Consider the following 72,089-nt stretch of genomic DNA (forward strand, 5'->3'; position numbering starts at 1 on the left):
GATATGCAACACAGGGTTACACATCCTACGTTTATGACATATAAGATCAATTATACCTAAGTATACTAGCAGTATGCAACAAAATCACAGTGGAATAATAAAAAGTTGGGTAAACTAAGCAACGCTATAAGCAAGTGCGTTAGAACAAGGTACCATTACCAAATAAAATACCCAACATTGTCAATTTCTCAAAATATGCATGATATCAAAATGTCTCCCAAAAAGCAAAGAGTATCATAATATCTCCCAAAACATGGGACCTTTTATCATATGTATCAAGGCCACACAAATTTTCCTAAGTTCTCCCTTTTCAACCTCCCAACTACTAGAGATCTGTCTGGTGACAAAACCAAAAAGACTCCATGCAACTTCTAGAACTCGGATGCCAGAAGTCCTGAGTCCCTTGCAAGCTCCTTTGCCTCAACAGTAGCCTCACTAGCCTCCTTAAGGAAGCTGTCACTTGGTCCATGTTCCAAGAAAATTTTGACTTCTTTACTGGGTTAGTGAGCATAGTATTGAACTCAGGACTGCTAAGATTAACTAGCATCTCTCAAAGAAGCGGGGCCATGTACTTCAAAGCGGCTACAGTATAGTCATGACGAGCCCTTATGGTAAACTCAGCCTCTATCCTTGTGCCATCTAAATTCATGATTCTGTAGTACCTGGTGTACCTGTATCAGCTTCTACTATTCCGAAAGAGGAAGAGTAGTGGAAGATACCACAATGAGATTTCGAGAAATCTAAACAAGTAAACACACAATATACAATAATAACACGAGCACAAAAGGTACATCATGAAATTCGTGCATGGACATGTACTTGCACACATGACTTCACCATAACTTGTCTTATGCACTTGACCATTTTCAAAAGACTTGTAACAGAAATTTTTAACATTTTTAGAAAACATATTTGACTTTCTTTTTCACGTTAATCTTAATCATAAGATGCCTTATCATATCACATCACGAGGTTTTCATCAAGTGATCCATATCATATGAGCTCTTTGCCTTGTTCAAAGGGTGGATACAATGCGGTTTCCCGTTGCACCACATGTTCCTGCTAGTTATCGCACCACCAATGATCCATAGACTGTGATGAATATGTCTTATTCAGAGTCATATCATATTAACTCAACAGTACTTCGTTGGATTACATGCCTTATGCTCCCACTAGCGTTAGATGCTACCGCGCTCTAGAATTCTTTTAAAAAGATCCATTTGAGGCACGTCGATGGTTCTTTATCAACCCAGGGGTTACCACTCTATTTTTAAGCACTCTAGAGTAGAAAGAGGAGTTCCACTAGAATATTCTCACACCCTAGCACTTGGGGTCGCGATAAAGCATTTATAGACACTTTTTTTTGAAAAACCTTTTCTCCCAAATGCACGTGACATGACACTTAAGACATATACCTTCCTACACTTGATATATGACACATGAGATGCCATGCATGAAATAATCAAGCGTAACATGTTAATCATGGCATGGTAACATAGAATACATGAAACATCAAAACAAATACATGAACCTAAGGGAACGTGCCTTGGCTGAAACATATAAGCATTTGATTATGAAAAACTTTCACTTTAACATGTTCTAAACTTTAAGCATATTGATTAAAAATCATGGTACAGTGAATCAATTATATAATCATGGTAATATTGCAAAGATTTGAAACCTTTAATCATGCTATAGCCGAAACATCATGTTACACAAGATATCAATACAATCTTGGCAAAGCCGAAACATGCTTATGTGATTCATGGAATTTTGATCTCTAATATGAAACGTACAACCCACTCCATATTCGTATACAAGATCATATTAGCATATTCAACCAAGTAAAGCAAAGAATACCAATTAAAGCAAGGATAACAAAGAAACGATCTACACAAGTATATACAAGTATTAACCAAACTAAGTTGAGCGTGTACTTACAAAATTCCTTATGAAAAATAATAGTAAGCTGTAAATTGAAGTGTAACTTGTTAGAATAAGGGTTTCAAACCCTAATCCATGTGCATGAGTGTGTGAGGGTTTCTAGGGTTGTCACTAGATCTTGGAAACTTCAAAACCAATCGGTTCTAGGGTATATAAGCATGAAAACCCTTCAAATCCCTTGTGACTTTTGACTAAATCTCAAGCAAGTGTGTAGTGCATGTGAGTGGCTGAGTGTGTAGAGGATCTATGCCCTCAAAGTTTCGGCTCCCTCCCTTTCTAGAAAACCCTAGGTTACTTCAAGATGAAATAACCTTAAAATCGTGTGTTTTTTACAAAAATCTAAAACTTTTTAGAGATTTCATCATCTCTTTGAGTTAGATGTGACTTGTGTAAAGAAAATAAGAAGAAATACGAGATCCTCACTGTGGTGCCTCCTTGCTAGTGCCATGATCCTCTCTTGAGCATAGAGAATAGTGGTTTCTCTTGTTGGAAGGAAAGTGAGAGAAAGTGAAAAATCTTCAAGTGTTTATGTGAAATGGTGTGGAGAAGATGAGAGCATGTGCAAAATTTGAAAAATGGCAAAGAAAGATAAGCCCTTGTGCATGTGGCTCTCTTCTCCTTTTATAGAACTCTGCTTAGTTCCTCATTGGTTGCTTGTAATCCATTGCATGAAGGGCAAGTGGACTCTCTTTCTTCCCTCTACCCGAAATGCCTCTTACTATTCTTCATAATTGGATTGCCTTGGGAAGGTGAAAAGGCTTGCAAGTGGCGCATAGAATCTCTTTGGCCGAATCTTGTTTTCCCTCCATGCCCCTTCCATTTTCAACTAGGTGCAATGTATCTTAGGGCAAAAAGGTAAAAATAATCACCAAGTCCCTTCACCTTCCTATAAAGTGAAGCTTTGCATGTGTCACACATGGCATAGGCGTGTGCCTTGCCCTAGCTGTCCACTTCCATCTCCGATTCCCATGTTGATGCTTCAACTTCTAGTGCTACTTCCCTAAGTGACTTTTCACTCACTATTGGTCCCTTTTGTAACCCTAATATGACAAATGCCATGTGTGAGTGTGCCTTTGAGTGTAGTGGCTGAAAAAGTAAGGGTAGGTTAGTCTTTTGTGCAAATGTACCTTCCCATTCCTTCTAGAAACTCTTTGCATGGTTGACAAGTGGTAATATCTGAAGAAAATACTTGAGTGGGCATGTGGTATGGGTAAAACTGAGACTCCTCTTTGTCCCTTGGGTTCCTTTATGCAAATCCCTTAAAAAAAATCCTTTTTGTCTTCCCTAGGCGGCACTTCCCATGGATATCAATCTTGGAACTTAGACATTTGCTAAATGGCATGGTGTAGTCGTGTGGGGTGAGGTTGCCTAGTGTCTCTTTGCGTTCTCTAGGTCATATTATCATCTCACCTTCTAGCAGACTTCCCTGCATGCAAGACAAGTGGCAAGCAAACTAGGGTTGGCGTGCATGCCTTCCCAAACACTCCTCTCTCCCCCTTAGCCTCTCTCCCCTTTAGCCCACTATGACGTCTAAATACATAGTGACAATAATGGCTTTGGTCATGGGCTATGAGTTTTTGGGCTAGGATTCTTAGGGTGGCCGAAAATTACATGGGCTTGGTTGGCCTTCTCATGGGCTTGAGTTGCTTAATCAAAATTCTAAGGCCTCATCATTCTAACTAAGAAATCTATGGTCCTTAAAATCATACTAATGCAACAAAATAAATCAGGAACGACGTCTAACCAAGTTCGAGTCATCACATCTCGACTAGCAGCATTCTTCGTGGATGGCCAGGAAACCGTTAAGGGGCACAACCTGCCCAAAAGAATAGTCGTAGGCAAGTTAAGTGTCTTCATCATAGGTGGAAGGCATTGAGGGCCTTAACACTATGAAGGAGCAATCTGTGTCAGCTCACAACGATGCCTTGGCTGAGTCGACGGTGAAGAGTTCTGCCGAGGGGGCAGTTAGTGATCTGATTGTGAAAGTAGCCGCCCTTGGAGAGTTGTTGAGCCAGTTGCTCAAGCAGTCAGAGGAATATTGTTGGTCCCACTCCAACGCCTTCAAAGGACGGGAGGTTTCTCCAGCAGCCGCCTTGGCTACTGTGGAGCAAGAAAGGAGGATGGCTGACCACGCATCAGAGGAGCTAGTGGGGGCTACGAAACAGCTAGCCTCCCAAGAGGTGATCATCGACGACCTACAGAGCGACTTTTCACAAGTTTAGGACATCATCCCCTGTCTTGATAGGCAACTGAGGTCAACCAGGTTCATTCGTGACTAGGTTTGGTCGTATTGGTACATTGATGGCCTCAAAAGGATGCGGGATTATGTTTTGGAGAATCCTTAATCAAGCTCGAGGGCCCTCAATGCACATTTAAGAGCTTTGACGTTGCCCAGCTTCCTCCCGACCTCGACGATCTTGAGCACGACTCCAATTTGGGCAGAGACATGATCCTCGACGCCTTCCCCTTCGATTTTGAAGCCCCCGACGTGAGCCTGAGGTGCCTGCGCCAGATTTCAATACTCCTAGGCTTGATCCCAACACCCCTGCGCCTTAGTGTTTTGTTGTTGTAATTTTTGTTGCTTTTCTTTTTTCTTTTTTTGTAAGGGGTTGATTACTCCATTTCCCTTCTTTGTACCAAGTGACAATATTAATGCAGTTGGCGTTTCCTCTTTATTGCTCAGTCTTGGATGTTTGTTCCTTTTCTCGTTATCTCTTTTCTTCTCCTTCCTTTTGTAAGTCTAGTGGTTCTAATGTGAGGGACAAGTCAGTCCTATGGAGATATGGCTTATTGAATTCTCTCGCCGGCCTTGAGGACCAAGGCGAAGGGTTAAGGGGTGTGCTTAGGTGGGGGAAGGGTTGATGTGCTTTTAGCCAACTCCGCTAACCAACTACACTTCTTTGGTGTTGTTACATTTGGTTCTGATGTTACTTTGGTGTGTTTTTAGGGTCGTCTTGCCCGAGGGTCATCGTTGCCCTATTATGGGGAATAGTCCGCGAGGAGAGAGGCTTGGATGCCTTGGATTAGTTCCTTCTCTTGAGTTTCTCGGGAAGAAATAAGTAGTTATTCATTCAAGCAGTCTGTTGCGATACTAAAAAAGAAAGAACAAGAGCATTATAACGATTAGCCATAGTGTCAATCCACTATTGTCAGCTTGGAGAGCGAGCTTCCTTAAGAGTTAAGCTGCATTGTGGAGAGTTTGTTCCCAATCACGTGGGAAGAGATGTCGGGACGCTTTAGGCTATCCCTTCTCTACAGCCTTCCCCAGGGGAGAGGGAGCGGGTTGCAACACAATCAAGTGGCTTAATACTCCACTAGAGAAAATAGACAAGTCATTATAACTTCACTTTCAATTCTATAGGTGCGAAACTTGCAAACTTGGGTTGTTTGGCCTGCGAGGTGAAGGGTTAGTTGTTTGGTCCCTTGTTACTGGAGATGGCATCCCAGGAGTAATGTCGGGTAGTTGAAAGACTAAGCTTGCACATTGTCGAGGATAGGTTGGGATGTCTCAAGCCAAGCCTGTCCCATTAGTCTTCCAAGGAGGTAATTCTTTCGGACGGCCAGGAAATCAGTCCGCTCTTCGTCACGATGGGAGTTAGGGTAAGTTGTTGGGCACCCAAGAGGCTGGACCCACTCTCCCCAACGAAGAAGTTGATCCACAACCATTGGACTAGATATGCTCCAAGTATTCAACATATGGAGTAGAACATGTCTTTTATGCAAGTGGGGCCATGACTATTAAGGAGAAAGGCACACTTGAGGAGCTGACAGATGTTGTTTTGTTGGCATGGGGCTTTTGATTTAGAAGAAATAAAATGATGCATGAGAAAGTGTGTATGGAACCACATCAGGTTATAGAATCTACTTTGTCTATGAAGAGAGGGCCAAACAAAATGAGGTAGGATCCAGGGTTCAAACAGCAGTCGGGGTATAGATGGCTTCCCCCACTAGCAAGTTTCCTAAAAATAAATGTTGATAGTGCAATGTTCTATGATCAGAAGAAGGCTGGGGTGGGTATCATTCTTAGGTAAGGGTGCAAATGGTCCGGTTCGGCGATGGACCGAATATTTTCAGTCCATCATTTTTTCAGACCGGACTGGACCGAACACCCAAAGGGACCGGAGCGAACCGCTCGGTTCGGTCGGTCCAGCCTAATTTTTTTAAATAATTAATAAAAAACTTTAGTTAAAATACTAAATTAAATTGACTTATTAATGTGGATTATGTAACAAATTTAATAAAAAATATTTTATATGGTCAATGATAATAAATTAGATGAAAATTATATTATTAATTTATATAATTACTATATAATTAACTAATTGATATTATATATTAGTTAATTCATAGAATATTAACAAGTGTTAATAACATATTTAAAATTTTATATTGTTAATAATGATAGGTTAGATGAAGACATATATAAAATATTTTTAATTTATAGAATATTGACAAGTGTTAATAACATATTTAAAATTTTATATTGTTAATTGTACAATTATTATATAAAATATTTTTTTTATTTTTATTTTTCATTCGGTCCAGTTCGGTCCGGAAAAACTCCAGACCATGGACCAAACCGAAACTTTTCGATCCTCTAAAATGTGGATCGAGACCGACCGGTCTCAGTCTCGGTCAAGTCCGGTCAGGACCAAAACGGTCGATCTATTCGGTCCAACCGGACCATTTATCACCCCTATTCTTAGGGATTCGAAAGGAGAGGTGTTGATGGCAACCAGTAAGATGAAAGAAGAGGTTTCAGACCTAGCTTTTATTGAAATTCTAGCCATGTTTCGTGGGTTACAATTGTGTGCAAATATGGGAATAGATATGCTAGTCCTAGAGAGTGATTGTTTGATGATGGTTGTTGAGATTCAGAATGAAAGTGATTCTTATGCTTCTCAAAGAATCTTAGTGCAGGAGACAAAGAGACTAATGTAATGTTTCAAGGAATACAATGTCCAACATATTAATAGACTTGGTAATGAAGCACCTCATAAGCTTGCTAAAAAGGCTTGGAATGTTGAAGATGTTGTTCTATGGTGGAATAGTGTTCTTCTTCATGTAAGCCATGTTGTATGGCTGGATAAACATTATTTGTAATGTCTTTCGATTATGAAATATGAAGTTTCCTACAATAAAAAGAAAAAAAACTAGCTTACGTGTGTTAACCCTGATTTTATGAGCTATTCTACTTACCTCATAACATTAATTCAATTTTTTTTAGCAAAGCTAAAAACTTATAGAATAGGCATGTAACTTACATCAATTTATGATTAAACATGTATTTTGTAATTAAAACATAAAGTACTAAAATAACCTGTGTTTCCTAAAACCTAAAATTTCCATAACCCTAAAAATATTTCCAGACATGGGTATTTCTGATTGGGCCCATCAACATAATTTAGGCCCAAATAAAATTTTCCTTATATTGACCTCAAAAAGATTGAACTGGGTTGTTGCACCGAATTAATGGAAGACACATGCCACCATATAAGGCTAGCACACATTAAATATTTTTTTCTTATTTTTCAAATTATGATTAAAAAAAAATTATTATAATTATATTTTGTACAAAAATAAATTTATAAACTAACGTGATTTTAAGTGTTATGTAAGATTTACTTTATAACAAAAAAATATTTTACTATCTAACGTATCATAACATGTTTATTAATTTGTAAATTTTCTTTTATAAAAGGGTAATCTACATACAGTCGTAAAGTACGCAAGCACTGTGTAACCATTTTGAGCTTACAAATAAGAAGCTTCAACAAAGTTTCACAGTGAAGAATTTGCAGGACTATGGCAAAAGGCAAATATTATTGCGCTTGTGTGCATTTGGTCAAGTTCCATCCTTTCATTTCATCACTTTAATGTCATTGTTTGGATTGTGAGATGGTTTCATCATTTTATTCAATATCTAAATGCCATGAATGCAATATTTTTCAATATCAAATCTTCAATTTTTGCATCAAATCATTATCTAATCATTCAATTTTTTCGAACTTTGAAAAATAAAAAAAATGAAAATTTTCAAATCCCATAACAAAAATTATATTAAAAATTTATATTTTAACAATATTTTAATTTTATAATATTTTTATTTAACTTTTTTTTTCAAAGCCCCGTAAAACATCTAAACTCAAACTATTTCGTTACTATTCACAATCTGTTTAACTATTATTCACAAATTTTTCATCAAATCTAATTCCATCACAATATACAAAGGAGACCTACGTAATAAATTACGTTATAGCTAGGGGTGTCAAGTCGTATTAACGGGTCGTATTCGTGTCAAGATATATAAATTATACTTAATAGATTGACATGATATGACATGACATGACCTGACCCGACCTGTTTCAATCCATTTATGTTAATAGGTTGAACAGACCCGTTTCAATCTGTTTGACCTGATTGATTTTATATAAATACTAAAATATAAACAATATCTATAAAAAAAAGAAAAAAAAGTAAAAAACTAACTATAAATCTAAAATTACAATCCAAACAATAAAAATACCTACATTAAAATCCCAACAGTACCAAATATGATAAACACACATTGTAAAATTTTAATGTTACAATTCAAAATATGATAAACACATAAATCTAAACAAATTTAGAATTTAAAGAAGGAAGTAGGTTTAATTACTTGGTTAGGGTTTTTTGAATTTTTTCAATTTTAGGTCTAAAGGTATAAATGTAAATTTAACTTTCTTAACAGGTCATAACGGGTTGACCTGTTAAGCAATCGTATCTTAACAGGTCAATCCGTTTTGACCCAAATCCATTAAGACTAAAGCTAAATCCGCTTTTATTGTGTTGTGTATGTATTGAATTAACGGATTGTATCACATATTTACACACCCCTAATTATAGCTTGGGAACTGGACCGTTGGAGTGGGGCCAGCAAAACAGGTAGGTAAATGGAATTTGGACGAAAACTTTTTTTCCGTACTATAAATATACAATGCCGTATAGTTGCGACCCATGCAAGTGGTAGGGCTATCTTTGAGTAGGGGTGTAAGTTGAAACTGGAAAACCAGAAAACCGGTCTGGACTGGACCGGACCGGACCAGTTTTATCAGTTTTGAACCGGTCCGGTCCGGGACCGCTTCTTAGAATGTGAAAACCGGCCGGTTCCGGTCCGGCTCCGGTTTTAGGATTTTTCGGACCGGACCGGTTGATAAAAAAAAAATATAAAAAAATATTTATATTATTGTATATATAAGTTTTATACAAAATATTATATATATATTAATATATATAAGTTTTATATATTATGTATAATTATAATTTTTTATGTGAAAGTTTTATATATAATTATATATTTATATATGAAATAATTTCTTATTATAATTTATAAATTATTACATAAAATGTTAATACTAAATCACTAAAAGTTTATAACTAATACTAATATTAAATATATAGTTTATAACTAATACTAATATATAACTTATAATAAAAGTATAAAACAATATTTTTTAAATTAGTTTTTTTTTTTTTTATAAACAAATTTATAATGACAAATTGTGAAACTTACATTTTAAAAAAACCGGAAAACCGGACCGGACCGGACTGGAAACCGGTAAAACCAGAAGTACCGGTTTAGGAGGGTAAATGGTGCGTAATCGGTTTTGAAAAATACAAAACCGGTACATACCGGTTCGGTCCTAGATTTTGTCCAAAACAGGACAGGACCGGACCGAACCGGTTACACCCCTAGCTTTGAGAAACGTACACCAAAAAAGTGGAAATGGAAAATGCTGTCGGGGCATTATTCAATCGAATAATTAGGACATATTTGCTCCAAATTTTCTCTAAATTTAGCCTGCAACTTCCATGGCCAATCTCACAACCTTCTGGGGATCAAGCTGTTGGCCTAGAAGAAGCAGGAGTAGCAGCAGCAGCTGCGGTCTTGAGGGTTGACGTACGCCACAACATGGACGTCTGGGCTAAGATTATGCTACCTTTCTGCTTGACTGCAGCAATCAATATAGCACTCGTCTACGTTCAACTCCACTCACAGTTCCCGAGAGACTTTCATTGGCTGAGTCTGGCAATCTTACTCCCATTTGCTTGTTTCTTTGTTGCTGGATTCATTAATCTTAGCATTACAGTTAAACTGCTTGTGAATTGTGGCGTTTTCTTCACATATACGTCGTTTTTCATAAGCATTACAGTTCCAGTTCCATTGCCTCTCAAGATTACTAGCTGGCTCGTCTATGCCATATATGTCCTTTCAGTTGTTTTAAGCTTTAAAACGGAAGTGAGAGAGTATTGTACATGATCTGGCCATATGGCTAAAATAATTATGAAACCTGGTGATCACGAATAGATTAATTATTAAAGAGATGTATATAATGTCAGCATTAACACGGACGTTGGAAAATGCTAAATTTGACGTGTATTCAAAGATGTCGATATTCCTATGTATTCAATCAAAATTGAATATTTCTAAGAGAAGTATTACAACTACAATTAAAGAGATCTCGTAAAAGTAAATTCATAAATTGACATAATTTTATATATATAATATATTAAATTTACTTTACAATAAAAATAACTTTAAAATTTAACATACCGTATTAAGTTAGGTCAATTTGTGAAATCTCGACTGAAGCATTTCTCTATTTGCAAAACAAAAGAAACAGTAAGTACGTGTGTACCGTGTTTCGGTATTTGGATTGGTTGCTCATGCAGGCTGTTAGTTGCTGACTAAAAAGGATATGATGATCATGATCACCTAACACAACATGAAGGATTGACCCGAAATAGGTCCAAAAAAATTGACTGCAAGAGTACGAGTACCAATTTATATTATTTTATTTTAGGCTAATTGGGTCTCTCATTTTTTAAAGAGTATTGTTACATGCAGCCACTGTAACTGTGCACACATTCCACACACTACGTGGTTATTTTTGATCATTTTATTTTTTTGGTGTAAAACGCACAAATGGCTTCTACCTCTCTCTCTCATCATCTCTCTCTCCAACGTCTCTCTCATCAGCTCTCTCTCTCATCTCTCTCTTTCACACTGATCGGCTCTTTCTCTCTCCAGCTCTTTCTCTCTCCTCGACTCTCTCTTATCAGATCTATCTCTCATTCCTTATTGACTCTCTCTCATCTCGATCTTTCTCTCTCATCTCCGCCCTCTCTCATCTCTGCTCTCTCTCTCTCATCACGATAGTAATTTTGAATTTGAGAAATATGTAATTTGAATGATGCCACATAGAGTGTGCAAAAGTGGCTACTCCCAATATTTTTCCTTTTTTAAAATAACCACTTAAATAGAGAGTGATCCGCATCGTTGTAAATGAGAATTATCTCAAGATTAGAAAATACTGTGATTATAGGATGCTTGGAAAATAAGATAAGATGAAAATTTTGTAGATAATAGTCAGATAGTTTGTGAATAGTAATAAAATAATTTGAGTCGAATATTTTTTCAATTTTGGAAAAGGTGAAAAAAAGTAGAATAAAAAATATTATAAAGTAAAAATATTGTTATAATATAATTTTTATTTAGATATTTGAAAAAATTTGAATTGTTTTCTATTTTTTATTTGAATGTTAGATAAAGTTTGTTACGATCTCACATCGACTAAGTATAAGATTGGTTGGTGGTTTATAAACCCCTAGACACCCTTCCCATGTAAACCGGTTTTCAAGGATGAGTTCTACTCAGTGTTTTAAATTTCGTACCGTACCGGCCGGTACGGTCAAAATTTTTCGTTTCGACCGTCCGGTCGGTACAGGTATTATATCTGTTTCGTACCGGTTAAAATACCGGCCGTACCGGCCATTTCGGACTAAATTTCGACCTGTACCGGCCTATATTTCGACCGATACCGGCCGGTACCGACTGATATTTCGGCCTGTATGGTTTTTTTTTTTTTTTTTCGTTTTTTCAAACTACAAACTTATTGTTTAACCCCTAATTTAGACTAGACTATTTGTAATTTATATATATATGTATTTATATATAATTTATTTATATATAAACTATTATTTTGAAATATAATTTATATATATCTTTATATATATAATTTATTTATATATCGACTATCCCGAAACGTTATCCCGAAACGGTACCGATATCGAAATATTTCGTTCCAGTGCCTTGACCGGTACGACGTCCGGTACGATATTCAAAACATTAGTTCTACCTAATGAATTTATAAAAAAGTTATAATAATTAGTTTGAAAATATTTATATTTAAATTATTTTTGCTTGGGCACGTCTGAGATCAACCCCTAGTCGGTAGAGTACCAGTACCCAAAGACAAACCGGCTAGGTTAACATGAATGTACTACTCATGAGAGCAACTTCTCTTTATTTTTGTTCCATGCGAGTGTTAACTCGTGCAAGATATGAAAAAGAACATTCAAACCGAATAATTATTATCACATAATTCAAGGAAACTCTAACGGAGAAATCAAATCCAGAATATTTGAATCTAGGGCTCACCTGAAGTCATAAAAAATTATTTTAACTTTGAAACTTGTGGTTGCTTAATGTGATGAATCATTTACAGCAATATTCCGGTTGAGTGAAAGCCTATCAATGCATACAACTTTGTATTGCCTGAATGTTTATAATGCAATATATGCCTGAATATGTACATAAAATAGCATTGCCAAGACAATGGGAAACGAAAGGAAAAATAAATAAATCTTACCATGTTTACTTTCCAGACCATGTAAACGATCCTCTGCACGCCAAAATTATCATAACTTTAAATAGATTTTGAGGCAGAAGAAGATGACATGAGTTTAGAGGGAACTCAGGTAATCCTTAAGCAAAGTGAAGATGGGATTGGCATAAGCATATCCCTCCAGTCTTTGAAAAATAATTCCATCCATCCGGGCTTGAACTCCATCAGAAAATGTCAATTCTTCCAGCAGTACTTTCAGTGTTCTGTCAACTCCAACAAGAGTATTCCCTATGCCACTTAAGATCTCAGGAAGACTAGGGGAGGGTCTTGACAGCTCCACTACAGTAACCTGGCCCCCTCCAATCAAATGCATTAGAATACAATTTTCTTCCAAGACAATGGAAGGAGCAACCAAACTATGTTTCCCATTTTTAATATGGACATAATAAACACGGTAGATCCAAAATGTGCATCTACTGTGTTTATTATAATCCCCATATTTGGATCTGACTATATAATCCCCATATTTTTAATATGGGGATTATATAGTCAGATCCAAAATGTGCTAAAAAACATTGGTTGGAGAATAGTCGTGTGATTTTTACGGTAGTAGTAACCCGCAGTAGATTTTGTCCAAACTGAATTCATTTTAAAAAGAGCAAAATAGTGAACAAACCCGTCTGTCTTGAGGTATATTAGCCTTCAGTTTTGCTATAGCAATAGCTCGAGAAAGTCCACCAATAGCATCAATCAAGCCTCTGGAAGCTGCATCCTTACCCGTCCAAACCCTTCCTTGTGCAAACTCTTCCATCTTTTCCACCTAAGATGATGGAGACATTGGACAGATTTCAGATTTTGCATATGAGAAAAAAATGGAGCGTCCGGAATTCTTGGTTGAACATAAAAATGATCAACATACAGGCATTGATCTGGAGAAAGCTGCCTTGTCCCGAAATTGCTTATATGCATTCTGTGCAGACTTGGCAAAGAGTTCTGCTTCATCCGGTCTGTATAAAAAGTTGGTAACTAGTTAATTGTAGGAGCATAGAGTTAAACTCCATGCTAAGGCAAAAGGCCTGAAGCAAGGTCCTGCAAAACGTAACATAACGAGCGGCATCAAAGTCATCAAAGTTCAGCAGGTTATAGGAACAGGACAGCTGCAACACAGTGCAATGCAGAGTCAGGATTGATTGCGCCACTTCATTTTTGTGGGATAGTGGTAAATTAAAACACCAATAAATCGATTATTTGGTACATCAGAAGCCAAAACAAATTTCTATGTAATATCAAACATTTTTTTAGACTTAAACATGAACTTTAGTGTTGTTATTTTTTACTGGAAGTGAAAGAAAAAGAAAGGGGTATGTGAATAACAAAATTAATACTTGCTTGTATTCTAGAAGACTATATGGACATTTAGTGCTTCTGAATCTAAACACGTAAAAGATCAGACTCAATTTATAACTACAAGCCTGGTTTCCTACAAATTACCAGAGAGACAGAATAAATGAGATAGAGATAGAGATAGAGAAAGAACTGTCCACAAAAGTACAATTTCTCAAAATTTTGGGTTTTCACTAGGGCGTGTATGATATGCAAAATACACCTCCGGAATGGAATGGCTATTCCATGGGAATAACCATTACATCATTTGGTTAGGATTTTACCACTAGGAATACATTTTGAGGATGGTTATTCCTCTCAACTTCGACGGAATTTAAAAGGTTTCTGTGAAAACCCACATGATCTTGAAATTTTTAAAGGTGGCTGGCCACCTCTTACAAAACCTGGGGTGGCACTAACGCCACCAAAGACCCACCCTGAAAACAATAAAAACAACACTGGCTCCAGTTTCTGTAAAAAGGGGTACCTAGCTACCCGTTGGCTTTTCTTAAAATAGTATTCTTTGACAATTTTTTTTGCTCAGAATGTTATTTTTTTAAGAATAAATTTTTATAGGCTCAAATATGTATATGTTGTTTTAAAAAAAATGCTACCACCATAGCCCCCGCCCTAAGCGCTTTTAAAAAATTGTCGGAAGAACGGCCTCGTTAGAAAGTGGCTGATTTGCTGGGCCATCCATTCTGTTCTATTATATTCTTCTTTTTTAAAATAAAAACAGCGTTCAGGTAATTTAGGAATTTTGATTCAATTTTGGTAGAACATAAATATTTAATATAAAACAAAAGAATAGGAATGGTCATTCCATTTAGGCGACCTACTACATTCCCAGTAATATCTATTCCTATTCCTAAGGAATGACCATTCTGCATGCCAAACTTGCCCAACGTTATTGATCTATCAACCAGCTACTCCCCCCAACTCCACCCAACTCCGCCAAACATAGAAAAGAATTGACAACCTTAGTAAAAATTAAGAAAACCCAACAATTGGTGGAGAACTAAGGGCAGGTTTGGTAACCAAAACAAAACACAAAATTCTCATCTCATCTCATCTCATCATTACACATTTTTCAAATTTCAATACAAAATATAATAAACAATTCAACTTTTTCAAATCCCAAAACAATAATAATATTAAAACATAATATTTTAAACTTCAAAACCAAACACAAAATTCTCATCTCACCCCCCAAACCTGCCCTAAGTGATTGTTTCATTGAAGCAACGGGTCATCATGGATATACCATCGGAGGGTGTTGATCTGGAGGTAAACTTTACTCCCAGGAGATTTTGTGATGATGCAATAAGAGATGAGACTCATGCTTTGTATTCCTACCCACTGACTTCCTACTACCAATCTATTAGTGGGATTGGGATGTCTACAATGGCTGAATTTTCTCTCCGTGTGATTTCCCCCCTCACTACCATTTTTGTTTCTCATTGATTCATGCTGGTGTTAGTAATCTTCTTAGCTATTATTAAGGAGTGTAAGTTATTAAAGATGGGACAACCAAAACTGACCCTCCTAGAATAAAAATTTTTTGAACTCTTGGTGGAAGGCGGTTGATTGGTGTGCATTGTAGATAGAGGTAGAAGGGTGGTAATGGAGCTAGTGTTGGGAACACTTAATGTGAAATGGGTAGTGAAGACACCAGAGGAGTGCTCCCGGTTGGACGAAAAGGAGCTGCTCAGAACTTCTCGCAATCGAGGCTTCTTTCACACTTGCTATACCATAAACTTGTGGATATATTTCCTTGAGTGCCCTATCGCCACACTATATATCATGCCAAAATATAATTTTGGACCCATCACCCTAAAGCAGGTATATCTTGAATATGTCTCCCAACCTCTTCTTATATGCTTCCATAACCCCACACTATGAGGCCCACTCACCTCATTGGAAAACCATCCTCCCCATGGTTCACCATGCTTCAATTTGATGATGATTCTCCACAAGGCACCCCTCTCATTGTGGTATCTCCATAGCCACTTGCCAAGCAAAGCTTTGCTGAAAAATTGCAAGTTCCAAATACCCAAACCTCCTTGAATAGGAGAGCATATTGTCAACCATTTCACCAAGTGAAATTTGAATTCGTCATTTATCCCCCCCGGCCGGGGGCTAAGAAGTCATGTTGGAGTCTCTCCATGCAATGAGCCACCTTGGTGGGGAGCGGGAATAATGATAGGACGTAAGTTGGCAAGTTGGAAAGAATGCTTTTGATTAGGTGACCCTACCACCCTGGGATAAATACATCTTTTTCCAACTTGCCAATTTCCTCTCCAATTTTTCTTGAACATTGTCCCTGATTGTCCCTGTCCCAAATAAATATTGATTTGAACGGAGCACCCAACTGGAGGCCATGATATTTCATTGGCAACTAAGATATCTCGCATTTCAAAATGGAAGACAAACTCTCCGCATTAGGAACATCCCCCACCGAAACTAGTACAGATTTGGCCCTCAAGGCTCAGGTTTGATCATGTCAAGCCCCACAAAAGATTAGGTTGTCATTGGCAAATAGGAGATGGGATAAGTTGAGAGACCTCACCTACTAAAAACCCAAATATGAAGCCACCCTCCACAATGCCTAAGATCATCTTGCTAAATGCTTCCTTCACAAAAACAAAAAGTATCAGAGATAGAGGATCACCTTGTCTAAAGCCTTGTGAGCTTTTAAAAAAAGCCTTTTGGCGTGTTCTTGCTCTTTATAAGGGTTCCAATGGAGCTCCAATTCTATCATTGACTAGTCCATTTGGAGAATAAGTCATCTGGTTTGCCCCTTCCATTGTGGCGTTACAAAGCCATAGAAATACAATGATGAATCCAAGTACACCATTTCATACCAAAACCCACATCTCTTGAGCATGTAAAACAAGAATCTCCAATTGACATGATCATAAATTTTTTCCATATCCAACTTGCACAAAAGCCCTGGCTCTCCCAACTTGAATCGACTATCTAAGCATTCGTTAGCAATAAGCACCAAGTCAAGAATTTGCCTACTTTCGACAAAGGCATTTTGAGGCTGTGATATTAACTTCTCCATCACCTTGCTCAATCTATTCGCCAAAGCTTTGGAGAGAATCTTGTACACCCCGCTCACCAAGCGAATGAGACGATAATCTCTTACCTCTACAACTCCAGGTCTTTTTGGAATGAGCACAATAAAAGTAGTATTAAGGCCTTTTTCAAGCCTCCCACTTTCAAGAAATTCATGAAAGGCCCTCATTGTGCCTTCTTTGAGCACTCCCCAACATGTTTGGAAAAAAGCCATAGAGAAGCCATCCGGGCCTGGAGCTTTTTCACCCGCCGTGCTTTTTAATACTCCCTAACCTTCGTCTCTTCAAATGGCCTTTCAAGCTGTTCTACCTCTTGTGAACCAAGAACATCAAAAGTAAGCCCATCTAATCTTGATCTCCAAAAGAATTGTTCCAAGAGCACATTCTAATAATATTTGACAACGTGATCAAAGATCTTATGTTGGTTTGAGGAAGTCACCCCATCAATCATCGTCTCTTGGCATTGTTTCTCCTACATGAATTAGCCATCCGATGGAAAAACTTGGTTAATTTATCCTGTTCCTTCAAACATATTACTCTCAAATTTTGTCTCCAATAGAGACCCTTTCAATATCTATGTCACTTGGGTTTTGCGAGCATCTCTGCTTGCAATAGTTCCCTCTCCTTTTCCACTCCCTCCAAACCCTTGAGTAGGGTTGTGCATACGACCCGCATATCCGATCAACCCTAATGACCCGAATCGTAAAATGATGGGTTGGCATCGGGTCAGATGTTTAACCTGACTAGAAAAGAGTTTGCAACGTCAGGTGTAAGACCCGACTATATATATTTTTCTATCTGAACTCTAAAGCAGATCGAGGAACCCTAGCTTCCAAATCGCACACTATCCCCACTCACCATGCCGTTCAACATCGCAGTTCTACATCTCCGTTCACAGTCACCATTCACCGGAGTACTGATGAAAGAGTTTGGGGAAAAGAAAATAACAAGGAAGGAGTTTGGGTGAAAGCCAAGGGCATCGAAAAATCTCCTCATTTCCCCCAACTCTCAACCCTTGTTCATCATCAAACCCTAGCCCCCGTGATCTCTTTGCGCAGAACCTGTTTAATCCTCTTACTTTTGGGTCTACAGGAACTTCCATGACAAAGGTTTGAATATGAACTTGGGTTTCGGTTGACAAGAGAGAGAGAAAGAGGAACCTTTTCTTTTTCTCTACAAGGCTTCACTCTGTTTTCTTAGGAGCCATGAAGCAGGTCATCAGCACAGAAGCCTTCACTAAATTTCTTCAACCAGGTGATCTATTCATCTGATCTCGTTTGTCTTTTGATCTCTCAAAGGTACAGAAGCCTTCACTCGTTTTCTTTCGATCTCTCAAAGGTACAGCCCAAACCATAATTTTAGAACTACTTTTGTAAAGTTTTCAAATGAAAGAACGGTTTTTAGTTTCTGATTTGCTTTCTGTTTGGTGGTAGACGTAAAAATCTGGGCCTGACACCAACAAGTTTAGACATCAAAATCTTTGGGTTTTCTATGTTTGCTGGAGTAATAAACTGTCTTTTGTTTTTTCTGTTGTTTTAGAACAATTTTTTCCCCTTTCACTTTAAACATCTTTTTTTAAACACCAAATTTGCCCAAACCCAGAATAATCTTCCCAAAAATATAAAAGAATATTATCTGGTACTTATAAGAACACTAATCATTTTGTCATTTTGTCATTCCTAATATTGGCTTACCTGCCACAAAACTTCCATCAAGGCAAGATGGTAGCTTTTTCATATCAATGAATCATGATGCAAAGTATTTAGTATGATTAGCTTTTAAGGTTTCGGTAATTGGTAACATGAACCAGGGATGACTCAGTGGAGGTGGGTAGCTACACCCTTCTTATAAGCCCTTTTGTAATCAAGGTATAGTCCAAGTTGAGTTGGCGCTTATAACTGGTTCCTGCTTGTATTGGAATTTTGTGCATGCTCTCTAGATGGACCAGTTAGACTCTGTTTTCTTCACTGGTTATAAACTTTTAATGTCGGCTTTTGTGCAATTTAGTTTTTTTGTAGATACCTAAAAAGGGCTTTAAGGTATACCTCTAGCATCTTCTGCTCTCTCCTGCTAAAGCCCCTATTCTAGTCATTGGAATGTGTTAAGAGGATTATACTCATTTCAAGCCTCATTTGGTTAATCCATAGATATATTTCGTGTTGATACTCTTCTATTTTTCAAAGCCTAATTATCAAAGTTTTAAAAACCGTTTCGTACCGGCCGGTATGGCTGAAATTTACCATGCCGGAACAGTACTCGGCACAGTGGAAGTGGATGTTTCGTAACGGGTCAAATACCAGTCATTTCGGTCAATACCAGACAATACTGGCTGGTTTTCGGATTTCGCCCAGTATAGAAAAAATGGTCCTGAATGTTAATTAAAAGTGAATGGCAATTTTGTAATTAAGAGTGAGCTCAAAGGGCTTTTCGTAAATATGCTTTTCTAAAACTCAAAGCCTAAGGGGCGTTTTTCGGTTTTTCAATTTCTTTTAAATCCTTTTCGCCAGGCGTCAACTCTCTCTCCTATTTCTTCTTTAGATCTTCCTCAGATCTTATAAAAATGTACAAGCAGCCCCATACAATGGACAGTTTGTCAACTTTGGTTTAAATAACTGATGTGGTACTGTCATTACAGTGATATCACAGTGAGATGAATTTATCAATTATTAAAGTTAGAAGTATTATTAAGTTTTACAGATGAAAAATGCTACTCATCATCATCTTCACACCATACATCACACATAATTTTTTATTTTTTTATTTTTCTTACCAAATGTTTTATGTATAGACGATGAGTAGAAAAAATCAATTATGCCCAATTTCTGATGATTTAATCGTGGTGTTCCAAGGGTTTTAGCAAGAATATTTCTTATTTACATATTTTATGTTGATGAGGAATGACTCGAGGCTTTGAATAGAACTTGAGAAATTATCTATCAACCTTGATGATCATATGCACTAATTGTGTGCTTGTGACTTCTATCTTCCATATTTTCCTTTGTTTTATCAGTTGCTGAAATTATATAAGTTTTCTTTGCAGGTTTCTTCAATCCATTACTGGCAATAATTTTGACTGGCAATGATTTTGCTTCAACTGAAACTATATATGATCTTGCATGGATTGAGGCACTGCTGGCTGCTAAAGATCTATTCCCTAGAGTGTTGATTGGCAATGATTTTACCTCTACTGAAGATGTAGTTGTTTCAATGGAATAACTCCATTTACGAATGCTGCAGGAAGGCATTGGCAAGGCAGTCATCAAAGATTGTGAATCAATCATGCTATTAGAACTCTATGAGTTGAAAAGCCAGTTGAAGGCTCTTCAACATAAACATGTAATGTTGTTGGACTCATTGAGACAACTGGAAGTACTTTTCTTGCTTCCATTTCTCCATCCTAGCACATTATACGCTGGTAAACAGTTTAAAATAAGGATGACAATCATGCCATGGTTCTGGGGGGATGAGCTTAATATCTTGTACATCTTAGTGTTTCTTGGCAACTTGTGTGGCATGAAGCAAGGTTTCTGTGTTTGATGTACATGTACGATAGTTAATGCAGCAACTTCAAAACCACAAGAACCTTATTCATAACCTTTTAGTGTTCTCTATTTTATTCCCTTGAAGTTCATCTAGTCTCAAAATCTTGATTTAACTTCCAAACAATAAAAACCCCAAGATCTCAACCCAACCCGGATTCGTCGAGTCGGGATAGTCCAAGCAGACTGGTCAGGCCCAAACCTGACTCGGGCTGGTCGGGTTGCAGGCCTACCCTTGAGTTCCTCGAAGAGTATTTTTTTTGACGTCCCACATCACCAAACACGTGCTCATTCCAGACCTTCAAATATTTTTTTGAGGACTTCAATTTGCATGCCAATATGTAACTTGGTTTTCTGTAGAATTGATAAGAAGGCCACCACTGTCTGACTCTATCAAGAAATCCTTCTGACTTCAACCACATATTCTCAAGCTTGAAGTACCTTGGACCTCCATGGAGACCTCCACAATCAAGGAGGATAGGAAAGTGATCTAAACACAACCTAGAGAGTCTCTTTTGAATAAGACCCGGATAATGTGCTTCCCATTCTGGTGATACTAGAAATCTATCGATCCTTGACCAAGAGGGGTGTTCTCGGTTGCTTGACCAAGTGAAAGAGCCCTACAAGAGCTACCTAATCTAGTACATCTTGTTCAGAGATGAAAGTAGAGAAATCTATAACAGCTGGGTTAAAACTAGAGCTACCTAATCCTTCACAAGTGAGTAACATTAAAATCAACACCAATACACCAAGGTAAGTCTCATATGCTGCTTAGTCCTGCCAACTCATCCCATAATTGACTCTAGTATAGTCTAGGTTTGGACCATAGACTCTAGTGAAAGCCCACCGAAATCCATCTACAACATTCTTGTACGAGTAGAGAGCTCGTCTTTGCTACTTAGAACGGAAATTTTCTCTGCATCGCACCCCTTGAACTGAGAGTAACCATCCCTTCTTGTGTAAACTCCTCTGGCTTTCAGCACAGCAGACTTCTTCTCTCTACTCTTCTCCTAACAGTAACTTCTATCTCCTTCGAATACCCATACTGCCCTTCGTTCCTTGGTTTGGCAACCCTACACTTCTCGGTATCTCCACTTTTCTCCCAGCGTCACCTTTAATGGCTGCGGCTGAACATGAGACTACCTCTGCGTATGATATAGGGGTAACTCCACCACGTGTAACTTTTGTGAATAGTTGTTTGAGAGTTTCAACTCCCTCTGTTCCTTCCCTCCAGTTTTTCCCACATTGCCATACATCGCATGAAGCTCCATTGCCATCTTCCTCCAACCTTTATCTTCTACTTCTTCAAGGATGATGATGAGGCTTCTCCTTCCACCGCCTCTATACTCTATTATGGTCAGGTATCGACCATATACATTAGAGGACCTTTGTGCAATGTCAGCATTGTTGCCTAGGCAGGATGTTCTGAGAAATTCCTTGTTACCGTCTGAACAAGAGCATTCATCCAAAGTCTGCACAACCCAGTTCGTTGTTGGAGTACCTAGTACTAAGTCCTTAGTCACCTTCCTCTCTCTATGATGCACACTGCACGACTTCCTGCAAATGAAATCTCAAATATATGTCTCAATAAGGACTACTTTCAAGCATTCCATCCTTAAAAGATTACCTTCGAGCAATCTCAACATTGCTCTAGAAGCCATTATCCGACTCCTCTACCTTCATCAATATAAACTCATTCACATTTCCCAATAAACGACCAAGGTAAGCAAATTTTGAGAGAAATCAAAATCGGAGGTCGGAGAATTTACCTCTCTTTAAAAGGCATTTTGAGGCTTTGATTTTAGCTTCTCCACCGCCAAACTCAATCTATTCACCAGGAAATGAGTTCCTAAAGGTCTTGGCGAATACACTGAACTTGGTGGTGAAGAAGTTCAAATCAAAGCCTCAAAACTCAAAATGTCTTTGTTAGAGGTAGGTCAATTCTTGACTCGGTACTTTCTTGACTCGGTACTTATTGCCAACGAATATTTGGATAGTAGAATCAAGTTGGAAGAGCCGAGACATTTGTGCAAACTTGACATGGAAAAGGCTTATGAACATATTGGAGATTTTTTCTTCATATGCTTGAGCGATGTGGCTTTGGTACAAAATGGTAATCATGGATCAACCATGATTACTCACCATATCTCACCTATTATTTGCTAACGACCCTCTAAACTTTTGTGGGGCCAGACATCAAATTCAAGCCTTGATGGACCTTCTTTGTTTCGAAGTTGTTTCGGTATTGAAGATGAACTTGGCCAAATCAAAAGTAGTTCCGAAGGGAGATGTTACTAATGTGGAGAACATGGCTACCATCTTGGGATGCAGGATATCTCGTTTGCCAATGAAATATCTCGACCATCCCCCTTGGGTGCTCTGTTTAGATTCAAATATATTTGGGATGATGTATTAGAGAAAATGGAGTAGATATCGGCTAGTTGAAAGAGGATGTACTTACCCATAGGTGGTAGGGTCACTTTACTTAAAAGTACTATTTCCAACTTACCAACCTACTTCTTATCATTCCTGCCTCCCACCAAGGCGGCTTAACGCATGGAGAAACTTTAGAGGGATTTCTTATTGGGGGGGATGATTGATGAGTTTAAGTTTCACTTGGTAAAATGGGCTACAATATGTTTCCCTATCTCAGAAGGAGCACTAGGTATCAGGAATTTCTAGGCTTCTAACAAGGCTTTGTTTGGCAAATGGCTTTGGAGATACCATCAAGAACGGGCATTGTGGAGAAATTTCAAAGAATAGAAGTATGGTGAAGCATTGGGAGGATGGTGTTCAAATGAGGTAAGTGGGCCACATGGGGTAAGGCTTTGGAAGCATAGAAGAAGAGGACGGGTTTGACGGGATACATATTTTAGAAATACCCGCTTTGAGGTGGGTGACAGATCCAAAATCAAATTCTGGCACGACATATGGTGTGGCAACAGGATACTCAAGGAAGCTTATCCAAAAGTCTATGGGATAGCAAGAATAAAAGATGCCTCGATTGCGGACCTTTTGGTTCTATCCAATGGTGCTCCTCAATGGAATGTCATTTTCGAGATGCACAAGACTCGAAAGTCGACGCATTTTCGGAGTTTTATGACCTAGTATACTCTACTCACATGAGAGGGGAAGTTGACGACAAGATTTTCTGGCATCACTCCACTCCTTCTACCAAGCCATGATCTTCGCATGATACAAATCAATTCCCATGGAAGAGTATTTGAAAGACAAAGGCATCCTTAAAGGCACTCTTCGTTGTATGGACGGTTTCCTTGGGAAAGATCCTCACACTTAACAATTTAAGAAAACGTCAACTCATTATCATGGATTGGTGTTGTATGTACAAAAAGAGTGAGTCGTCTGTTGATCATTTATTACTTAATTGCAAGATTGTCACGACCTTATGTAATGATTTCTTCACTCGGGTGGGACTAAGTTGGGTGATGCCGAGAAGGGTGATCAATCTCCTAGCTTCTTGGAGAGGCTTTTAGGGTAACTCTCATATTGCAACATATGGAAGATGGTCCCAATATGCCTATAGTGATACATTTAGAGGGAGGGACAAAAGAAGCTTCAAAGATTGAGAGCGATCAATGGATGAGCTTAAAAAATTGTTTTTCAATACTTTACTCCATTGGTCGGTTGTAATTGATTTTAATGGAACAAGCTTCCATGAATTTCTTGTATCACAAAACTAGCATGCTCAAGCGATGCTCTTGTATATGTCCCGTAGAACTGGGCTTTTGCCTATTCTTATGATCAATAAAATTCTGTTTACGGATCAAAAGAAAATTAGTGGTATTGGGATTAGGATATATGGGTCAACTCGTCTTGAGGGTGCCCTAGTGTATTGTGTTATTATGGTTATGTCTATGGTCAATATATTGTCAACAATATTGCCATGACTGTAAATATAGAGTAAATATAACAGTAGCTGTAGACTAGAATAATTAGTTAATTCCAACGGCTGTTTTCCGGCCTTGTATTGAGGAACATGGTCGGCTGATTTCCAGCCTTGTATTGAGGAACATTGTTCCATATAATGGGAAGAACCCTCACAAAGAGGGCATCAAATTCATTCTGACATGGTATCAGAGCCCCTCCTCTGATATTCATTTCTGAGGCTCTTAATCCTTCGTGTGCGATGGGAAAATTTTTTTTTCCCTCTATTTTTAGCAAGTTTCATCGTTCTCTTGGCGTGTCGGTCAGTTCTATGGTGATCCAAGCGTGAATTTACCTGTCCCGTGGCAGTCAATCACATTTGTGGTGGTATTCGTGGAAGTTTGGAAAAGTTGTAATGATTAGGTAATGACTCGATGAAAAAGTTGAAGATTTGAAATTAAACAGTATTTGTGTTTGAGTGATGTTTGAGAAGAAAATTATGAGAAATTTTGAGATGAGATGAAATATGTTTCCCAAACAACCACTTAGGTTACATAGTAGGCAAAAGACTCATACAGGTTTCAATGTGAACCTGAGACTCATATGTACAAGCAGAATCATCCTGTCATGTCTCACAAATGATACATAAAGCTAGCCAGTCACAAGGCTTAATTACCTGAAAGGCCTGTTTTCAGCTGCAAGGAGCTCAGCATATCTTCCCCTTGATATGATTTCCTTGTTGAAGCCAATCTTTTCATACAGATTTCCCAGGTTAAACTTCCCTACAAACAAATTAATGACGCATTACCATCAACCTTTAGGGACCAAGGAATGACTTCGGAGATTTCTCTTTCTAGCTTTATCCCAGAGTTATTTGTTCAATTTCATAAGAAGATGCAATTAGGATTTTACATAGAAGCACGTCAGCTAATAAAATTACACCTCCCAACATATACACGAAGAGGTGTGTGTGTGTGTGTTGTACTTTGCTTCAAGGCACCTGGAACCAGAGACACGCAGAGAAACTAATTAACTTCCAAATGGAAAGCACATTCTGATCCAGGAGCAATGCACAGAGATGAGAAATTATTGACAAGTTACTCATATGAACTTCTTCAGTTACAGACCTTCTGGACCCTTTTCCGGATTAAAATCTTGAAAAGAATAAAAATGTTCAAGCTTAATCACCACAAACTCAGTCGTGATTGGGTATAGAGTACTAATTATAGATGTATATGGAATTTGGAAATGCTTGCTTAGTGGGTCCCAATCTTTTTCAAAATAGGTTGTATGCTGAGTGTAACCTGCAGATAAGATGCATCTGTGGAGATGTCTCAAGATCCCTAACAGCATTCCCAAAGGGCATTCAATAACTAAGATTTTTCTTTTAGCTATTTCTGGAGAATCTACAGGAGAAACTAATTACAAGGTTTTCTACAGTAAGGAGGATTCAGTGCTAAAGTTAACACCCACAGCTCTGAGGTTCACTTTTTTATATATATATATATATATTTTTCTTTTTCATTGAAAGCATTCTTGGCTTCACCTGTCACAACTCCGATAGAACCAGTCAAGGTTAGATTTTCTGCAACAATAGTTCCTGCTGCCATTGCCATATAGTATCCTCCACTAGCTGCCACATCAGACATTGATGCAACGACAGGTTTTGATTCAGCCAAAAGTCTGATTTCCCTCCACATTCTGTACAACATAAACACCACAGGGTAAGTTAACCATAGAACAGTTTCTTTAAACAATTCAATACAAGAAACCAAAGGAGGGCCTCCCCTTGGTGGGGGTAAAAACCCAGGTAGGCTTGTGGCTGCTTTCTTTGGCTCAAAATGCCAATTACACATATAACAGGATTGAAACTTTAGATACAGATTCAGGAAATGTAATTAGACACACGCATAATATGGCATGCCTAAATGACTACCTCCGCATTGCCTCATTAAATCAATTGCTAGGTCAAAACTAAAGGAGGAGAAAGGTCCAAAGTCCATAAATTTGGTCCGCATCGACTCAATAGACAGAGAATGTTGCCTCCACCATGCCCCAATCGCCACAGTCCACACCAGTTTTCAGGGTCACAGAAAGCTTCTGTGGGAGAAAGATTAACTCTAGACTTTATTTTTTTGGCCACTGAGTGGTTAAATACGAGTTTCAGGAGCAACAGCTTGGGCTCAGTGCCACAGTTTGCTCACTAAATGTAAAAGAGTTGGTCATATTAATTGAGGCATAGAAGATTTTGGTAGATACATCCAAGATGGACACTTTTCTCATATCCATTATGGAGTATAATTGTTATGAATGGAACTCTTATCACAACTCAATAGCTGAGAGGCCTAAGTCAAGGCGATTGTTGCAGATTTCCCTATTCTTGTTGGAGCAAAGTAGCGCAATTTGATATCATGTTTTCCGGTTAGTAGAACTAGAAATCAAGTGTTGGTGAATTCAAAATTTCTAGCAGATGTAACTACTATTCTTTGGGGATGATATTAAACAGCTATGTTGCCTAAGGTGTGTACTCCTGCTTTGTAGTAGTATAAATACTAGAGTTAAAGCAAATCAGTTTCAGTGTGTGCTGCTGAGAATGTTTTAGGTTGCCTCTACTATCTTACTTCACATATCAAAGGATTATTTTCATTAATTTTTCTTTTGGATAAATAAATGGTTTCAAATGACATACATGGAGGTAAAATATAGAGGCACTTACAAATCAGAAGCAAGAGCATCCCCTCCAGGGCTGTCAATTCTGATGATTGCGGCCTTATATCTTTTTGACTCTAAGGGCAAGGAGAAGGGAGAAAAAGAAAATCAATATGACTGGAAAAATAACTTGACTGTGCAAATAGCTAGTAGCTAAAAAGGTAAAGAAGGAATACGGTAATTGGTTTCACACAAAGCAACTCCCAAGCAGATAAAGGCATGATCTTTCTTATACTTCTTCTAATTAAGGATGGAGGTTGAAATAGAACACATTCCAGGCCACCCCCAAGCAAAGCTTACAGCCGCATGTTGTGGATGCATATGGATGTTGCCATTCATTTTTATTTTTATTTTTTTTTATAAGTATATGGATGTTGCCATTCTTCAGGTAATTTAACTAAGTCCTGGTCTTCTTTGAGTTCCTCTATGCTAGCAGTCTTTAGATGCCTACAATAGGACTTCTTAAGACTCAAGCCACAGATGCCTACCATAGTATGGAATAAGAATACACCTTCGCATTGACGTAACATGAACATATTTAGCATATCACAATCTCATAAGGCATGGTGGCATGACTCGCATCTTAAGAGCAAATTGTCACATCTCCACAGTAAGAAAAAGGAGCACTAGATCAAGCAAATTTGAATTATAAGATCTATCCATACCTCTGACACTACGAATCTTCTCAATGAACTGCTCTGCAGTAATACCCGAACTAGGGGCACTTAGTGGACTTCGTACACGACTAATGCTCCCTGAAGCTCTGATCAAAGCTATTTGGTCTTTACCTCCTGATAAACCAAGAGTCCATTTTCTAACTCGAGAGTATTTTCTGTAATATCATGAAAAATATCATGAAAAACAAATTATTCTGAAATTTAATATTTTACGTCTTTTAACATCCAAGCGATTTAATTAGTGGGACTACTAGACCAGTCATAAATTACAGAGAGAGATATGAACTTTTTCATATTCATAGCACCAATTCAATAAAAGATCAGATGACAATGATTTTCTAATGTGTATGCAGAAAAAGTTACGTAGTGCTGTAAATAAAAATGATGATGCACATTGTCACATAAATATGAATAATCTAATATTTGATACATACATCAAAACATTGAAGAGTTGCATGGTTTACACGGAGACTATAGAACAAGAAAGTTTGTCTACGGATGCTTACAGAAATTTAGATCGCGAAATTGTTCATTTATCATATGAAAGGCAAGTGTAGCCTCACAGCAAGGATTCAATCAAAACATAAAACCTAAAATCAGCAGGATATTGACAAGTTTTTACATGATGTTGGATTATGATACAGCAGTCAAATACAGTTGCATTGGCAACCTAAAGATTAGATGCCTGCAATAGAAAGTAACACCAATAATTTGTCTAGATAGTAGAAAATGACAGCTCTAATTAGGACAAAGCCATTGTCGGGTTGCCAACAACAATGACTCCGGTGAAACAATATACTCTAGTAAAAACCAAAGCAACCACCATTGCAAGCCTCCAACAAGAAGTTGGCTACCTGTAATCAACCATAGGAAGATTTTTATCTTTCTGCATTCCTAGTCTCTCACTCAACATTGAAATAACCTGCAACAAGTACATGTTACTAAAACATCCTGAAAAATCATCATATCAATAAAAAAAGGCTTTACCATTTGAGGGACAAACCACTTCCACTAAAAATGCCCATCACACTCAAAAAATTTTAAAAAAATTATGATAAATGTCCAACATATAATTATCAGAAACAGCAAAAAGTGTGGTAGAAGCACTACTAATAACTTATCTGAAAGAGCATGTAGAGGCAACCTGATTTTAGAAAACCCTCTAATATTATACCAAACATCAAATTAGAATGTCATCTCACTCTATGAATATTCCCTAGCATTTTTAATGGCATGCTGTAGCAGATATTGGTCCTTCAATTACTCTATATTTCTTTTCCAAGTTTCACATACTCAAGCCTAACTTCAAAGTAAAGAGGAACATAAATCTGTACCTCGTCATCATAGAATATTTTTGTTATCCAACCCTCTTCTTTCAGCCTTTCAACTTGGAAAACGCCTTCATTGATGAAGTTCTCAAGATCTTCCCTTGTCTTCCCTATGGAAAATTTGAAAAAACCTATTAGTTTAGTAAATACTTGAAGATTGAGAAAAGCCTCAGATGCCAAGTACCTTGTGCAGAAGAAACTTTATCCAGCCAATCCCCATAGATGTTGTTTAGCAATGCAGTCAGCATCTCACAATTTTCTTCAGACATTGTAGTGCGTGTAAGTTGATCCCCAGCACTCTTGTATTTGCCAATCCTTACCACTTGTGGCTCAATTCCAATTTTGTCCAAGACACCTGCACAAAAAGAAATTCCCAAGCTCTATTAAATATACAATTAGAGTCATGCGTTAGTACCTTTTCTAAATTGACAAATTAGGAGAGGATTTTAATGAATTTGTCCTTAAAAATTCATTTCTTTTTTTATAGGTAAACGATTATATTGAATTAATAAGAATAGGCTTAGTCCAGGTACACAGGGAGTATACAAGAGATAACACCTATTTAAGAAGAAGAAATAGAAATAAGAAAATCATGAAAATATTGAAATCTACAGCTTTGGCCCAAAGAAAGAGTTCTAACAAACAGTAGTCTAATCTCCAATGAATGCTCTCTGTCTTAATTGTCCTTAAAAATTCATGTAAGCACAAAAACAGTTACAAGATTTTATCCAAGCATCTAAAAGTTGCACGTGCGAGTACATATGACATTCAGGATTACCACAACTGCTACAAAATGCAGTTTTCTTTCTCAATTCAAAGTTGCATGATGACAGAAGAACCAAGGCCATGTTGTCCATATATCGAGGATTAATTTATAAAACCACCAGCAGCAGATATCAACCATGCCTTGAAAAGGGGTGCCATGCAACTTTGCGAGGATGGATTCTCAAACCCCTGTTTGAGACTTCACTTACACAATCTAATAATTGAATGTCTTATTTTGGCCTATAAACCTTAAGAAATAAACCATTTTAAAAATTACAAAACTTTTAGCACATTCAAATTCTGATTTCTGAGGCAGAGACTAATAACATAAGCAAGCAAAGGGTTCATTTAGACAGCAAAATGCTTGTGCTCATATATAGATTCCTTTGTATTAACTAATATATGTCTGAAAATACAACTAAAGTATTAATTCAAGATAACTAGAGCTTATGTGTTGAGTCCAAGCTCATCTGAGCCAACAGAAACTGTCTATGAGGATTTGATCTCAGAACACTTGGGATGGTAAATGACTTAGAGAAACAGAAAATTAACAGTAAGAGGGTGGTTTGGAGCTTCAAGATACCTAGGCATCAAGGTATAATAATGTTTACTAAAGGGTTTTGAGACGTTTTGATGAGTTTTATACATATTTGGGAAAACAAAAGTACTCAAAACTCTTCATAAACATTCAAAAGATATATCCTGATAGCCTTATCAAAGCTTGCAAGAAAAATATGTGATAACTAACAAGGTCAACTTAACTCTAAGGCATGATGCTTGAACAGTAAAACATAACAAAGAAAAATAAGCACTTGCAGGAGCATGTATCTCTTCACATACATTGGCACGGTAATATTCTTTCTCACAGCATTCATTGGCATATGCTACAATGTCTTATTTGATATACTCAAGTTTACTTCCAGCAATTGATTCTTTAAATTCCCCTAACCCCTCACCCCCCTCCCCCAAAAAAAAATAAATAAATAAAAAACAGAGAGAAACCTTCAGATACGCTAGCTTTATCCAAGCTTGCAAGAAAGCTACGTGAGAACTAGCAAAGTCAACTTACCTCTTAGGAATGATGCTTGAACAGTCAAACCTAACAAAGAAAAATAAGCACTTGGAGGGGCATATATTTCTTCACATGCACTGGCAAGGTAATATTCTTTCTCACGGCATGCAGGGGCATAAGCCACAATGAATTTACCTACAAGTAAGGACCAAATTTAGTCGTCCTCAAAATAGATAATAGCTTGCAGATCAGTATACAAAACTCTATGTTTAAAAACAATACATAACTCAGCTATCTGCACAGAAGGTATTCAGTACCTTGGAAATAAGAAACAAAATCGATGACCTTGCAATGAAAAAGAGAGAGCTACCAAAAATGAGAATGGTAACGACTCATTTGGACACTTAGAATATCTCAAAATATCAATGAATGGTAATGAAATGGTTTGAGTTAAATGTTTTATTGGGTTTTGGAAAAAGATACAGAAAAAGTTGAATAAAATTATTATAAGTTAAAAAAATTGTTTGAATATTATTTTTGTTTTAAAATTTGAAAATTTTTTTCTTTCTTTTTGTGTTTTGTTTAGAAGTTTGGAAACATTGTACTAGGTTTTGTGTTTGGATAATGATTAGGTAATGATTAAATGAAAAAATTGAAAATTTGAAATTGAAAATTGTTTTATATTTGAGTGATGTTTGGGAAGTAAATATTTGAGAATATCTGATAATGCCTTGTTACATAAACAAGGCCTAAGTCTTCTAAAAGATCTTACAAAAGTAAATTTTCAAACTGATATGGATTAATGTAGTACGTCAGGTTATAAAGCTCATTCTAGCATAAAGTAGATCTGATGCCGTACATCAAGCTATGTCAATTTGTAAGTTTAATTTTGTAAGCTCTCTTAATAGACCTAACACTTCTCACCAAAATTTGTTAAGCATCTTAATTTCAAGATAGGTTAATGCATCTATAAAAAAAAAGATTGGTTAATGCAAATACAGCTAACATTTAAGAAATGGTGCATCTAAATGTTCTTTTGATAGGTAAAAACGGTGCATCTAATGTTCCAAAGATTTATTGTCTGTCCCATAGGCGAATAAAGAAAACAGGACCCCTCCGCTTTGAACAGATGTAAAACACAAATCCAGTTGCGATGGTTAATACATCACTGGTTTAAGCATGTTTAATCGAATTGATCACTGCCATGGGCTACATGTTTCATACGCATCAGGAGTTGGCACCTCTTCATTTTTGCAATTACAATAACCAGGCATACTCCATCCCAATTCTAGAAGCCTGAGAAAGGTCAATGATCCAATTCAACTTATTCAGAACATGCATATATACTCGCAAAATAAAAATCCTTGTGACACTACCTGATTTCTTGAAATCCAAGATATGCCTTCGGATTTCTTCAACTTTACCCCAGCCACAACTCAAGGTTTCTACATGGAGATAGATACCAGAAATACGAGGATCATATGTTGCCTTTACAATGTTCTCACAAATTTGAGGTAGAGAAAGTCCCGAAGAGAAACGGCTCTTCAGCTGATCGGATATCTAAACATGAGAAAAAGAAGAAAAGTTTCAATTTCTATCCATTGCCGAAAGAAAAACAGGGCAATAACAAACCCAACAATGCTTACAATAATGTAAATGGACAACTGTATGCTAATGCGTGATAATCACATTTAAGATGCTCAAAATACACTAATATAATTCTGCTGCAAAAGAAGCTTTTAGAACTCAATCTCATCCTACGCTCTACTCTCTAAGCTTAATTTCTAGGGCATAGATTGGAAACAGCAGAGGGAGAATACCAAACCTGGCCGCGCAACTTCATGGTCAAGACGGTGCCCTTGCGAACGCGCTCCCAAGGGAACGCAATGAGCAACTTAAGCTTCACGGTGAACTTCCTCCACCAACTAAACTCCTCGAACTGAAACTCACCGGTCGGGTAGTCCTCGCGCGGACCTGCGAAAGTCTCGCCGCCATCATCAACCTTATTCACCTCGGGCCCTACTTCTTTTCCTTTGGTTTCTTCTTCAGATGAATCGAAGGCGCGGACGGAGAAGGTCCGGCGGTGAAAGGAGGGAAGAGGAGAGGGAGGCGATGAGAGGAAGAGACAGGAGAGTCGATGAAAAGGTAGAGGGGAGAGGGTGAGATGGGGGCTGGAGAGGGTGAGAAAGGATGACAGAGTTCGGCGGTGGATTGAGGTGAAATGCGGGGAGTTGAGGAGCAGGACCTTCGACATTTTCGTAATCGAGGAGTGTAGTAAGGTGGAGCAGGAGAAGTAGCCATTAGAGAAGGGAAAAAAGGTGTAGTTTTGTCCACGTAATCATGTTATGGACCGCCACCTTGTCATATCTTTTTCGTTTTTTTTTTTTTTTTTTCAATCAACCTCATTATTCTTATTTATTTTAAAAAAATTCTATTTATTATCCTCATATACTATATACTATATTTATTTTTATTTTTTTCTCTATCCAAATGTATGATGAATAAAGAATGAAAAATAGAAGAATTCAATTAATTTAAAAATAATAAAACCAAAACAAATTTAAAAATAATAAAAATATGTGTGGTGTATGGTGTGCGAGGATGATGAATAGTAAAATTCTTTAGTTTAACATTAGCCATTCAAGAATATAGCATCTATTAATTTTAAGGGTATACCTGCCTTCCTCAATAAGACTTTATTCACAATTATACCTCAAACAATTGAATAAAAAATTCTTTTAATTCATAAATTCTTAATACTCCATTTCATTTTAATATGGAAAATAATAGCCTTACAAATGTCTTACAACTATTTTATAACTCTATATGAAATGGATCGGAAGGTAGTTTTGTAATATTAAAATTTAATTTTAATGGAGTGGCAAGATTTAATTGGTTGTTTGAAAATGAGTTGTAAAATAATTGTAAAAAGTTGTAAGTGTATCATTATTCTTTTGGGCTACATTTGGGTAGTAAGGTAATTTCAAATGATTTGTAAATAATAATGAAAAAGTGGTGAGAAAGTAATATAAAATATTGAATAGTAGTGGATAGTAATAAAAAGTATGTGAAAAGTAATGATAAAATATTGAATAGTAGTAAAGGATCTCAGTTAAGAATTTTGAAAAATGTCTATCTCATGGAATGTAGATAGAGAGAGTATTGTATTGCTTATATACTAGTTACAAGTATACAAGAAACTCATCAATAGCTCTATATAAATAAGGCAAGAAACGTAAATGTACAGCTAGACTTTCTAAACCTATACAATTGACTTAAACATATACAATAGACTTTCCAAGTATGGTGGAGCTAGTCTATCAAGGAGGATAATATGCAGCTGATTTACTCGTATCATGTGGCTGATTTAGTGTTGATACGTTATCAGTCCCCCTCAAATATGGTCGAGGTTCTGGGCAAAGGCCAAGTTTGATACAAAATGTCTGAAAAAGAGGTTTGGACAATGGTTTGGTGAAGATGTCAGCCAGTTGGTTGGGTGAAGTAACAAACCGAGTCTCCAAAGAACCAAGAGCAACACACTCACGAATATAGTGGTAATCGAGCTCGAAGTGCATTGTTCGACCATGCAAGACAGGATTAATGGTCATAGGCAATGCACTGAGATTGTCACAATGGAGAGCAGGAGTTTTATGCAGTGGGACATCAAGGTCTCGTAACAGAAAAGGAAGCCGTGTGAGCTCAGAGGCGGTGGTGGCCATTGATCTATACTTGGATTCAGTGCTTGAATGTGCCACCGTAGCTTGTTTCTTAGCACTCCAAGAAATACAATTACTCCCTAGGAAGGTGCAAAAACCATATGTTGATCGACGAGTTAGGGGGCATCTTGCCCAGTCAGCGTCTGAATAGGCATAGAGATCAAGAGTGCTTGTAGCAAGGATGCGTATTCCATAGTGTGCAATGCCCTGAATATAACAATGGATGCATTTTACCAGCTGAAAGTGGGCAACAGTTGGGGATTGCATGAATTGACATGCATAGTTAACGATGTAGGAGAGATCAGGTATAGTAAATGTCAAGTACTGCAAACCACCCACTAAGCTTTGGTACATTATTGGATCAGGAAACAAAGCTTCAGTAGCTGATTTGAGACGTCCTTTAGAAGGCATTGGAGTAGCAACAGGCTTAGAGTCAGCCATGTCTGCACAGTGGAGAAGATCCAAAGCATACTGATGCTAAGATAAAAACATATCACTTCCAAACTTGTGAACTTCAATACCAAGGAAGTGATGAAGTTGGCCAAGATCTTTAATGGAGAATTGTTGAGCCAACTGAGATATGAAAGCATTAATTTGCTGAGTATTATCTCCTACAATCACCATGTTGTCAACATATATAATTAGAATCAAAATGCTGGATAAGGACTTGCATATAAATAAGCTTAGGTCTGTAATGCTAGAAAAAAAACCCATATGAAGAAGAAAATCACTGAGACGATCAAACCAAGCCCTTGCAGCCTGTTTAAGGCCATAAAGTGCTCGATGTAGTTGGCAGACATGAGAAGGATAGTGTGGATCAGCATATCCTGGAGGTTGTTCCATGTACACAGGGGTACTGAGATAGCCATGCAGGAAGGCATTCTTGACATCAAGTTGCTGAAGATCTCAATGTTTAACAACAGCCAATGTGAGCACAACACGTATCGTTGCAAGCTTTATAACTGGTGAAAAAGTTTATGAAAAATCAATGCCATCCACTTGATTGAAACCCTTGGCGACGAGACGTGCCTTAAGACGTTCAAGAGAACCATTTGGCTGTAGCTTAGCCTTGTAAACCTATTTACATCCTACTATATTCATCTCAGGACGAGGAGGAACCAACTTCCAAGTTTTATTTTCTGCTAGATTTGCATAGCAGCAGACCACTCTGAGTGATTTTTGGCTGATTTAATAGACTTTTGTATTGAAGGGATCGAGTGAGTGACATGCAGATTTGCATACTTTGGATTTGGCTTTCGAACTCTAACTTTGGCTCTCGTAATCATGGTGTGCTAATTTTGTTCTGTAGACAAGGAAGCAAGTTGAGATAATTCATGAGATGAAGCTGGAGTGGGCTCATGACACAAGGTTGGTTCAGAAGCAGGTTGAGAAGTCTCATGACATATTTCTGATGCAGTAGCAGGTTGAGAGGGTAAACTGAGATGAACTGAGGTTGAGTCATAGATGTTTGATGCTGAGGCAAAAGCTGAAGGAGGCAGTATATCATTATGCTCAGCAAAAGTGCAAAACTCCCCTTCAACAGGAGTTTAACCATACAAAGCAGTTGATTTGGAGTATGGTAACAGAGATTCATCAAACACAACATGTCGTGAAACATAGATACGACCAGTAGGTGGATATAAGCATTTGTACCATTTATATTTGGTTCTATAACCAATAAAAACACAAGGCAGAGATTTTGGTTCTAGTTTATTGCTACGATATGCACCGAGATAAGAAAAGCACCGAGAGCCAAGAACTCGAAAAGTGCCATAGTCAAGTGTCTTGCCATATACCCGAGAGTAAGGAGAGTCTGTACCAAGAGTGATTGATGGCAACCTGTTTAAGAGGAAAATAGCAGTGGAGAAGCAATCAAACCAAAAACGAGATGGAAGTTGTGCATGAAACATCATTGCTAAACCAAGTTCTGTGATGCTACAATGCATGCGCTTAGCTTTGCCATTTTGTTCTGGAGTCTTTGGATAGGCAGACTGATGGTGAATGCTATGTTGTTGAAGATATGTTGCAAATGATCTACTTGCAAATTCACCCCCTTCATCGCTTTGGAACATGTGAATCTTTGCATCAAACTGACATTGTACATAAGAATGTAATTGTTTGAAAGCATCAAAGAAATCTGACTTGTGTCTAAGAGAAATAAGCCATATAAAATTTGTAGAGTCATCAACGAAGATAGCATAATATCTGTATTTATACCGAGAAGAAATATGGGCTGGTCCCCATAGGTCACAATGAAGTTTAGTGAAAGAAGTGGTAATTTTATTATTACTAGAGCAAATGGGAGTTTACAAGACTTGCTCATTTGACAACTAGTACAAACACTCATAGATTGGAAAGAAATACAATTGATAAACTTCTTGGAATTGAGATAATTTAAGATACGATGTTAAGGATGATCGAGTATGTGATGCCAACATTGAAGGGATGCTTGTCTGAACTTGGTGGAGAACAGTGCAGTTGGAGAAGATGAATGATCGTGGGATCCCTCAAAAGTGTATAGGCCCTTCTTTTTCCACCCCTTTGCTATTATTTGTTTGGAGATCCTATCCTTTAGCACAAAGCCAAGGCCATTAAACTCAAAGATAAGAGGATAGTCAGAAGTGAGTTTACTAACAGATAGTAAATCATTCTGTATATCAGGCACAACTAAGACATCTTTTAACTCTATAGAAGACGAACTAGATGAGAGTGTCATAGTGCCAATATGTGTGATAGGTAAGATATGGCCATTACCAACCATAACTCCATCAGATTTTGTATAAGGAGTTGCAGAGAGTAGATTACCTGTGGATGCTATCATGTGGTTAGTAGCACCTGTATCAAGATGCCAAGAAGGATCTTGTGTGTCAACAACTTATACAGCAGCAAATGCTTGAGGAAGATTATCTGTAGTGAATGAGTGATTGAATCGGTTAAAGCATTTGAGAACTGTATGATATTGCTTATTACAGATTTGGTAGATTGGAGCATCATCCTTCTTGGTGGAGTATGATGCGTTCCCTTGAGATTGGCTGCTACCAGAAGACTGTCGAGAAGAAGAAGAAGTCTTATTACCAGATTGGTTTCCTTGAACAAATCCTCTCCCTTTGGAATTAAAGGAGGCAGATTTTCATGGCCCTTCTTGTTTTTATAAATTTTTTGGCCATAGAACACCATAGCAGGTTCGAGAGTGCTTTCAACTTTGTACCTGTCAGCATAGCTTTCAAGGTGAGTGACCACTTCAACATAGGACGGAATAGGAGGACGTAACATGGTAGCAGAAAAGATTTCAAAATCTTTGCCGAGACCATTGAGCAACCACCAAGATTTCTTGTGATCATGAACAGGTTTGCCAATGGCAGCCAATTCATCACATATAGTTTTGAAACGACAAAGATATGTACTCAGGCTATTAGTGCCACAAGTAATAGAAGTGAGCCTTTGCTTCAGTGCAAGGTTTCGATCAGAGGACACTTGAGCAAAAGCATGGATGAGTGCATTCCAAACTTCGGCAGCAGTGGCTAAACCAACCACAATACCGAACACTTCTTTTGAAAGAGTAGCAGTAAGCCAACCCTTTACCAAACGATCTGTCCTACGCCATTTATGGTACGCAAGATTTGGGTGCACCTCAGAATCAGAGATGACAATGGTCTCTAGTGGAGTAGAGATCTCACCAGTAATGAAGCCTTGAAGGTCATAGCTTTCAAGGATGTTGATCATTTGGGTTTTCCATAAAAGAAAGTTGGTGGACGAGAGTTTGATAAACACAAAGTTGGAAATGTTTTGTGTCATAGGGTAAGGATATTCGTCGGAGGAAGGAGATGAAAGGGAGGAGTTGGTGGACATGGTTTTGAAAAAAAGATTCTCTCTATCTGTTCCCGTAGGCTCTTGATACCATGAAGAATTTTGAGAAATGTCTATCTTACAGGGTGTAGATAGAGAGAGTATTGTATTGCTTATATACTAGTTACAAGGATACCAAAAGCTCATCAATAGCTCTGTACAAATAAGGCAAGAAATGTAAATGTACAGCTAGACTTTCTAAACCTATACAAGTTCGACTACGTTTGAGTAGTCAGAATACCTGAGAAGTGTTAAGAATGTTTGTAAATAGTTATGAGTAGAGATTGAAGTGGGTTTATAGGTCCCATTGAGAGTATTTTGAGTTGTTTGGATGTATGAAATATGTTGAGTTGTTGACTTTTGGATAGATAATTGAAAAAGGTATGGGTCCCATCAATGATTGATTTTTTTAATGATAGTTTTATTCATATATAATAGTGATAAATATTATAGTGATTTTATTTTTTATTTATATATAATAGTGATAAATATTATAGAATGTTTGTAAATAGTTATGAGCAGAGATTGAAGTGGGTTTGTGGGTCCCATTGAGAGTATTTGAGTTGTTTGGATGTATGAAATATGTTGAGTTGTTGACTTTTGGATAGATAATTGAAAAATGTGTGGGTCCTATCAATGATTGATTTTTTTTAATGATGATTTTATTTATATATAATAGTGATAAATATTATAGTAGAGAGACTTTGGTACGAAGATGGTTCACTATGTTTGGCATGTGGAGTATTTTCATCGGTATGAGAATACTTGGAAAGTGTTGAGATACTCTCATTACCCAAACGTAAACATATACAATAGACTTTCCAAGTATGGTGGAGCTAGTCTGTCAAGGAGGATATGCAGCTGATTTACTCGTATCATGTGGTTGATTTGGTGCTGATGCATTATTACTTAGATTGCTTTACTAGCCAAACACAACAATATTCCACATGAAGTATGGTAATGTGGAGATGGATATCCTCTCTTTGGCCAAATTATGGTAAAAAATTTGAAGAAGTTACCCTTTGACTCCCACATTTGGTTGAGCATTATACGGTTTGGTTTTAGGAATGCTACATTAGATCCCCATATTTGGGACACTACAGTAGCATCCTCTTTCGAGTTGTTTATTATTTTTCTCCATTGTGTCGTTCACCCTCCCGCATTTACTCTCGCTCATACCCTACTTGCACCTGATTCTCCTTCGCATCCATCAACAATAGCCCCTCCAATTGTCTTCTCTAATAAGTATCTCCACTTTTTCAAGACACACACTCTCTCTCTCTCTCTCTCTCTCTCTCTCTCTCTCTCTCTCTCTCTCTCATGTTCTATGCCTCAAAAATCGAGAAAGAACCTCTCTTGCTCTCACTCTCGCATAGAACAAGTTTCATTTGATTTCACTAAATTTATAACCGACCATTTTACTTAAGAACTTGGGTCTCTGTTTGTCTTTGTATAGGGTCTCTATGTATGAGATTTTCTTAAGCATTTGTGTGATTTGTGATAGATTGGTTCGGCTTTATGATAGGTATGATATTTTCTTTGTAATTTGTGTTATTTGTGATGGATCAGTCTCTTTTCTTGAGTTATATAGTTTCCCTCTATTTCCATTAACTGTGAATTATTGTGAGTTATATGTTCTTGTGGTTTATGGATTGAGTTATATGTTCTGAGTTACATATCTCTTGTTTCATTTTATTATTGTGGTAGCTATTGCTAGTGTGATTTGATCACTATATTGCATTGGTCTTGAATTTGTTGTTATAACAAATATTTTGCAACTTATGGTGTTGATATGCATGGACTGTCTTGGGGTTGTATTTGTAATGTAATGAGGTTGTGATGATGGTTAAATTGAGTATTGAGAGTATAAAATCAACAGGTATTGTGAAAGGAGCTTGATCGAACAACGCCAATTCCAGCATGGGATGCATCACATTCTACCACAAATAACTTCTCAAAGTCTGGGCTCTATGGTAGGGTAAGCCGAATGGCCATTTTCATTGGGAAAGTTTTACAAATGCAACCGAGGTTTGCACAGACCTCACCATTGACAGTTCTGAGCACCCGTGTTATAAGCTTATTATACTTTTCTTTTGTTTTCTCCATTGGGGTGAGTTTGCAACTCTTAAAAATGACCACTAATTTTTTCCCCTCGATTGTTATGCTTTTCTCCAAACGATCAATATGTTCTTAAGTTATACCATTAATTGTTTCTTGGGTTGAGTTGATAACTCATTGTGCTCGATTATTTTTCCTAATTTGTTGCAGTGCTACTTGGCGATGCTTTGATATATTTTACTTAAGCATGTTTTTGAGTTATACCTTTAACAATTGAAGTTCTTGGGGGTGGTTTGGCAGCACCTTGTGCTTGATTATGTTTCCACTTTTGTGTTGTTTTTTTGTTGTTTTGTTATTTGGCTCTGAGTAGTTATAATTTAGTTGTGCATATTCTTAAGTTGTGACATTCCCCCTATTGTTCTTGGGGTTGTTTGGCATCCCCTTGTGTTTGAAACCATCACTTTGTTGTGCTGTTATACTGTTATTGTGTTATTTGACTTTGCTGGGATATAATTTAATTATGAATGTTCTCGAGTTATGTCATTCTCTCTTTGAAGTTCTTGGAGTGGTTTAGCAGCCCTTGTGCTCGATTATCTTTACAATATATAATATTGTTGATATTTCAGTTATTATCGGTATTGAATTAGCTTTGCAAGTCAGATTAGAGTACTCTTAGGATAGCATGATCAATTATCTTAGGACAAAATTCTGTACTCTAATTTTATTAAAACTTTTGTTCCAATTTAATTTTGCCCTGATCGTTTTTCTTTTTCCTTGACAAATATTACAAAGAAGGTGGTGAGTTGGGAAGTCATGGTGGCTTGAATACAAAAAAGGGGATCGAGAAGGTAGCTCGAGATCATGGATTGAATGGGAATGCAACCCTTTAAATTATTGGTGACGACCCATTTGGTTAAGTTGTGCACAATAAAGTTGGCATTTCTATAGATTTTCTAAGCTCTCTAGAAAGTTGTCTCTCAATGTCTTGGTGATGTCTTTGATCACACGTGAAATTTTCTAGTCTGACGTGACCTGGTCATGTTGGGTTGCCATGATCATGTCCCATCTTATAGAATTATGCACTCCATCCGAAGCATCTTAGCTTCATCAACTGCTAAAAGAACATTGCTTCTATTAAGGAAGATCTTGCAAATCTGTCACAATCTCAATCAGAGCAACAAATCAGCAGCAAACAAATCAATTAGCTACATATCTGTCGTGCAGTAAATTAAGGGAGCGTTTTTTTGAATAAATACTTGTAAATGCAGTCAGTTTTTAATTTCCTCTATAGTTGCCTTATGCTGTACATTTCCATAGATAACTCTCCAGAAACTTGTATTTAAGGATATATACAATTACAATAGAATTGTGTGTTCAGAAAAATACCTGTACCGTGTCTCTTTATGGTATCAAGAGAGCCAGCCCTCTAACGAGTTTTTTTTTTTTTTTTCCATCTTGTTATCCTCACCTATCTCGCTTATGGCTGCTACTCAACCCCCTCCCACCGAACCATCCATCATCACAATCAACCCAGCCACCACTATTAATGAAAAACTTACCCCTTCCACCTTTCCCCAATGGAGAGCTCAATTTGAGGCATTGCTCATAGGTTATGACCTTAATGATTTTGTCACCGGAAAACATCAATGCCCAGTCATTGATGCCACAAACTCTGCCACCTCCCAAGCCGCGTACTCCCACTGGGTTTGCCAGGATAAACTTCTCATTCATGCCATTCTCGCTTCCACCTCCACAACGATCACTCCACTTCTTGCCTCTTGCAAAACGTCTCAACAGGCGTGGTCTGCACTCACTCGACTCTATGCGGGCAAATCACGAACACGTGCAATGCAACTCAAGGAGGATTTAACATTGAACACCCGTGGTAGCAGATCTGTTACAGAATTTCTCCAAAGCATAAAAATGCTTGCTGATGAGTTAGCAATCATCGATCATCCAGTTTTGGATGATGATCTCACACTCTATATCTTAAATGGTCTTGGACCCGAATTCCGTGAGATCGCAGCACCCATTCGTGCTCGGGAAACCTCAATGAAATTTGAGGAACTTCATGACTTGCTTGTTGGTCATGAAAAATACATTCGTAGATTGGAAGTACAATCAGCACCTCTCATAGCCACTGCCAACTACACGCAACAGAAGCGGAGCTTCTCTGGAAATGGCGGGTCTTCTTCTTCACACAGAAATTCCTCAAATGGCTCCCGCGGACGTGGTGGACGTGGGCCTTCAGATTCGGGCTTCAAGAAATATAAGCCCAAATGCCAACTTTGTGACCAAATGGGCCATACGGCCAAGAATTGTTTCAAGTTTACTTCAACCGAAATCACAGCAAATTGTGCAACTTCTACTCAAGGAAAAAATCAAAAATAGCTTGTTGATTCTGCAGCATCTCATAACATGACCACTGATCTTTCCAATCTTTCAGTACACTCGGAATACGATGGTACCGATGAGGTGGTAATCGGTGATGGTTCTGGTTTGCCTGTATCTCATGTTGGTTCCTTGTCTTTTGCTTCAACTCATCGTATTTTTCACTTACATGATACGCTTTGCGTTCCCACCATTCAAAAGGATCATGCAAATCTGTCACAATCTCAATCAGAGCAACAAATCAGCAGCAAACAAAATAATGTCTATTTACAATTTCATCCATCTTATTTCTTGGTGAAGGATCAGATCACGAGGGCGACGCTACTCAAAGGCGACTGTGAAGATGGAGTGTATCCATTACCCGAATCTTTGGCCATGGTTTCAAAAAAAGCTGTAGCGTACGTGCATGAACGCACTACATCTGATGGTTGGCATAAAAGACTTGGTCATCCCTCGTCAAAAATTGTTAATCATCTTATTCGTATTTTTTCCTTACCCACAAAAAATCATGGGCACTCATCTCTTTGTAATTCATGCTCTCAAAATAAATCTCATCGTCAACCTTTTCATTCTCATGGCTTGACTAGCAATGCTCCTTTGGAATTAATTTATTCGGATGTTTGGAGTCCCGCTCATGATATTGGTATTGATGGATCAAAATATTATATCATTTTTGTTGATCATTATACCAAATATATTTGGCTCTATCCTATGCACAATAAATCCAATGTCAAAACTATTTTCCCTCAATTTCGACATCTTGTGGAAAATAGATTTAACACCAAAATCAAGAGTCTATACTCGGACAATGGTGGAGAGTATATTGTGTTAAAATCTTATTTATCTGTCCATGGCATTGCTCACTATACCACTGCTCCACACACTCCCCAACAAAATGGCATGTCGGAAAGACGACATCGCCATCTTGTTGAAACGGGCCTCACTCTTCTCACAGATGCTCACATGCCTCGATCTTTTTGGCCATATGCTTTTCAAACCGCTGCCTACCTTATCAATAGGATGCCGAGCTCTGTATCTCAAAATAAATCCCCCTTTGAGCATTTGTTTAAACAAGCACCAAATTACATGAAACTCAAACAATTTGGATGCTTATGTTATCCTTTAACCAAGCCATATAACACCAATAAGCTGGAAAGCAAAGCGACGCCGTGTGTGTTTGTCGGTTACTCTTTGTCTCAAAATGCTTATCTATGCATGGAGCCCAAAATGCACCGTCTCTATCACTCTCGCCTCGTCCTGTTTGATGAAGGGAACTTTCCCTTTGCTTCGCCCAGCTTCCCAAATCGTGCAGATCAACTCTCAAGTGAAACACAGTCTCCTGTCCTAGTCTCTTTGCCCAAAATCTCATCCCCTTCGGCTCCGCCTCTCACGATTCCGGAAATGGATACCTTCATGGAATGCTCGCCTCGGGTCGCGTCTCCTCCAGCACCGAATCCTTCTTAGGTAAATATTTCTTCCTCATCTCCATTGCATAACCTAGAAATTCCATCTGTTCCGATCTCTGAGTCACTTCCATCAGTTTCTACCCAAATTGAATCTGTGGTGCCCTCTACTGATGATTTGCGCACACACACCATGGTAACCCGCTCAATGAATAATATTTACAGACCAAAAAAAATCCTTTTTGGTCACCAAGCATCCCATTCCTTCATCGTTGGAACCCCATACAGTCTCTGAGGCTATTTCTGATCCCAGATGGCGTGAAGCCATGTCCCTTGAATTAACTGCACTCATGAGTCATGATACGTGGCAGCTTGTTCCACCTCCAAAAGAGTGTAATATTATTGGATGCAAATGGGTGTTTCGGGTTAAAAGAAATGCAGATGGTTCAATTGATAGGTTCAAAGCCCGTCTTGTGGCAAAAGGTTTCAATCAGAGACCTGACTTGGACTACAAAGAGACTTTCAGTCCCGTAATCAAACCTGTAACAATTAGGACTGTTTTATCTCTCGTTGTCATACAGGGGTGGTCACTTAGACAGTTAGATGTAAACAACGCCTTTTTAAATGGTCATCTCACTGAGCAAGTCTTCATGAAACAGCCCCCAGGTTTTCGGGACTTGGAAAAGCCAGATTATGTGTGTTGTCTTAATAAGGCAATATATGGCCTCAAACAAGCCCCTCGTGCTTGGTACTCTGCTCTCAAACATGCCTTACTTCAGTTTGGGTTTATGAATGCTAAATCGGATTCATCTTTGTTTGTGTATCACCATGACTCTCTCCTTGTTTATTGCTTGGTTTATGTTGATGACTTAGTTATTACTGGCAATAATTCGACATTTGTGGAAAGCATTATTGTTCAGCTTGGAAAAAAATTCTCTCTAAGAGACTTGGGATCTCTAAGTTTTTTCCTTGGCATAGAAGTAATACCCACAAGTGATGGACTGTTCTTAAGTCAACACAAATACATCCGAGAGCTACTTGGTCGAACAAGTATGGAAGGTGCCAAAGATGTCACAACACCTTTGTCAACATCTGTGTCATTAAAACTTGATGATGGCACCTCCTCATTTGATGCCACTGAATACAGAAAAGTCATTGGAGGTCTTCAATATCTCTCATTGACTAGGCCTGACATCAGCTTTGCCGTTAACAAACTTTCTCAGTTCATGCATGCTCCCACTACAACTCACTGGACAGCCACCAAGAGGTTGCTGAGATACTTGAAGAATACAATCTTTCATGGCATCACTATAAAAAAAGCTGCTGATCCAACTCTTGTATGTTTCTCGGACTTGGACTGGGCAGGAAATCTGGACAATCGAAGTTCTACCTCAGCATACTTAGTTCTCTTTGGTTCAACACCTATATCATGGAGCTCAAAAAAACAGCGTTCGATTGCTCGGTCATCTACTGAAGCGGAATATCGGGCCTTGGCAACAGCTGCTACTGAATGTGTGTGGATTCTATCTCTTCTTCAAGAACTCCAAATTCCACTCAAAAACCCTCCACTGTTGTTATGTGATAATTTGGGAGCCACTCATCTTAGCTTCAATCCGGTTCAGCATTCAAGGATGAAACATATTCAAATTGATCTTCATTTTGTTCGTGACTTGATTCAAAAAAATATGCTTACGGTCCGGCATGTTCACACCAATGATCAGCTTGCTGACTTATTGACTAAACCTCTCTCACGGCAACGTACTGATCATCTCAAGAACAAGATCGGTCTTCTTGATGGCAGCCCGTTCTTGCGGGGGCGTATTAAGGAAGATCATGCAAATCTGTCACAATCTCAATCAGAGCAACAAATCAGCAGCAAACAAATCAATTAGCTACATATCTGTCGTGCAGTAAATTAAGGGAGCGTTTTTTTGAATAAATACTTGTAAATGCAGTCAGTTTTTAATTTCCTCTATAGTTGCCTTATGCTGTACATTTCCATAGATAACTCTCCAGAAACTTGTATTTAAGGATATATACAATTACAATAGAATTGTGTGTTTAGAAAAATACCTGTACCGTGTCTCTTTAGCTTCCCCCATACTAGGGTCATCATTTGAGTAGTCATAGGTTGTCCATACATGTAGGAGTTTTTCGTAATCATGAGAAACCACTGCTAACATATGGAACATCGGCTTGTAGTTGCAACAAAACTCAGTTTGTAGTGGTCTCGGGAAAGTGGTACCTAGGCTTTAGTAATCATGCTTGTTTCCTTGAGGACCATGTTTCACAATATTCTTTTAACAGTGTTAACCAATGCCAGAATGTTGGGAGTGTCTTGGCCGTTTAGGGTCACCTCGTTCCTCAGAAACAATGTCATATCCATAGCAATCACTACAAACAGTAGAAAATTATGAGACTTAATGAAATGGAAACTAAACAAGAGGAAGGATTTAGAATGATCCTGATCGATTCTATCATGGGTATAATTGTGTATGTATATATATATATATATACAATTAGAAAGGTAAGAAATTTCTTTACTATAGTTCTAAAACTAATATTATTTCTCTGGCTCATACAAAGGTGGTGGAGGAGCATTGGCATTGGAGAGTTGGGCCTTGCAAGGGACAGGGTGATGGAGAGTTTCCTATGGACAATTGGAGTATCATTTCAACCTCAATTTGGACATTTGAGTAAAATTTCCACAAGGATCTATGCACTGATAATAACAATAGATGATGTATATGATACTTTGCATGAACTTGAGCTCTTCACTGATATAGTTGAGAAGTTTGTATTAATGTAGTAGTGTATCTCTTACATTGCTTCATCAATAGCTTATCGTTAACCCAAATACTTATGTAATCTTTGTGATGTAGGTGAGATATCAATGCAATGGAACAACTAATTCCTTACTATATGCAATTATATTTCCTTACCCTTTACAACTCCATTAATGAAATGGCTTTTAACACTCTCAAGGATAAATGACTCAACACCATTCAGTACCTTAAAAAGGGGGTATGAGCTTCACTTCTATATATATATATATATATATATATATATATATATATATTCAGCATTATATACTCTAGCATTTGTTGTATATTATAACTCTTCTGCTTCATTTATCCACAATAAATATTTTAGTGGGCAGATTTATGTCGATCTGCCCCATAGATCCACTATCATCCAATACACCACCACAACCAACAAGGCCCGGGTTTCCAAGAGATGAGCATCAATGTTAAACTTCATTTTCCCAACTGCATGGGGGAAGTCTCCAGTGAAAGAACAGGGGATTTTTTTTGTTTTTTTGTTTAATAATGCTAGTTCCACCGCTCCTGCGGGAGCTACTGCTTGCATTTTGCTTTTGTTTTTTTGTTTTTACTTCGTGATTAAAGAAATATTTTCTAATAACATTGTGAATTTAAAAAAATACATTTAAAAGTGTTAAAAAAATACATATAAAACAAGCCAAAAAAAAAAAAACACACCAAAATAATTAGCGGTGGCTGCAGTGTCTTGTTTTTCTGTAATCTTTTAAAAAAAATGATACTCTTACTATTGGTTTTTACCGCTCGGTGTTATTGTTGGAATTGTTTATTTTATTTTTGAATTTTTCTTTTTACTTAGTGATTAAGGAAATATTTTTTAATAATATTGTGATTTTTTATTTTCTTAAAAAATATTTGAAAGTGTTAAAAAATACATGTAAAAAAGTAATAAAACAAAAAAGATCAAATATGCCTAACGGTAGCTCCCAGTGGGAGCCGAAAGCGGTGGACATAACATCGTCCTTTTATTTTAGCTTGCAGATGATGAATTTGCAAACTCAACAAAGAGCAAGAATCTTGGACTCTTAAAATCATTTTTGGATTTAACAAGCCATTCGAATCATGTAACCAATGAATAACATGATTTATTACTAGTTGAGCCGATGACAGACTCCGTTGAGTACACAATTATTTCTTAACAACCATAATTCCCAAAGAATGATCATCGGTACCATAGTTGTCAGCCTACTACTAACTTGATCTTTCATTTTAGAAAGTTGCCACCATTGTAATATACGTGTTCTCCATGGAGAGCTTAACAAATAGGAGTAACCAAAAATAAGTGCAAAATGTTCCCATACTTAAAGTAGTCAATCTCCCATTTTTAAGCAAATGATCCACAGATTCTATCTCTGGTGAAGTTGGTCAGTAGACACGAAAAAATTTTCATCTAAAAATTGAAAATCTTTGGAGGCAGAATATGGTTCCTGCATATACAAGCAGAAAGAGGAAAAATACCAGATGAATTTCTAATTAAATTCTAAGTAGACTTTACAGGAAATTTACCAGCGTAAGATGGCTTTCAAATTCTCAAATCTTCTTTTCCTTTAATCTGAACTTTCGATTTCTAAACAATATCCTTGAGTTGATTTCCACCAAGCTAAGAAATTAGGCTACTTCTTCTTCTACTTCTTTTTTTTAATTTATTATTATTATTTTTTTAAAGAAAGAGGACGGTACCAGCCAACCAAAATCAAGATATTTTTCAGATAATAAACTAATTATGGCCAGGTGCTATGTTCCATAATAAAAGGTAAAAAAGAGTACACATATTTCCACAAAGACCAGCTGCCAAGGATGTTAAAGGGCATTGTCAGGATTGATAAAGTGAGCCTCCCGTCCATTCGTATGTAATTGGTTGTGTGGTTCGTTTTGGTGTTTTTGTTTCTAGGCCTGTTTAGTTTTTTGTGTTTTTCTTATAGGCCTGTTTAGTAGTTGTGTTGGCTTGGTTGTTTTATTTTAGTTGGATATTAGGGATGGTTTTAGTATTTTATCTGTAAATCTCTAGTGTCGGTCTTGTTACTACGATATTCTTTCATCATAAGTGAGAATTATTAATAAAATTGAGACGGGATCACTATTGGACATGTGGCCTCCGGCTCTTCTTAAAAAAAAAAAAGATTTCCACAAAGACGAATGGGACTTTTGCAGAGGATGCTGATAAGGAGCAGTTAGGACTTCAGCATATTCTTGATGAATGAAATCAGTCCATACAGATGAAGAGTTTAGAAGTAGCCATGCAAGTTTACAATATACAGCCTTGAAGACATGCTGTAAACTTCTTAGCCCAATACCACCCTCTTCTGTCGATTTACAACTATGATCCCAGGATACCCATTTCCTCTTCCCACGCCCTTCATATTCACCCTGGAAAAAAACTTGAGAAAATCTGATGAAGAGGATTAATAAATGAACAATGCTACACAACCTCCTCAACCTCCACACACCAAATTTTTTTAAATTTTTAAATTTTTTAATATTTTTTTAAATTTTTTTTGAGTTTATTCTTTTTAAACTAATTCAATTCTTCTATTTATTATTCATATATTAAATATTTGATAAAATAAAATAATAACAAAAATTAAAAAAAGTGTGGTGTGTGGAGGTTGTGTAGATTGTTTCTTAATAAATCCCTTAGGAGCATTTGAGAAATTCTCGTTTGTTTTCACAACACTTCTCAACTTATCTTATCTAATCATTACAAGTTTTTCAACTTTTCACACAAAATAAAATAAATAATTCTACTTTTTCAAATCTAAAAATAAAAATAATATTAAAAAAATATATTTTAACAATATTTTATTAAATTTTCAATTTTAATCTCAACTCATCTTATCTCATCTCATCAGCAAAAACAAACTGTAAGCTTTCTAAAATATATAGGTGCTCCTAAGTAAGTAAAAGGGAATTAAGCCTCCCTAAAGGAAGTAACTGACTTTATTAATGCTTTTATGGAGAATGAGGTTCAAAGTTGTGTACCAAAAAGGAGCTATTTTGCGGGTTTATTAACTGCCCCGATGCATTCTCATACTTTTCTAGAAAATTGAATACCTTTACAAGACTACTTCTTGATCCATTTGTGAAAATTAGTATATCATCTACAAATAATAAATGTGAGATAGAAACACAACCTCTTGGCACTATGAAAGAAATAATCCATCCCTAATGTAGCAATTAAGTCAAGCCTTTGCTCAAAGGTTCCTCACTCAAGATATTAAAAAAAAAAAAACAGTGGTGAAAGACGATCACCCTACTTTAAACCAGTGCCCAAGCTGAAAAAACCTTTACGAGTGCCATTCAAACAAATGGAAATTTTTTTGACTCTTTGAAACATTGCTCTATCAGCTTAATCTACTGAGCAGAAAATTCAAAATGAGACAAAACTTTGGATAGATAACACCAGTTAACTCTATCAAATGCCTTAGCCAGGTCAATTTTAAGAATGGCATTCCCCCCTAAAGATTTTTTGGCTAAACTGCAGGTTTGCTCCTGAGCCAATGCAATATTTTCTGTCCTAAGTCTTCCACTTACAAATGCACCTCGATTAGGAGAAATCAGCTTTGGCAGTAAATGAGTCAATTTTCCCACAATTATTTTAGAATTTATTTTTTGGGAAACTTGATACAAACTGGGCCCAAATGAGGAAACTTCCTAGGTTTCTCTTACCCTAGGAAGAGAGAGGTAAAAGATGCTTTGTAGTAGTCACTTAAAAGCCCTCCTGAAAAGAACTCACTTGCATGCAGCCATTAAAAGATCTTGAGCAACTACAGACCATCAGGATTGATAAAAAGTAGTAGAGAGCCCATCAGGACTTGGAGCCAAATCACCAAGGATAGTAAAAAAAATGCTTCTTTTAACTCTTTAATGGTTGGAGGAGCAAGTAACATTTTATTATTAGCATCAGTAACCCAATTAGGAATAGATGAGAAAAAATCATTAATAGCAAAAGAAAATAAAAGTATGCCTCTCATTTTAGCTTCTCATTTTGATCGCTTATGTATTTAATTTTTTTTCTTTAATAGTTAAGAAAGTAACTATTAGTGTATTGGTATATTCTTTATATTTTTTAAAACTATTTAAAAATATTTCTAAAAAATAAAAATCATGATTAACAGTACCCAATAGCAAAATACAGGAGATATCAATCATGATTCATGTCCACATGCTACAACACAGCCTTCAACTTCGCCCATATATAACATGTCCAGAATTGTCGTCGTAGGAGTGAGACTTTATGTCATGTACACGTTAAATTTGCTTACAATGATTACAAAAAAGATTTGAGATCCGTTTGGATAGTGAAAATATTTCATCTTATTTCATCATTACATTTTTTTTAATTTTTCACACAAAATATAATAAACAATTCAACTTTTTTAAATTCTAAAATAATAATAATATTTAAACAATATTTTATTTAACTTTTAACTTTCAATTTTTATCTAAAATCATCTCATCTCATCTCACTATCTCTACCGCACCTTAGGACAAATATACGGGGCCTCCCCCCTCTCCCTCAAATTTTGATATTTTCATTAGTTTATTCAAAAGTTATGAAAAGAAAGTGTATAATATACCACGAGGCATGCAGTTAATGGTGGTTTTAGACTTCATAATAATCCCGTAAGGTAAAAAAAGAAAGTTTATTCAAATTTTGATATTTTCATTAGTTTATTTTTTAAATTTCAAATTTTTAATAAAAAAATAAAAACAATTTTCTCCAAATAAATTTGTAATTATTTTAAATGTAAATGGAGAAAATCCCTTGGGCCGGGCTAGAAACAAGGCCCAGGTCAGAGCCCAGATATCAAGTCTGGGCAAGGCTGAATATGTTGGGAAGACTCGGGTTGAAGCCTGGGTATGAGATCCGTGTTGGGCCATGCTCATATCAAAAATCCGGTTAGAAGATATAACAAAGACTTAAGGAAGAAGGAACGCCGCATTCAGTGTAATCCAGGAATATCTAGGGCAATTTACACTGTGCATTAATGAGACAGGAGAAGCTTGGGAAGTAAGACACGCCGCATTAATGAGACAGGAGACACTCAGAGAGGAACGCATGCCGCATTCAATGCAGCTTAGGACTCGGAACTCACATGGCAAACCTAAGTGCCTTATAGCTCGTCGAGTAGGCAGCTCGAATATCCTATCTCCTACAAAGCAACACCCCACTACCATGGAGACCAGGTCGGCAAATATAAATAGACACCACCTGAAACCAACAAGAGGTGATCATATCTACGCATATCTCCATCTATTTTCTCTCTACATCTCCTATATTTATATTGACTTGATCGTTGAAGGTACAACGGACCTCGAGGTCGCATACTTCTTACAGGGAAGAATCCGAGCATTGTGTCCTCAACACTGTAAGCGTGAAATCGCCTAGACCCGCGAAATACAATATCAACAGTGGCGCCGTCTGTGGAATTTTTTGTTTCCCATAAATAACGTGTCCTTTGTATGTCAATGACAACACGCTTTCAGAGCTTGCAACGTGAAAAGGCCGCATCTGAAGCCATGGAAGGGAGACTCAACGAACAAGCCACAATCATATAGAAACTTATCAACGACATGGAGACACTTCGTCGCAAAAATGCAGTATTACGAGGGGATAGCAAGGAACTAGAAGGAAGAACGACTAAGGGTGGACTTCCAACTACATAAGCTTAACAACAAGTATGATGAGGTGGTTAAGTAGATAGGCCCTCCATCAATTGTAGACCAACTTCTTACCAACGCTAAGTTACCATACAGCGCCGAGGTTATGGTGGTGCCTTTACCTCCTAGATTTAAAGTACCACAAATGGAAGCATATGATGGGTCAAAAGATCCCTTGGAACACTTGGAAACTTTCAAGGCTCATATGACTCTGCATTGTTTCTCAAGCGAAGTCACATGTAGAGCATTTCCCTTACGTTGAAAGGGGGCACGAGCTTGGTTTGGGTCTGTACAACCTAAGACTATTGTTAGCTTCAATGAGTTGGCTTGTCTCATCTTAACACAGTTCATGGCCAGCTGAAAGAGGAAGAGACTTGCCACCTATCTCCTAATGGTAAAATAGAGGGACGATGAGAGTCTCAAGTCATACCTTTCGGGCTTTAACAAAGAGCGCATGACTACGAGTGATCAAGATGAGAAAATCACATTGGCAGTATTATTGCGGGGAGTGTGGCCTCGCAACACTAAGAGAGTTCATGGACCACACAGACGGTTTCATAAGTGCTGAAAATACACTCCAGGCGCTAACGGCTCCTAGAAAAATTGAAATGGAGAGAGCGGACAAAAGGACGGTAGACTAGAGCAGAAGGACAGCTCGAGGAGAGAACAAGAAGAGAACCCCAGAAGCAAAACGAAAGGAAGAGCAAATTTTCCGTGGAAAAGCTACGCCACGTCTACACTCCAACATGGCGGTAGAAGCTGAGAAAGAACCAAGCCCCCAAGGTGAGCGAAGCGAGGGTGCAGTTTATTTTAAATACTGTACCTACCACAAAACAGGCGGCCATCAAACTAAAGATTACGTCACTAGAAGGCAAAAAATAGAAGAAATGAACGCTCAGATATATCACTATGGTGACGATAGACGCAACTAACAATGTTTGGTGCCCTACTCGGACAATTCGAAGCCCTATCCAGAGAAGCCGAAGACCTATCTAGAGAAACCGATGCCCTATCCTGAGAAACCGATGCCCTGCCTAGAGAAGTAGAAGCCTGGCTCGGAGAAACAGGAATCCTGCCTGGAGAAACAGGAACCCAGACAGAAGAGGAGCTACAGATCGGCACCGAGCAAATCCACATCGGGAGAGCCAGCATAGAAGAGAAGCCCCAATAGGCAAAATAAGTACGATAACCGGAGGATATTCTGGGGGAGCAACCACCTCATCAGCTCGAAAGGCTCACACTAGGAAAGCTAGGTACGAAGAAGTATTCACTTCCCGAAGGTCGGTTCCTGGCGCCAAGGGTCAACCAAGAGAGCACTTCATAACATTCAATGAAAATGATGAAGAAGGCTTGCAATGCCCCCATGATGACGCCCTGGTCATAATAATGTAAATCGCCAATTATTGACAAGGAGAGTACTGATCGATAATGACAGTTCTGCTAACATCTTATATTGGGAGGCATTCACTCGAATGGGGATCATGCCAGACCGTCTGCGTCCGGCACCAACACCCTTCAAGGGCTTCATCGGAGATATGGTTCAACCTATTGGAGCAATCACTCTACCCATCTTGGCCGGAACAACTCCCAGGATGGTCAACTTCATCGTGGTTAAAGCCCCCTCTTCATACAATGAAATTATTGGGCGGCCCGCCCTGAACCATATGAAAGCGGTAACTTCCACATACCACCTCAAGGTAAAATTTCCAACTCCATCTGGGGTAGGGGAGATACGAGGGGAACAGAAGACCGTGAGAGATTACTATGCACGGGAAATGAAGCCCGATGCAATTGAGGTCCGAACTCTTGAAGAAGATCAAGGAGAAATCATCCTACCCCCGCCTCCGGCGCTGATTGAGCTGGATAGAGAGGTAAGAGATGAAGAAGGCTTACGGCAGGCAGAGTCTAACGAACCCTTGGTCCTGGTGCCAGTGGATTTCGAAAGACTGAAGCATATCGTCTGAGTAGGAACTAAGATGGCCACAGATATAAACCAAGCCATGAGACAGCTCCTCGCCGAACATCGAGATGTGTTTGCATGGAGCCACGAGGAGATGCCCAGCATTGATGCATCCATAATTGAGCATCGCCTCAGTGTGGACTCCGCGGTAAACAAAGTATGCAACCATCACCGAGGAGGTGGACTGACTTTTAGCTGCATGATTCATCAGGGAAGTATACTATCCAGAATGGCTCTCCAATGTCATCTTGGTAAAAATATAAAGTGGAAAGTTGAGGATGTGTGTAGACTTCACGGACCTAAACAAAGCTTGCCCAAAAGACAACTTCCCTCTACCACGAATAGATTTGATAGTGGACGCAACGGCTAGACACTCCCTTCTCATCTTTATGGATGCATATTCGGGATACAACCAGATTAGGATGCACACGAATGATGAAGAAAAACAACATTCATTACTGACCAGGGTCTCTACTGCTACAAAGCAATGCCATTTGGTCTAAAAAATGCAGGAGCAACATACCAACGTCTAGTCAACCGGATGTTCAAAAATCAAATCGGGCTGAATATGAAAGTCTATGTAGGCGACCTTTTAGTCAAGAGCAAGAAGCTAGAACAACATATTGGTGACCTCAGAGAAGCTTTCGCAATGCTCAAAAAGTATGGGATGAAGCTCAATCCACTCAAATGTGCGTTTGGCGTCGAGTCAGGGAAGTTCTTGGGTTTCATGGTCTTTGAGTGAGGAATTGAGGCCAATCCCGAGAAAGTCAAAGCAACTATAGACATGTAGCCACCACGGATGATCAACAAAGTTCAAAAGCTTGCTGGAAGAGTGGTCGCTCTGAGTCGTTTTATTGTAAGATCGATCGATCATTGCCTACCTTTCTTCAAAGTCCGTAGGAAAGCACGAGAATGGGATGACGAGCGTGAATGGGCCTTTGGCGAATAAATAGAATATTTAGCCTATTCACCACTCCTCAGTTAGACCAAACCAGGAGAAGACCTGACTGTGTATCTGGCAGTATCGCCGAGTGCTATATTCGCCGTGCTTACCTAGAACGAAGAGGGAGTCCAACGACCTCTCTACTACATAAGCAGGGCCTTTCGAGGAGTAGAAGCTAGATAACCCTGAGCCGAGATGTTAGCATTCGCGTTGGTTATCACCACCAGACGACTACGACCATACTTTCAAGCTCACTTAATAAAGGTACACACAAATGTCTCTTTGAGGAAAATATTGCAGAAACCTGATGTCTCAGGCCGAATGACCAACTGGGCAATTGAATTGAGTGAGTTCAAAATTGAATACTTCCCCAAACCACAATTAAAGGGAAAGTATTCACGGATTTTGTGGTGGAATTCTCCAACTTCCTAGAAGAAATAAACATAACACCCCAAGGTAAGCCTTGACAGGTCTACGTCGATGGCTTTTCCTACCGGGCTGGAGGAGGAATCAGAGTGCACATAGTCTTAGAGTCCGGAGAAGAACTCAACTACGCACTCAAGCTCAGCTTTAAAACCACCAATAACGAGGTCGAGTATGAGGCATTACTTGCGGGTTTGACAATAGCCAAGTGATTAGGCGCTACTGAGGTCGAAGTAAAATATGACTCACAGGTGGTAGTTGGCCAGGTAACTAGACATTTTACCGTTAAAGGAGAAAATCTGAAGAAGTACCTACAGAGAGTAAGGGAAGAACGAGAACTCTTCCAGTATTCCCACATACAGCAAATCCCCAGAAGAGAAAACCACAAGGCAGACCGTCTGACAAAGACCGCCTTAGGCCAAGAAGATACACCTCTTCCAGATCATACAACAGTCCAAACAATTGATGTACTAGCCATTGGAATCGAAGTATCTACGATCCAGATATCACAACCACCGGAGTGGGCCACCGACACCATAAAGTTCCTTAACGATGGCTTGGTTCCGGATAATCAGGAAAAAGCAAGGAAGGTCAGAAATAGAGCAGCTCGCTTCACATTAGTGGAAGGAATCCTGTATAAAAGAGGCTTTGCTGAGCCCCTCTGGAGATGCATCTCTTCCGAGCAAGCCCAATATGTGCTAGTTGAGATACATGAAGGAGTTTGTGGAAACCATTCCGACGGGAGGGCATTAGCAGCACCAACCATATGGGTAAGGTACTATTGGCCTAAATCTCTCAGGGATACATAGGATTTTGTAAAAAAAATGCCTCAAGTGCCAAGAGTATGCACCTATCCCTCACTGCCCTCTCGAAGAACTCACTTCCATTACTTCCCATTGGCCCTTTGCACAGTGAGGGTTGGACCTCGTTGGTCCGCTCCCTATGGGCAAGGGAGGAGTAAAGTTTGTTGTAGTGGCAGTCGATTACTTCACCAAATGGGTGGAAGTAGAAACTCTGGCTACAATCACAACTCATGCAATCACAAACTTCCTCTGGAAATCTATAATTTGCTGCTTCGGAATTCCCCAAAGCTTCATATCAAATAACTGAAGACAATTCGATTGCTCCCATTATCGAGAATGGTGTTCAAAACTCAGAATCAAAACTAAGAATTCCTTTCCAGGACATCCACAGGTGAATGGATAAGTAGAAGCCACCAACAAGACGCTACTTAACATCCTGAAGAAAAAACTGGGAAACCAAAAAGGGAGATGGGCTAAGGAACTCCCCAATGTACTATGGGCATACTGAACATCGGTAAGGACCCACTGGGGAAACACCTTTAACCCTCGTTTATGGAACTGAAGCCATAACACCAGTAGAGGTGGCCGTACCCACGTATCGCATACAACACTTCAACCAGGAATGCAACAATGCAGGATTGAAAGAAAACCTGGACTTCTTAGAAGAAAGGCGAGAGGAAGTAGTAAGCTGGATATCAACCAATAAACGAAAGGTTGAACGATCCTTCAACAAATGAGTCCGACCTTGAACCTTCAAGGTAGGAGATATGGTCCTAAAGCAAACAAGAGTTACGACCCAGGAAGAGGGTAAACTAGGCCCCCGATGGGAAGGACCATACTTAGTAATGGCAACAGGGAGACCTGGCTCTTATCGGCTTAAAGATCAAGAAGCCACGAACTGCCCCACCCATGGAATACTCAACACTTGAAGAAATATTTTGTAAATAGGTCGCTACCCTGCATTATAAGGTGATTTGTTAAATAAAATTTCCATAAACTAACTTCAAATGTTCTATTCTTTTTGTCTTCTACTGTCAAAATTGTTTCAAATTGAAAGACCAACATTGGCAATATGGGTCATTTGGGCATCACTTGAGCATCCCAATATGCCTCCATCATAACAAATCGCCATGCAGGAAAGGTCAAGGATCACCCGACCCCCCAGATATTCAACAGGCGGAAAAGGTCAAGGACCGCCCGGCCTTCGCAAGGAACAAGCCCAGTCCATTGATTAGCCACAGGGTATTGGTTTAGGACCAAAGCCTTGAGCTCTAGCCTTACACTAGCCACTTAGAACACAAGTCCCTCGATTTGTCGAGCCTCTTGCAAGGTTGCTACATGCGATGCATTGGCTAAGGAACAGGGCCTCCGGGTTCTGCCCTGAAGTCAGAACACAAGCTAGTCCTGAGATTGGACTTGCCGACCATCGCGGGGTACAAGCCCAGTCCATTGATTGGCCATGAGGTATTAGCTAAGGACCAGAGCCTTGAGCTCTGCCCAAACACTAGCCACTAGGAATACAAGTCCCTCGACTTGTCGAGCCTCATGCAAGGTTGTTGCCTGCGATACATTGGCTAAGGACTAGAGCCTCGAGGCTCTGCTATAAACAATAGCCAATCAGAACACAAGCTAGTCCTGAGATTGGACTTGCCGGCCATCGCGGGGTACAAGCCCAGTCCATTGATTGGCCATGGGGTATTGGCTAAGGACCAGAGCCTTGACCTCTGTCCACACACTAGCCACTTGGAACACAAGTCCCTCGACTTGTCGAGCCTTGTGCAAGGTTGCTGTCTGTGATGCATTGGCTAAGGACCAGGGCCTCTGGGCTCTGCCCTGAACAACAGCCAATCGAAACACAAGCTAGTCCTAAGATTGGACTTGCCAACCATTGCGGAGTACAAGCCTAGTCCATTGATTGGTCGCGGGGTATTGGCTAAGGACCAGAGCCTTGACCTCTGTCCATACACTGGCCACTTGGAACACAATTCCCTCGACTTGTTGAGCCTTGGGCAAGGTTGCTGTCTGCGATGCATTGGCTAAGGACTAGGGCCTCCGGGCTCTACCATGAACATTAGTGGGTCGGAACACAAGCTAGTCCTAAGATTGGACTTGCCAACCATTGCGGGGTACAAGCCCAGTCCATTGATTGGCCATGGGGTATTGGCTAAGGACTAGAGCCTTGAGCTTTACCCATACACTAGCTACTCGGAACACAAGTCCCTTGACTTGTCAAGCCTCGTGCAAGGTTGCTGCTTGCGATGCATTGGCTTAGGACTGGGGCCCCCGGGCTCTGCCTTGAGATATAGCTAGTCGGAATACAAGCCAGTCTTGAGATTAGACTTGCCGACCATCGTAGGGTACAAGTCCAGTCCATTGACTGGCCACACGGAGTCAACCAAGGACCAAAAATCATGAGGAGTACACATCAAAGCAGATTTAGGGAAGCAAAAGGAAAAATGGCAAAATTGAAAAGAAACAAAGGAAAGGCAAAAACCGTGCCACCAGGTACACAAATTTATATCAATAAAGTCATTTTATTATCCATACAGGATTACAAGAAGAAAATTACATCATCAAGTCGCAAGGACTACAAATTACATCATCAAAGGTTACAAGGAACAAAAAGAAAACTTGATCCAGGTAGAAGCCATGCAGACATCATTGCGGTATCGTCTTAGCAAGGGAGATAATCATCCAATGGAAACCCGCCCACATCCCTAGGAGAAAGAAATAAGTTCAAAGTCTGTAGTGGTGAGCAGCTTGGAGGGCAGGCAGTTGTCGAAGCAACAATTACTGCCCTCCTCCACTACCACCACCATGCCACCTTCCTATTCCAGCTTAGCTCAGAACAAGCAAGATGTGAGTTCTGATGCAAAAGCTTAGGGGGTAGAGCCCCGTAAGCAAAGGGGTAGGAACAAGCAGGGCACTATAAACAAAAGGGCAAGAACACAAGAGGTACGGGCGATTCAATTCTCCGATACACAAACCTCCATATCCAGCGACAAGTTGAACACCATAAGAAGAGGCATCACCCCTAGGGTGTAAAGACTCCACCAAAATCATGAGAAGGAAGATAGAAGGAATACAAAGATGAAGAAAGGCACGGGAGGTCACAGAACATAGGAGAGCAAACAGAAGCAGAAATTGGATGGATTCCTCAATGAAGGGAGAGGCCTTTTTTATAGGCAAGGTGGACGTTTGGCATGCTGAGGCATCATAACTCCCTGAACCACCCTAAGTGGCCTCGTGTCCCCTCTGGGAAACCGAAGTCCCTTGAGTATTGAGAGATATGGACATGGTGATCGATGCGCTGCACGAAGTTAATGGTGGGGTTAATGGAGAAGCTAATACGAATTTAATTTGGGATTAATGCATAACCGTCAAGTTAATAGCCTTCAAAACACATGGAGACCGAAGATATATCATTCAAAATGACCTCAGAATTGACAGAGAATCAGTAGTGAATCAAGCCGTAGCGCAGGAATCGAAGTGGTGCCGTTTAATGCGAGAACGCATAAATAGACGCTAAACCACCACATGTGCAAAACGCCAATGAATGCTTAGCATGCGACCAAACAAGTACAAAGGCTCAACTGGAAGGGCCCCTTCTTGGTTCCCATCAACTGGAGGGAGCCCTGCTTGGTTCCCATCAACTAGAAGGAGCCCTGCTTGGTTCCCATGGACTAGAAGGAGCCCTGCTTGGTTCCCATCAACTGGAAGGAGCCCTGCTCGGTTCTCATTAACTAGAAGAAGTCCTGCTCAGTTCCCCTCAATTGAAAGGAAGCTCAGCTTAGTTCCCATCACTGGAAGGAGCCTTCCTCAAAGAAAGGCTGAGCGGAATAGTTATCAGGATTCATCAACACAAAAGTATGTCATCAAATGAAACTAAGGGTTCCCTACCCTGTTTCATTCCCAACAAGGCCATATGTATTGCTCGGTCTCTAACTATTGTGCAACACTGGTTAGTGAAAAATGGAAGCAGGAAAAAAGTACAAAGCAAAAACGAAAACTCAGCAATGCTTGGACAAAACAGGAGGTATGTTCATATATATATAATTGTTAAAATTACATAAAAAATTTGTGTAGGTCTGGAAACAAAAATATTTACATAGGAGTTAAAATTAAGGAGGAGCATCGCGGAAGGCTAGAGGCATTTCCTTTACACCCATGGTCAGCATTTCATTATAAGCTTCTCTGTTCTGGGGAATCTGTCAAAGATTAAGGGTACGGAGGTCAGTCTCAAGGTTTTCCATTAGGTGATGTCGCAGACTCTTAAGACCTTCCTTATACCCATAAATCCAGGCATTGTCACGGAAGCTAGGAGCCAGTCAAAGTTGGGACTCAAGGAGATCTGCCCGATTCTTCTCAACTTCTAGAAAAGACTCCAAACGGGAAACCTCGAGTTGATGTCGTCGAGCTAAGGCCCATAATTTATCTTTAGATACAACAATTTCAATGTATTTATCAAACATTCAGCAGTGGACCTCAATGGCACACCTCATCTCCTTCGCCAGCGTCACGATGGCTCCTTGCCACTGTCTTAGCTCTTCCCAAATGGGCTCCAATTCAAGCTCTAGCCTCTGAACTTCTACCTGGGTGTTCCCCTTTTCGGTAAGGAGAAGTTTGGAATGGACATGAAGATCTTCAACCTCCTTCCTAGCATATTCCAACTTTTGAATCTTTGAGGTGATCTCCATGTTCTTCTCCTCGATCTCCAGGTCTTTCAGCTGAATCTGCTTATCCTTGAGCAGGATCCCCAGGTCCTTCGTCTTAATCTGATGATCTCGCAACCAGATCGCCCAGTCCTTTTCCTCAATCTCCTTCTTTTGGGCCTGAAGCCTCTGACGGCAGAGATCCTGCTCCTCCAACAAAGAGTCATGCTCCATGGTTAAATCGTAGAGATCGTCAATCAACTTCTTGCCCTGTAGGATCATGAGGGTGTTTAGGACCTTCTGAACCCTAAACTCCTCTTCAATCTTCTCCCGTTCCTTGGTAACCATCTCAGCAAGTTGGTCTTCGGCCTGAAAAATAAAAAAGAAGATGAGATTATGGACAACAAATGAAAATTAGAAACCAATAGACAGAAAGAAGACTCTTACATTGGCAAACAGGGGTCTGAACTTCCAAGCTTGTGCCTTGATTGATTCGGCTCAGGCCTTGTCAAATCCGGGCCCCGTCTCCTGCGGATTAACTCCTCCAGAGGGGAGAGAGGATTCTACGTGCACCAACGGTAGAGCAGCTTAAGAGGGTACAGATGGCGATCCAAACTCCTCCCCACCTTGAGCAAAAGCTTCTTTTTGGGAAGACTGGGATGCACGAACGACGAAGTTTGACCCTGAGGAGCCTCAGAACGGTTAGAACCTCTCCCAGTCGATGAGGATGTAGGCAAAGGACTGTCCTCCACTAGGATAAAGTCGTCTCGCCTGGGAGAAGCTGCCACAGCTTGGGGGATTATATTATCCTAAGGCAGATAATTAGCTTGGCATCAGACAAATGTTGAAAAAGAAGGAAGTTGAGAAGAGAGTTTGTGAACAACTACCTGAGAGATTGAGGGAGGAAGGACCACCTCTGGAGCAACTTCTGTCTCGAAAACAGGAGGAGGACTCACCTCAGTTACGACCAATATGTCTAGCTCGGGAACAGGGGGAGAAGTCAGCTACGAGATCACTGAGGAGGGAAGGGCTTCAGGGAAAGTGGGTTCCGTTGCCCAGGGAGAAGGACCTGCATAGCCGTTGTGGAAGATAAAACCAGAATGGTATTCGGACCAGTCGACTTGGGAACCATTGAGAAACTTGGGAGAGTTATACCCGAGAGCTCCGAAAGAGAAACATGGGGCATCGTCAACCATTCGCTGAATGCTGCTTCCACCTCGGCAAGCCTTTCCTAAAAAAGGGTGGGCCCATAAACCTACGGCTGGATTTCAGAAACTCCCTCCTGCTTGAGTATCCCTTCAAAAGAAGGAAAAGCTCCCATCGTCGGACCAGAATCTCGGGCGGTTGGACGATCGAAAGTCTTGGAGAAGAGGAAGGCAGTGTTGATATCTGCTATCTCGTCTTCGACGATGGAGCCTAAAAAATATATATATATATTTTGAATTGTGAAGCATGGAAAAAAAGAAAGTATCGTAGTTCGTCAAATCTCAAAAATATTACCTATCGGCGGGTTGCCTGCTGGAACTTGACGAGATGCAAAGGAACTAGTTGTTGGAGCAGCTTGGTGAGAACTGCCCTCCCCGACTCGATGGGAAGTACTCCCAGGGGCAAGGGACCGGATGGAGAGGGCGCATGGAAGTCAGGGGAACTCTCTAAGTAGGAACCTTAAATCCCGGGCGGGAACCCTCGACAAGCCTATAACCTTGCTCTTGGGACACCGAACGGGGAACTCCATACTCACTAAAAGGAGATCCTGGTGGTGAGCGGAACGATCAACTTGAAGACTGACCACGACTACGAGAAGATGAGGCAGTTTGGGATGTCTTCAATGGACGAGGAGGAGGGTCCCCAGCCGCAGGACGAGCAGGTCCAGAAGTGCCTTCCTTTGTTCAGGACTGCTTTGCCTGGCCACCTTTTGGCGAAGAGGTTGCACGGCGCTTCTCCCCTGGGAGGAGAGGGGGGAACCATAAAGAACTCCCGACCGAGCACATGCGACCGGTAGGGAAGCATTATGTAACGCCAAATGTTTTCATCACTTAGTAGCATATCAGACTTGAAAAGGGTGGGGTGAGCCATTGCCTAAAGTAGTAAATCAACCAAGGGAATTAAATTTAACAAAGTTTGCTTTATTTTAAGTGCATAGGAAATGGGTTAGAATTCCAAGATTGACTACCAAAAGGCATTAGAAGTTTCAATCACAACAGCTACTCTGAGATAACCACATGGTTTTAGTCTAATTCAAAACCATTGTAATGCAGGCTTTCACGCTATTACACTTTAAAAGGAGCCTACTTTCTTACTTAGTAAGGACCTCGGTAATAGGCCGCCTTTTCCAATACACAAATGTACATCATATATGATTTTGTTTTAATAATTTATGTTTTTGTTTTTTGTTTTTTTGTTTTTTTTTATCCTTGGCTTGTCCCTTTTCTCATTTAATTTACTTTAGATTTCTTCCTAAGCCATTAGGATATGGTTCATCAGAGTCCCAGACAAGCGAAGTGTAAATCAACAACAATGACCCAATGTAGTCTTTCTAGACATTCTAGGCATGTGTTGTGTGTGTTTTAGTAAAACTTTTAACATTCTTTCCCTTGGTTTAACAACTAAATAAAATGGATAAGTCTCCCTTTTTATCTAAAATCTGATTTCATTATATTGAATATGTTCCATGACCTCAAAAAATCATTTTTCAGCATGTGAAAATTAGAAACATGAAATTTTAACCCAGCATATGAGCAAGTCATGCAAAACAGGAAAAGGAAAAAGAAAAAAAAAATTTCTATCCCCCCAATTAATTTGTAGCATTGTCCTCTATGATGCAAGAGAAATGAAGAATTTACACAGAGAGAAGTTAAGAAGCAAACCAGCAGTAAGAAGAACCAACTATTAAAATAAAAGTGAAGGAGAACTGAACAACACAATATATCCAGCACACACATCCAGTACCCATCACCCTCGAACTGAGTATGCACATTATCCTCAATGTAGATGCAATAAGAACAAGAAAAGATAAGAGGGAGTGAGAGTACCAGATAAGGGAGAGGAGAGATAGAAAAATCTGCAAGAAAGGGTCAAAAGGCAAAAATAAAAAAATAAAAAATAAATGAGAACTGAAACAAGTTGGCTATGCAGCAGACCAAGTGGGAAGATCTTGCAAGGGAAGAGTGGAGTCCTCAGGTGAAAATTGAGCAATGAAAAACAACTTTCATTTTGAGGATTGACTATTTCAACGGCTCTATGAGGAAAAACAACTTTCACCACATATGGACCACTCCATCTTGACCACAGTTTTCCTGGAAACAAATGAAGCTTAAAGTTATATAAAAGAACAAACTGATTAGGCTCAAAAGTCTTCCTGTAAATATTCTTATCATGCCAAGCCTTCATGCGTTCTTTAGACAACTTAGAGTTGTCATAAGCATCCCTTCTAAGCTCCTCTAGTTCCTCTAGTTGCAATTTTCTCAAGTCACCAGCTTGGTCAGAATTAAAATTGAGTTGTTTGATTGTCCAATAGGCTTTATGCTCGATTTCAATAGGTAAATGACAAAATTTTCCATATACAAGCCTATAAGGAGACATGCCAAGGGATTTTTTAAAAGCTATACGATAAGCCCACAAAGCATCAACCAAACGTAAAGACCAATCTTTCCTATTGGGGTTGACAGTTTTCTCTTAAATTCGTTTAATCTCCCTATTAGCCAACTCTACTTGACCATTGGTTTGAGGGTGGTATGGGGTAGAAACTTTTTGGTGAATCCCATATTTAGTTATCAAAGCAGAAAAAGGCCTATTGCAAAAGTGAGTGCCACCATTGCTAATAATGACTTTGGGAATACCAAACCGAGCAAAAATATTTTCCTTCAAAAATTTCAACACAATCTTATGGTCATGTGTTTTACAAGGTATTGCCTCAATCCATTTAGAAACATAATCCACAGCAACCAAGATATACAAATAACCAAAAGAAATAGGAAATGGCCCCATGAAATCGATACCCCAACAATCGAAAAGTTCAACCACAAGAATTGGTTGTAAAGGCGTCATATTCTTTTTTGTGATGCCTCCTAACTTTTGGCAAGGCGTTCATGCCTTACAAAAATTAAGAGTGTCCTTAAACATATGAGGCCAATAAAAACCATTTTGTAAAATCTTTGCCACAATTTTATGAGCAGAAAAATGACCTCCACATGCTTCAGTGTGACAAAAGGAAAGAATGGAGGAGATTTCCGTATTGTGAACACATCTTCGAAAAATTTGATCAGAACAATATTTAAACAAGTAGGGGTCATCATAAAAAAATGATTTAACCTCAGATTTGAACTTTCGAATGTCCTAAATGCTCCAATGAGATGGTGTTTGTCCTGTGACCAAGAAATTTACAATGTCAGCATACCGAGGCAAGGTATCAATAGATAAAAGCTGCTCATCAGGAAATGAATAAAAAATGGGAAGTGAATGAGCATCGGGAGCCATCTCAATAGTGAGTTGAGATAAGTGGTCGGAAACCACATTTTCAACTCCTTTTTTTTTTTTCATCTCTAATGGAGATATCAAATTCCTGTAAGAGAAGAATCCATCAAATAAGTCTTGGTTTTGCATCTTTTTTCAATAACAAATACTTCAATGCCGCATGGTCAGTGAAAAGAATAACAGGTGATCCAATGATATATGCTCTAAATTTCTCTAATGCAAATACTACAGCAAGCAACTCTTTCTCAGTGGTGGAATAAGTTTTTTGAGCATCAGTCAAAGTCTTACTTGCATAGGAAATGACAAAAGGTAATTTATCTTTTCTTTGTCCTAAAACAGCACCCATAGCATAGCCACTAGCATCACACATTATCTCAAAAGGGAGTGACCAATCAGGGGGTTGCATGATAGGGGCAGTGTTAAGCAAAGTTTTCAATTGATCAAAAGCATCTTGACAGGCATTAGTCCACTCGAAATCAACATCATGCATTAATAAGTGACACAAAGGCTTAGAGATAGAGCTAAAATTTTTAATAAATCTCCTATCGAAACCAGCATGTCCTAAAAATGATCGAACATCTTTCGCAGTCTTAGGAGTAGAAAGTTTAGAAATTAGCTCTATTTTTGCTTTGTCAACCTCAATGCCTCGAGAAGAAACAATGTGACCCAACACATTTCCTTGTGTCACCATGAAGTGGCACTTTTCCCAATTTAGAAGCAACTGTTTCTCTTCACACTTGGCTAAAAAAACTTGCAAGTTAGTTAGACAATCATCAAATGAACACCCAAAAGCAGAAAAATCATCCATAAAAACTTCAAGTATGTTTTCAACCAAATCACTGAAAATGCAAAGCATGCATTGTTGAAATGTGGCTGGGGCATTACATAGATCAAATGGCATTCTCCTAAATGCAAATGTACCAAAAGGGCATGTAAAAGTGGTTTTTTCCTGATCCTCTAGTGCAATCTCTATTTGATAATAACCAGAGAAACCATCAAGAAAACAATAATAAGCATGACCTGCAACCTTTTCTAAAATTTGATCAAGAAATGGAAGAGGAAAATGATCCTTTCTGGTAGCAGCATTTAGTTTCCTATGGTCTATACACATCCGCCATCCAGTTGCTACTCTTGTAGGAATTAATTTATCCTTATCATTTTTTACCATAGTTATTCCAGATTTCTTTGAAACAACTTGAGTAGGACTTACCCACCTACTATTAGAGATAGGATAAATAATTCCAACATCAAGCAATTTCAATACTTCATTTTTCACTATCTCTTTCATTGTGGGATTTAACCTCCTTTGCATTTCCCTAGATGGTCTTTCATTTTCTTCTAAATAAATCTTGTGTGTGCATACAAGGGGACTTATTCCTTTGATGTCCGTTATTGTCCACCCAATTGCCCCTTATGCTTTTTCAACACTTCTATCAATTTTTCTTCTTGAGTAAGAGTGAGTGTAGAATAGATTACCACAGGAAAAGTGTTGTCGAGTCCCAAAAAAATATATTTAAGTCCAGTTGGAAGAGGTTTGAGGTCCATATCTAGAATCACATTTGAAGATGGCTTTATAGGTGTTGTCAAAGGTGGCAACTCTTCAAACTTTGGTTGCCAAAGCACACAATGTCCAATTCCTGCAAAAGAGACATTAGAAGTGTCATCAAATATATTTAAATCACTTAGAACACCTTCTAATGACAATTGTAAATCAGTGGAAGGGAGATTCAAGTAAAAATCCTCATCAAGGATGTTTTCCAGCAAATTAACTTCCTGAACTTCTTCTAAATTCCGAGGTTGCCTACAAGTATTAAAGATATTCAGCTCCAATGTCTTGTTTTCAAAACTCAATTTCAAAATTCTACTTCTACAATTGATTAATGCATTAGATGTAGCAAGAAATGGTCTACCAAGAATTATAGGGGCTTGGAAAGTAGATGGAGATGACAATTTCATATCAAGCACCACAAAACCCACAGGATAGTAAAATTTATCAACTTGTACCAAAACATCCTCAACTATACCCCTAGGCATTTTTATAGATCTATTAGCAAGTTGCCAAATGATAGGTGTGGATTTCAGTTCACCTAAACCAAGCTGTTCATACACAGTATAAGGCAAAAAGTTGACACTTGAACCAAGATCCAACAAAGCATGACCAATTTTTGAATTTCCTATTACACAAGCAATTGTAGGTGCTCCAGGATCCTTGTATTTAGGTGGTGTATTACTCTAAATGATAGCACTAACCTGCTCAGTAAGAAAAGCTTTTTTGTGCACATTTAATCTTCTTTTCACAGTGCATAAATCCTTAAGGAATTTTGCATAGGCAGGAATTTGCTGAATAGCATATAATAAAGGGATGTTAATCCTAACTTGCCTAAAAACCTCAAGAATTTCAGCATGATGCTTATCTTTATGCAATGGAACTAATTGCTGAGGAAAAGGAGCAGGTATAGGACAATCAATTTTCTCATGCTCATCAGACACATGCTTTCCATCTTTTTTGGAAGGGTTAGAAACCTTACCAGAATTGTATGGCTCATGTGCTGGAATATCCACCACCTTACCGCTTCTTAAAGTAGTCACTGCTTTGACTAACTTTAAGTTAGGATCTTCATTTACAGCTTGCACTTGATGAGGTTGCCCTTGTGGATTTGGTTGTGATTGTGCAGGAAATTTACCCTTCTCTTGAGTATATAAAGATGTAGTCAGCCTTGTGATGGAAGTCCTTATGTCATTAATTGCTAATGAATTCTGGTTGTTGAGTGTTGCTTGACCTTGCATGAATTGTTGAAGTATCACACTCAACTGCTGGACTGTATCTTCAAGTCCCTTTTTAGGTGCTTGAGCTGGTTGTGTACTGAATTGTGAACTTTGACTTGGATGGGGAACATAAGATGGACCAGGATGAGCTCCATATGCTGCAAAATTTGCTGGTCCTGCTGTAGGTGCAGCAAGAACATTGCTGTGCTCACCTCTCCAACTAAAGTTTGGATGATTCCTCCATCTAGCATTGGAAGTGTTCGAGTATGGCCTTGAAAAAGGTTTAGAAACCATGTTAACATTGTGAGTTTGACCTAATAAAACTTCTTTAAATGCAGGAATTGTAGGACACTCATTTGTGGAATGTCCTTGATCTTCACAAATGCCACATTTTTCTGCCACTCTTGGTACAACTTGCACCTCATTCACTTTTTTCAACTCAATAGTCTCTAATTTCTTTGAAATTAAAGCTAACCTAGCTGGCAAATCGTCCTCATCTCTTAAGGTATATTTCCCACCCCCACCAACATGTCTTGAAGTCTCATGTCTATTAATACTATCAGCAGTGTCCCAAGACTGTGCATTTTCAGACAAATAATCGAAATACTCAAATGCTTCTTCTGGTTCTTTGTTAAAGAACTCACCATTACACATCGTCTCAACAAATTGGCGCATTTTTGGTTGCAACCCCTCATAGAAAAAGTTTATGGCCCTCCAATTCTCATATCCATGATGAGGACATGCATTCAATAAGTCTTTAAAATGTTCCCAGCAGTGGTAAAATGTTTCTATATCCTTTTGACTAAAATTCATAATTTGTCTTTTCAAGGCATTGGTCCTATGCATTGGGAAATATTTTTTCAAAAATTCAGTTTGCATTTCCTGCCAAGTCCCAATAGACCTTGGCCTTAAGGAGTTTAGCCAGGTTTTAGCCTTGTACTTTTGAGAAATGGGAACAGTTTTAACCTAATGACTTCTTCGGTGCATGTTTTATCCATGAAAGTTGAGCAAACCTCTTCAAACTCTTTGATATGCAAATAGGGATTTTCAGATTCCATGCCATGGAAATAAGGTAGCAATGGAATCATCTCAGGTTTAAAGTTAAAATTATTTGCATTCAAAGGCTGAATAATGCAAGATGGTGGGCTGGTCCTAACAGGCTGCAAGTATTCTCTAAGGGTTCTGTTATGGTTTACCACCTCCCTATCATGATGTTCATTTTCAGCCATGTTGCTGTGAGTGTCAGATGATGATTCAAGTAAAACAGATGCACCCGATGATGAAGTTAATGATTATGTCCTAACAAGTCTGAATGTGCTATCTCTAGCCCAACCAAACATACAAACTCAGCAAAATAAAAGAAAATAAAGCATATTGCAATCTAACAAATAAAAGAAAAATAAAAGATAAGAGCAACAAGTTAAATGAGAGGAAGTAATATCACCCAGGCTATGAAGAGGTTCACAATACTATAGACACCCTCTCAGCGTTCATAATAATACTCTGATGACACCAATTGTCCCCGGCAACAGCGCCAAAAAGTTGACTCTTTCTAAAATGTGCTTCCAAGTGTAGAAGTGTCAAGTTGTATCAAGGATAAGTCCAAGATCGTATTCCACAGGGACAAAGGATTATCAAAGCATTTGTGAAATTTAATTGGAAAGTATGATGATGTATGAGAAGTGTGAAGAAGTAAAATGAAGTATAAAACTCTTTCTTTTTCGCATTTTTTTTATGTATGTATAAACAATGAGCAAAAAGGATTTTAATATACTTCTTCAAAAATGATTTAAGAAGATAAAAAAAGTATGAATTTAATTCCCATAAAAATTAAATCAAAACTGAAATTAAAGTTTCTAATCAAAGAGGCAAATTAACAAACACTTGAGTTGGGTATGGAACTCTCCTTGTTTTGGTTTCTAGAATATTTTCTCAATTAACAATCCAGTCAAGGCATTGATAAAAGGAAGATAAAAAGTTATGCTCAAGTTTTGCAATATTTTCCTAAGGGATTCACAACTTTACTAACCAAACATACTTTAACAATCAACTGAGAGGAGCCTTGATAATTTTCAAGCATTTGTTGTGCCATACGTCAAAACAAATCAAGAGCAAGAGTTGTTCTCTATTTTCAATTCAAATTTGACTAGCAATAAGTGAAATCAATATTCATCAACAAAATATTGCATTGAACTAGAATCCAAAACAAGTCAAGTCTCATTCCACAACCCAAGCTTCAGAAATTAGCTACACATATTATTGCTAATAGCAAAAATTAATCTAAATAAAGTCATCATAAAATTTGAGAGCAAAAGAAACCCAAATGAGATAAATCTTAGAGTGCAAAAATAGCCTCTCAAATACACTTTAGAAACTGATCAAGAAATGATGAGGACGAAACTGAAAACTAATGTTGTTTGAAAAAAAAAATAACCAAAATAAAGCAACAGAAATCAAAACTAACGCTGCGAAGAAAAACCAAAGAAAGAAAAAAAAGTAAATCACAGCCAATTTTGATCCAAAAAAAACCCAAAGAGAAAATAAAACAAAAGCTAAAGAGAACCCCCCAAAAAAATGAGAAACTAAAAATTACTGAAGAATATGAAGAAAACCCCTCCAAACGTAAAACTAGAAAAAAAATAAAAATATGCAAAGAAGATTTCTTGATTTTTTTTTCCTTTTCCTATTATATATCCCCTCCATCATTTGTGCGTTCCACTCCCAAAATCCCCACTGCTGCAGGTCGGCGTGCTCATTTGATTTGCCCCACTTCACTTGCGCACATCCCACTTCATTAACGCAGCAGCTCCATTTCACTCTAGCTGCAGAATGCCTTCATCTCCTACCGCACGTTCACACCCAAAAAGCAGCCATCAGACCACGTGGTCTTTCCTTAGGCCTTAGTTTAATCTTCACTCTTCAAGTCCAGAGTCCCTCACGGACTTCACTCTCCAAACTCTCCAATGGGCCAAGATTGTACATGGGCCTTTTGAGACCATTTATCATAAGCTAAAAAGCCACCTGAACAATTGCAACATGCAAAATCTTGAGACCATTTATCATAAGTTAAAAAGCCACCTGAACAATTGCAACATGCAAAAAAAGTATTATCTTATTAAAATATTAAAATAATCATTTCACATGCCAAAATGCAATTAACTCATA

The 72,089-nt window shown here is 38.5% G+C and overlaps 2 protein-coding genes across 3 annotated transcripts; both read right to left on the reverse strand.

The window, feature by feature from the left end:
• Positions 1–12,502: 12,502 nt before the first annotated feature.
• Positions 12,503–33,272, reverse strand: LOC108997805 (serine protease SPPA, chloroplastic-like). 2 transcript variants are annotated; one of them, XM_035691122.1, is made up of 13 exons: positions 32,815–33,272; positions 32,366–32,549; positions 31,047–31,184; positions 29,397–29,567; positions 29,219–29,322; positions 28,739–28,806; positions 27,873–28,039; positions 27,215–27,284; positions 26,045–26,199; positions 25,175–25,280; positions 13,531–13,618; positions 13,288–13,431; positions 12,503–12,960 (listed from the first exon to the last, which is right to left on the reverse strand). In XM_035691122.1, the coding sequence occupies exons 1-13, from the start codon at positions 33,241–33,243 to the stop codon at positions 12,730–12,732; spliced, it is 2,055 nt and encodes a 684-aa protein (XP_035547015.1). In that variant the 5' UTR covers positions 33,244–33,272; the 3' UTR covers positions 12,503–12,729. The 2 variants fall into 2 exon arrangements, 1 of the variants encoding a protein (XP_035547015.1); XR_004801745.1 differs by lacking the exon at positions 12,503–12,960 and having other exon boundaries at positions 13,396–13,431; positions 13,531–13,700.
• Positions 33,273–67,547: 34,275 nt separating this feature from the next.
• LOC118348654 lies at positions 67,548–69,599 on the reverse strand. The gene is made up of 2 exons (XM_035690726.1): positions 68,409–69,599; positions 67,548–68,255 (listed from the first exon to the last, which is right to left on the reverse strand). Exons 1-2 carry the CDS (start codon positions 69,597–69,599, stop codon positions 67,548–67,550), a joined length of 1,899 nt encoding a protein of 632 aa, XP_035546619.1.
• Positions 69,600–72,089: the final 2,490 nt, after the last annotated feature.

Source organism: Juglans regia, chromosome 6 (assembly GCF_001411555.2).
Source record: "Juglans regia cultivar Chandler chromosome 6, Walnut 2.0, whole genome shotgun sequence".
Lineage (NCBI taxonomy): Eukaryota > Viridiplantae > Streptophyta > Magnoliopsida > Fagales > Juglandaceae > Juglans > Juglans regia.

Bases quoted from the DNA above. Each gene is read 5' to 3' on its own strand.
- LOC118348654 (XM_035690726.1), bottom strand. From the start codon at position 69,599: ATGCGCCAATTTGTTGAGACGATGTGTAATGGTGAGTTCTTTAACAAA. The intron at 68,256-68,408 runs GTTAGTGCTATC...GTGTATGAACAG, and splicing joins AAGCTTTTCTTACTGAGCAG to CTTGGTTTAGGTGAACTGAA.
- LOC108997805 (XM_035691122.1), bottom strand. From the start codon at position 33,243: ATGTCGAAGGTCCTGCTCCTCAACTCCCCGCATTTCACCTCAATCCAC. The intron at 27,285-27,872 runs GTATGGATAGAT...CCTTGCCCTTAG, and splicing joins GAAGATTCGTAGTGTCAGAG to AGTCAAAAAGATATAAGGCC. The intron at 12,961-13,287 runs GTTTGTTCACTA...GGAGGGGGCCAG, and splicing joins ATATACCTCAAGACAGACGG to GTTACTGTAGTGGAGCTGTC.